The 61,949-nt window shown below is 45.9% G+C and overlaps 1 protein-coding gene and 1 pseudogene across 1 annotated transcript; both read left to right on the top strand.

The window, feature by feature from the left end:
• Nucleotides 1-5,975: 5,975 nt before the first annotated feature.
• LOC134342261 (NACHT, LRR and PYD domains-containing protein 3-like) lies at nucleotides 5,976-30,234 on the top strand. The gene is made up of 12 exons (XM_063040227.1): nucleotides 5,976-6,213; nucleotides 11,128-11,296; nucleotides 14,404-14,500; nucleotides 17,010-17,585; nucleotides 18,161-18,327; nucleotides 21,258-21,429; nucleotides 21,536-21,601; nucleotides 25,070-26,801; nucleotides 28,640-28,726; nucleotides 28,882-29,052; nucleotides 29,208-29,375; nucleotides 29,540-30,234. Exons 3-12 carry the CDS (start codon nucleotides 14,491-14,493, stop codon nucleotides 29,625-29,627), a joined length of 3,237 nt encoding a protein of 1,078 aa, XP_062896297.1. The 5' UTR covers nucleotides 5,976-6,213; nucleotides 11,128-11,296; nucleotides 14,404-14,490; the 3' UTR covers nucleotides 29,628-30,234.
• An 8,439-nt stretch (nucleotides 30,235-38,673) lies between these two features.
• LOC134342263 (probable G-protein coupled receptor 139) lies at nucleotides 38,674-42,306 on the top strand (annotated as a pseudogene).
• Nucleotides 42,307-61,949: the final 19,643 nt, after the last annotated feature.

Raw genomic sequence — 61,949 nt, 5'->3', positions numbered from 1 at the left:
TGGAAAAGGATACAGTCAGAGAGGACAGGAAATTTTTTAATTGGGGAAGGGCAAGTTATGAGGCTATAAAGCTAGAACCTGCGGGTGTGAATTGGGATGATGTTTTTGCAGGGAAATGTACTATGGACATGTGGTCGATGTTTAGAGCTCTCTTGCAGGATGTTCGGGATAAATTTGTCCCAGTGTGGAAGATAAATAATGGTAGGGTGAAGGAACCATGGGTGACAAGTGAGGTGGAAAATCTAGTCAGGTGGAAGAAGACCGCATACATGAGGTTCAGGAAGCAAGGATCACATAGGTCTATTGAGGAATATAGGGTAGCAAGAAAGGAGCTTAAGAAGGGGCTGAGAAGAGCAAGAAGGGGGCATGAGAAGGCCTTGGCAAGTAGGGTAAAGGAAAACCCCAAGGCATTCTTCAATTATGTGAAGCAAAAAAGGATGACAGGAGTGAAGGTAGGACCGATTAGAGATAAAGGTGGGAATATGTGCCTGGAGGCTGTGGAAGTGAGCGAGGTCCTCAATGAATGCTTCTCTTCGGTATTCACCAATGAGAGGGAATTTGATGATGGTGAGGACAATATGAGTGAGGTTGATGTTCTGGAGCATGTTGATATTCAGGCAGAGGAGGTGTTGGAGTTGTTAGAATACATTAGGACGGATAAGTCCCCGGGGCCTGACAGAATATTCCCCAGGCTGCTCCACGAGGCGAGAGAAGAGATTGCTGAGCCTCTGGCTAGGATCTTTATATCCTCATTGTCCATGGGAATGGTACCGGAGGACTGGAGGGAGGCGAATGTTGTCCCATTGTTCAAAGAAGGTAGTATGGATAGTCCGGGTAATTATAGACCAGTGAGCCTTACGTCTGTGGTGGGAAAGCTGTTGGAAAAGATTCTTAGAGATAGGATCTATGGGCATTTAGAGATTCATGGTCTGATCAGGAACAGTCAGCATGGCTTTGTGAAGGGCAGATCGTGTCTAACAAGCCTGATGGAGTTCTTTGAGGAGGTGACCAGGCACATAGATGAGGGTAGTGCAGTGGATGTGATCTACATGGATTTTAGTAAGGCATTTGACAAGGTTCCACACGGTAGGCTTAATCAGAAAGTCAGAAGGCATGGGATCCAGGAAAGTTTGGCCAGGTGGATTCAGAATTGGCTTGCCTGCAGAAGGCAAAGGGTCGTGGTGGAGGGAGTACATTCAGATTGGAGGATTGTGACTAGTGGTGTCCCACAAGGATCTATTCAGGGACCTCTGCTTTTTGTGATTTTTATTAATGAATGGGATAGGGGGGTAGAATGGTGGGTTTGCAAGTTTGCAGATGACACAAAGGTTGGTGGTGTTGTAGATAGTGTAGAGGATTGTCAAAGATTGCAGAAAGACATTGATAGGATGCAGAAGAGGGCTGAGAAGTGGCAGATGGAGTTCAACCCGGAGAAGTGTGAGGTGGTACACTTTGGAAGGACAAACTCCAAGGCAGGGTACAAAGTAAATGGCAGGATACTTGGTAGTGTGGAGGAGCAGAGGGATCGGGGGATACATGTCCATAGATCACTGAAAGTTGCCTCACAGGTGAATAGGGTAGTTAAGAAAGCTTATGGGGTGTTAGCTTTCATAAGTCGAGGGGTAGAGTTTAAGAGTTGCGATGTAACGATGCAGCTCTATAAAACTCTGGTTAGGCCACACTTGGAGTACTGTGTCCAGTTTTGGTCGCCTCCCTATAGGAAGGATGTGGAAGCATTGGAAAGGGTACAGAGGAGGTTTACCAGAATGCTGCCTGGTTTAGAAAGTATGCATTATGATCAGAGATTAAGGGAGCTAGGGCTTTACTCTTTGGAGAGAAGGAGGATGAGAGGAGACATGATAGAGGTGTACAAGATAATAAGAGGAATAGATAGAGTGGATAGCCAGCGCCTCTTCCCCAGGGCACCACTGCTCAATACAAGAGGACATGGCTTTAAGGTAAGGAGTGGGAAGTTCAAGGGGGATATTAGAGGAAGGTTTTTTACTCAGAGAGTGGTTGGTGCGTGGAATGCACTGCCTGAGTCAGTGGTGGAGGCAGATACACTAGTGAAGTTTAAGAGACTACTAGACAGGTATATGGAGGAATTTAAGCTGCGGGGTTATCTGGGAGGCAGGGTTTGAGGGTCGGCACAACATTGTGGGCTGAAGGGCCTGTATTTTGCTGTACTATTCTATGTTCTATGTTGTCATAAGGAGACTCACAGCATTTAAAATTGACTCCGCTGTTCAGTTTTTCAGTCATTTTTGGAAGGCCATTTTCTGCATTGCCAGGATAACAGCCCATGTGGCCGGCAGGGAGTGGTAAACATTTGTATCGCTCTCTGGTCACCGTCGCTCAGTGAGAGTTAGTGACATCAGGAGCAGATTTAACAGATTGATAGAGGGGTGAGGAGGATGTTGTGAACATTGACTGTGTGTACTGAATTATTCCTGTGTTGTAATGAAGAGAAAACTAATGATTATCCCTTTTCCCATCTGGTTCCATCTGCTCATTCCCCGTGCATCTTGTTTAACCTCTGTCCAGTCTGTATCTCACAACTCAATGATGTATATCGAACACCTTGTTCAACCTCTGTCCTGTCTGTATCCATTCACCTCAATGATGTATATCAATCATCTTGTTCAAACTCTGTCCATCCTGTATCCCACCACCTCAATTTTATATATATCTATTAGATTATGAGAACAGTCAGTCCTCTTTTATTGTCATTTAGAAATGCATACATGCATTAAGAAATGATAGTATGTTTCTCCGGTGTGATATCACAGAAAACAAGATAGACCAAAGACTAACACTGACAGAACCACATAATTATAGCATATAGTTACAGCAGTGAAAAGCAGTACCATAACTTGATTAACAGTCCATAGGCACACAAAAAAAAATGTCTCAAAGTCCCCGAGTCCCTGATAGCAGCGACAAAAGGGAGAAACTCCCTGCCTAAACGTCCAGGCACCATCAACTTGCCGATACCTTGGAGGCAGCCGACCCCGAGTCCATCCGTCTGAAAACTCTGAGCTTCCAAGCAGCCTCTCCGATACAGCCTCACGAGCGCCATCCTCCGCCGAGCACCTTCGACCTCTCCCCGGCCGCTGAAACACGCAAAGCCGAGGATTTCAAGGCCTTCAGCTCCAGAGATTCCGGTTACCACGCAGTAGCAGCGGTAGCAAAGCAGACATTTCAGAAGTTTTGCAGATGTTCAGCTATGCACTCAATGTCTGTCTCCATAAAATCAGTATTGCGCACAGTCCCCTGCTTGACAGATAACAGATATTCATCACCGGAGAGGCCGCACGCGCTGCCATCTTCTGCACTCAATATATATCAACCATCTTCTTCAATCTCTGTCCAGTCTGTATCCCACAACCTCAATGATATATATCAACCATCTTGTTCAATCTCTGTCCAGTCTGTATCCCACAACCTCAATGATATATATCAACCATCAACCTCAATGATATATATCAACCATCAACCTCAATGATATATATCAACCATCTTGTTCAATCTCTGTCCATTCTGTATCCCACAACCTCAATGATATATATCAACCATCTTGTTCAATCTCTGTCCAGTCTGTATCCCACAACCTCAATGATATATATCAACCATCTTGTTCAATCTCTGTCCATTCAGTATCCCACAACCTCAATGATATATATCAACCATCTTGTTCAATCTCTGTCCAGTCTGTATCCCACAACCTCAATGATATATATCAACCATCTTGTTCAATCTCTGTCCATTCAGTATCCCACAACCTCAATGATATATATCAACCATCTTGTTCAATCTCTGTCCAGTCTGTATCCCATCACATCAGTCAATTTCTGGCCACTCTGTATCGCATCAATAATTATAATTTTAGTTTCAACGTTACAAAATGACAAAGTGTTAATCTTGACAGCATTTAAAGTGAGACTGTTATTACTTTTTGTCATTTTTGGAGAGCCACTTTCTTTGTTGCCCGGGTAACAGCCCATGTGACTTGCAGGGAGTGGTGCTCATTTTTATCGCTCTCTGGTCACGGTCCCTCATTGAGAGACAGTAGCCTCAGGAGCAGATGTAGCAGATTGATAGTGCGTTGGGGAGGATGTTGTGAGCATTGACTGTATCACCTGTATTAACCCTGTGTTGTAATGGAGACAAAACTGATGAATGTGGGCATTACATTGTGCAACTTTGTTCAGGCCGTCACAAACGTCTTGTAATCAGTCAATAGTTGTGCATCATTTAAAGTAAAAAGAGAAAATGCTGGAAACGTTCAGCAGATCGGGCAGCAACTTGGACGGTCCCAGTACTGATATTGGGCCTTCCACAATTTCTCTTTCCACAAGTCTAATCGGATAAAACGAGTTTCCAGCTCTATTATTTAAATTTTATATTAAAAACATTTTATTCTTGTTAGCCTACAGGAAATGTGATGGCGACCTCATTCAACATTGTGATAATGATAAATTGAGTTCAGTTTAGCTTCAGGAGATGACATGAAACGTATCCCCGGTATCTGGTGACTCACGCCAAGGTTTTGCAGCCTGATCGTTAGTCCAGTCAGATGATCATCAGGTTCCTGTTCTGCCATAGGTTGGTGGAGTGTTAGTTTTTGAACTCTGATTGGCCGAAACACTGCATCGTATTACCGGTAGCAAGGAGTCCTGGGAGAGTTGCTGTTTGGACTGCAATCCTTGGAAACTCCGGGCATATGGAGCTCTCAGTATTTGTGATTTGGTCAAGGTCAGTACTTATACAGATGGGACACGATGTTCCTCCTTCCAAATGATTGAGAAGTCTCGGGCTTCAGGACATTGGTTGTGGGTATATCCCTGAATACACCACTTGCTGGGAGATGTGGGGACGATGTGCGAGGCTTCTAACGTCGGAAGTGACAGGCTTAGCTGTGTGACACTGTGAGGTTGGGTCATGGGATATCATAGTAAAATGGACTTGCGGATCAACCTGCCCAGGTTTATGAGTTGTTGAGCGAGTGTTTCTGGTCTGGGGGTTCCGTGTTCAAAACGCGTTTGGAAAACCCCCTCACTGTCACCTGTCTGTCAGGCAGTGGAAATCTAACAGATTTTGATGCTGGAGATCTGCAGTAAAAACTAAAAATGTATGAAGTCATTCTGAAGGAAGGTGTGAACCTGAATCGTCAAATTTGTTCCCTTCCACACAGTTGTTCCTTACCTGCTGAGTGTTTCTGGTAATTCCAGTTTCTTTCTATTACATTCATCCTGGAATGGTTTATATTTCCTGAAATGGGCCTGTTTTAACTTGGAAATGGAAATGGCTCGTTCTGTGACAGTCGGACAATAATGAAACTACAGCTCTTCCCACTAAATTTTCTTGGTACCAATTTTCCTGTTACTCCTGGGAATGTGTTCAGTGCAGTTGTTGCTAACAAGGTTCACAAGAATAATCTCAGGAATGATGGGCTTTATGTATGAGGAGCATTTGACAGGTCTGGACTTGCTCAGTGCAGTTCAGAGGGACGGTGGTGTGGGGAGGTGAAGTAAACCTATCGAATGCTGAAAAGCCTGAATACAGTGGACATGGAGAGTCTACAATCAGCTGGCACAGTCTCAGAGTAAAGACGTTTCCCTTAAAACTGAGATGAGAAAAATCTCTCCAGCCGAAGGATGGCTGCTCTGTGTGGAAATTGTTGCCGCAGAGGATGGTGGAGGCTGCCCTTGGCGTATATTTAAGGCAGATTTAAATATATTCGTGATTGCTACGTAGCTTCAGGGTTACAGGATGAAGGCAGGAATATGGAGTTGGAGTAAAATTCATGGTTGAATGGTGGAGCAGACACGGTGGACCGAATCATCTGATTCTCCTCCTACATCTCGTGTCTTACCATAACTGAACGATGACACCTTCATATCCCATATCAGGCTTTAAGAAGTGCGAGGGGCAATTTCAGTTTTGTTCATTGAGATCTTTATATTTGTCTTCAACTTCATTAGGCAGAAATATTTTGTTCTCCTTTGTATTGTTAATGTGGTTTATTATCTGTCTGGTTAAAGTTGGACCTGTGGTGAAAGATTTATTGGAAGAAAAACTGACATCTGGAAGTAAACCATGACTGAAAACGAGGGAACGGCGACAAATGAGCCAGCCCGAGGAGTGAGAGCATCAACTGGAGAGAACCCTTCTGACTCAGAGTTTCCATTGATTCAGTCCAGAGAAAGTCTGGTGAGTCTCATTTAGTCAAGCACTGGTCTTTTAGACATTACATATCTGCAGAAAGGAAGGTAGGAAACTGTTGGAGGGAGACTGAATGTGTCCAGAAGTACCAGTTATGTTTCTGTCAGACCCAGTTGCTATTATTCTAGAACTGGTAATGTGTTGTCAGAAGCCCAGCTCTTCAAAGCCACTCACATTCTCTCAGTGTTTACTCATTTCAAGATTTTGCATGTTCTGAAGTAGCTTTTGGTCAGTTCTGAGTGAGGAAAGGGAATCTGAGCGGTTTGTATATACTTACTATCTTTCAAAAAAAAAGTAATTGCTTGAACTTACTTTCTGCAAGCTTTCTACCCATATCCGGAACATTCACAACCAAGTTATTGATATACATGACAAGAAACCATGTGGAACATGACTAAGCACAGGACTAGAGTCCAAGAAACAGACTCCCATCATCACCATCTGCTTCCTACCATCCAGCTGTTCCCAGACTCTGGGGCTCTGTGACAAACACAATGTTAGCAGCAAGATCAGACAGTGATTAATATCAAGAAACACTTGTTGCTTCCTGAAAGGACATGTGAACTGTCTGATCCAATGGACCAATTCCTCCCTTGTTTACAACTTAATTTGCCCTGGAACCCATCCTCTTGGGTCACGCTGCGTCCGATAACCCACACTACTCCAACCTCCCACCACCCCGCCAATAGCCTCACACCCTTCCCACCGTTCACCCCACAACTGTACAGGTAGACAGATTAATGTCACGGACATCCACTCTCACAGCTTGGAGAATCAGAACTAACTGATCCTACATTCCCGGCCCAGACTATCCAGCTGTCCGGCTCAATCCCGGCCCTTTCCCACTGCAACCGCCCCTCGATTTACACAAACCCGAGATCAGACCCTTCCTCATCGCCGCCCAACCAGGAGAACAGCCGGCAACAGCTGGGGTTGGCCCTGTGCTGTGATTCGCAGGAGGTCCCTGCGGCGCCACCAGTGTCCAGAGGTCGGAGGGACAACGTAGAGGATTTGGCTGTTCGGTTCTTTCACTGTGACACCCCCAAACTCTGCATTAACTCCATCCAGCCAAATCTGGGTGAACATTAACCAACAACTATAATTCCTCTCAGCGATCAGCTATCGGAATGATTCACTCACTTTAGAGGAAGGGGTACCTACACTGTCGGGGTGTTTAGTTTGCCAGGAGACAAGGACTGCAGGGACGAGAGGTCTTCTGTTAACTGATACGAACCTGTCTTTACCCTGCTGGCAGTTCCGTTTACTTTAGTAAAACCGCTGTTTATGAAAAGATTAAACATGACACTGCACTGACTGAACCACCGCAGAAAGTCCTCCTCAGAAACCTTTGGGGTTTTGTGACCCAACTCGAGACAAGCAACACACTGCCTACTCTACGGATAACATTGCAGATCAGGGGACTTTACCTCACACATCACTGGATTCAGTGAGGAAACCTGTTAAGTTTGCTTCGTCCATCCGCTGAAATCGTTAAAACGTCCAATAAACGGCTTTTGAATGCAAGCTCTCACCCGCATGTGACGTCACTCTGGCGCCCCACATAAATCCATCAGATACTGGAGCAGCATTAGGCCATCTGGCCCATCGCATCTGTTCTTCCATTTTATCATGGCTGTTCCAATCTTCCTCAGTCCCAGTCTCCTTCTTTCTCCCCGTGGCCCTTCATGCCCTGATCAATCAACAATCTAGCAACCTCTGCCTTTGATATCCTTGGCCTTCCAGCTGCCCGTGGCAAAAAGATTCCACAGATTCACCACTCTCTGGCTAAAGAAATTCCCCCTAATCTCATTTCTGAAGGAATACCCCTCTATCCCCTTTAATCTGAGGCTGCGTCCTCTGGTCCTGGACTCTCTCAATACAGGAAACATCCTCTCCATATCCACTCAATCAAGGCTATTCACCGTTCGATAGGATTCAATGAAATCACCCTTCATTCCTCTGAATACAGGTGAATACAGCTCCAGAGCCATCAAATGCTCTTCATGTGACAGGCCATTCAATCCTGAATTCCCATTCTATCCCTCACAGGGTGAGGCTGTGATTAGATATGCTGTTTTGTATTTGCACCAGTAGAAATGGACCCGGGGGTTCGGTGTTCCATCCATGCTTGGAAATTCCCCCTCACTCTCACCTGTCTATCAACCAGTGGGAGTCAAATGGAAACTCAAGATGCTGGAGGTAGAACAGAACATGGAACAGTACATCACAGGAACAGGCACATCAGCCACAATGTTGTGCTAAACCAGATAAATATAAATCAAAGCCCCCCCCGCAAAAAAAAAACTAATCCATCCTACTTACACAGTGTCCATATCCCCTCTCAATCTTACTCACACCCATCCATGTGCCTGTTTAAACGTCTCTTCAAAGACTCGGATGTATTGGCATCCACCACCATAACAGGCAGCTCATTCCGAGCATCCACCACTCCCTGGCCCGCCGGGGGCTGGTGCCCATGTCCGGGAGACCGTAGTTCCAGTCGGGGTCAGAGTCAGAGGCGGATGGGTCTTCAGCCTGCTGAAGGCCTGAGAAGTCAAGGTCCTCGGAGTCCGGGCTGGAACCGATCGTCGTCGTGGGCTCCAGGCGGGCGAGCTTGTGGTCCTTCTTGGATGCCAGGTAGGAGAAGAAACGGCAGTTTGAGGCGTGAATCCGGTGGAGAATGAAGTGTAGGACAGGTCCATGGCAGATGGTGGAGAGCGTGCCCCAGAGTGGTGGCAGAGAGAGGGACAGGGCTCCGCATGACAGCGAGCATGCTGCGGAGAATCCGGCGGGAGCAGCGGTCAATGAAACGGAGGTACCTGGGATCCACGTCGGGTCCGAACTGGGAGGCCTGGAACCAGAGCTGGAATCCCTGCGGTAACAGATGGCGGCGGAGAAACGTTCCCAGGAAGGAAATGTGGCTGTGGCAGCGGGTCTGAGTCAGGATGTGGTCGAAGAGTTGGAGAGAGGCAGAGATCACAGAGGGGGAGCAGTGAGAGAGGGTCTCACTGAACTCCCATCGAAGAGAGGATTTAAACTTCTTCAGGGTAGGCATACCTCGAAGAGACTTCGCAGCGGAGTAATGAAGCATAAACACAAAATAATCTGCAGATGCTGGGGTCAAAGCAACACTCACAACACACTGGAGGAACTCAGTAGGTCGGGCAGCATCAGTGGAAAAGATCGGTCGATATTTCGGGCCGGAACCCTTCGTCAGGACTGTAGGGGGAAGGGGCAGAGGCCCTATAAAGAAGGTGGGGGGAGGGTGGGAAGGAGAAGGCTGGTAGGTTCCAGGTGAAAAACCAGTAAGGGGAAAGACAAAGGGGTGAGGGAAGGGAGGCAGGGAGGTGATAGGCAGGAAAGGTGAAGGAATAGGGGAAAACACAATAGGTAGTAGAAGGAGGCGGAATCATGAGGGAGGTGATAGGCAGCTGGAGGAGGGGCAGAGTGAAATAGGGATAGGGGAAGGGAGGGGGAGGGAATTACCGGAAGTTGGAGAATTCTATGTTCATACCAAGGGGCTGGAGACTACCCAGACGGTATATGAGGTGTTGCTCCTCCAACCTGAGTTTAGCCTCATCATGGCAGTAGAGGCCTGAGTAAAACAACTTATCCTCACATTTCCTTTGCATCTACTCCCTCACACCTTCAATGCATGTCCTCTGGTTTTAGACATTTGTAGCCACTCCCTGTCTACTCTATCTGTGTCTTTCATAATGTTATAAACCTCTAACAGATCCCCCCCTCAGTCTCCGCCGCTGCAAGGAAAACAACCCAAGATTTCCAGTAAAAACTGGATAATATTTGAATCCATTCTGACGAAAAGTTAGGAAACTGAATCGTTAACTTTGTTCCTCTCCCCATGACCGTTCCTTACTTGCTGAGTGTTTCTAGTGATTCCAGTTTCTCTTTACAACATTCACCCTGGAAAACCTTAAATCTCCTGCGATTGGAGCAGTGCAGCAGCGCACTTTTTGTGAGAGTAGAACAGTAAAGTAATCACAGCTTTTCCCTGTAAATTATCCTGCTACCAGTTGTCCTTTTAATCCTGGACATGTGTTCAGTACAGTTGTTGAACAAAATAAGCTGAGGAATGATGAGCTTTATGCATGTGGAGCATTTGATGGCCATGGCCTGTGTTCAGTGGAGTTCAGAGGGATGGTGGTTGAGGGAGGAGGGTGGGCGGGGGTGATTATTTACACCAACTGAATAACAACAAGCCTGGATACAGTCAGAATGGAGACGATGTCTCGATTAGATGGAGAGTCTGGGATCTGAGAGTGCATCCTCAGAATAAAGAAGCTTCACTTTAAAACTGAGATGAGAGCAACTACTTTAGCCAAATGTTGGTAATCTGTGGAGTTTGATGCCACAGAGGGTGGTGGAGGCTGTCGTTGGGTATATTCATGTTCTGGATTGCTAAATAGGTTTGAGTGTTAGAGCAGGGAAGCAAGAATTCGGTGTTGGGGGGAAAAAACCTCAATGATTGATTATGGAGCAGACTAGAATGACTGAATCACCTAACTCTACTCGTATATTATGACTTGTATCTTATACCATGACTGAGCCCCGGCATGTGTATCCCATCACAAGCAAGAGAAAATCTTCAGATGCTGGAAATCCAAGCAACACACACAAAGTGCTGGAGGAACCCAGCAGGCCAGGCAGCATCTATGGAAGAGAGTAGAGTCGCCATACAGATGCTGCCCGGTCTGATGAGTTCCCGCAGCATTTTGTGTCTGTTCCTTTGTATCCTATGTCAGACTTTGTAACGTGTGAGGGACAGTTACAGATTTCTTCACTGGGATACTTATATAGGTATTCAAGATTTAAATTTCAATGGGTTTATTTTTTTGTTCTCCTTTGTATTATTAACATGCTTCATTATCTCTCTGGTTAAAGTTAGACCTGTGTTGAGAGATTTATTGGAAGAAAAGCCCACGACCGGAAGAGAACCACAACTGTACATGAGGGAACAGCAACACGTGAACCTGCCCAAGGACTGGGAGCATCAACTGGAGAGAACCCTTCTGACTCAGGGTTTCCATTGATTCAGTCTGGAGAAAGTTTGGTGAGTTTCATTTACCCAAACGCTAGTCCTTCAGACATTACATTTCTGTACCAAGGAAGGTAGGAAATAGCTGGAGTGAGACTGAATAAGCCTAGAAATACTATTTATGCCTCTATCAGACCCAGTTGCAATCACTCCAGCTCTACTAATGTGCTGTCAGCATCAGTTGTGTGAAGTCACACACGTTCCCTCATATTGTTTGTTTATTTCAAACTTATCATTTCTGATGTTTCCTTGCGTGGCTGTGTTAGGTCACAATTATCTCAAAATGTGTTGAGAATTTCCTCCCTTTAGAAGACGCCACAGTTGTTTCCTGCTGTAGTGACTGCAGAAATGTGGAATTTTCATGAACTACAGCAACATGTCATTGTTTCCTCTGGCCATTGCAAGCTGTAATGATATACCTGCCCTCGAGTATATGGTCGTGCAAGCCTCTGCTAAGAGCAAACCCTCTTGAAGCCAAATGTCCCAGCACTACATTTCATTCAGTCCTAACTAGCAAATGCCAACCAATAATTTACATTTACATAGCCTGTCTTCATCAAGTACTTTTCTACTAATAAATTGTCAGAACCTATGAATCTGTGATTAAGCAGAATTAGGTCTTACAATGAAGTTATTTTCCCATTTCATCCTGTACCAAAGGCATGGGTTATATCTGTACTTGAGATCAACAAATGTTCTTACAGCCAGGTCCGCTGGAGCTGCCGGGGTTGGTTTAAACTCAGTTGTTGCGGGATGGGAACCAGAGTGTTTGGTCAGATGATAGAAGAGTTGATATAAAGGTAGATGTAATGTTCAGAGAGACTGTGGAAGGATCGGTTGTGGACAGGGCATCATGCAGTCAGATGGAAATGTGTTTATTTCAGTACCATAAGTATTAAGAATAAGGGTAACAGAACATGTTTCAGTACATGGATGGTACATATTATCACCTTTACACAGATCTGACTGTTACAAGGGCAGGATTGGTGTTTGATGCTCCAGGTTTCAGTTGTTTCATAATACATATTGGGGGGGGTGAAAGGGGGAGAATTCTCTGTACTAATTAGGGATGGTATCACAGCTACATACACAGAGGACATCAATGTGGGTGAAAGTCAGAAACGGGAAGGGGGCTATCATTCTGGAAGTATTCTATAAGCCTCCCCCAAAGCCACTGTGATAATGAGGAGCAGATAACTTGGCAGTTTTGGGAAAGGTGCAAAAGCAACAAGGTTGTTATCATTGTTGATCTCAACTTTCCTAATGTTGATCCCACCTCCTTGTTCCAAAATGTGTCAATGGGGCAGAATGCAGTGTGTGTCCAGGAAGGATTCTTGCCATATTATGTCGATGGGCTAACCGGAGGAGTTGCATACTGCATCTAGTATGAGGCAATGATGCTGGTCAGGTGACAGATGTCATGGTAGATGTCAGGCAGGGGTGGAAACATGGACAACTCCCCATCGGTCACTGCCTTTCTTTTTCACTGCAAGAGCGACTGATCGATCCTCCAAAGCCCACTTTTCCTGCGGGCACAACAAAGCTCATTCAGTGTCCAAAACATGTGTCTGAGGTCTGTATCATCTGACCTCTATTTTCTCTTCCCGTGCTGAGTACCACCTGTCATTCAAATAACTCCGCCCTGCTCTGCCTGTGTAAGAGTACAAGCAGGCAATGTCCTTGAAGAAAGTATAAACAACCTGTAAGCAGTCTTTATCTCTCTCTCTCCTTTCAAAACAACATGTCAGTGTTAAATAACTCTCTCTCTCTCTCTCTTCAAAAGCACAGTTCATCGGGGTAATTCAGGCACAGTTTACAAGGGTAATTCTGGACCTCATCACACAAGATACACACGTTACTAGAGGAACTGAGGGGAAGGTTACGGGGCATCGACAATGATCATTGTATCCTCTCTGGCCACAGGGATAGTAACACATGATTGGAGGCTGTCAAATGTTGTTCCGTAATTCAATAAACCAAACGGGTTTGATCCTTTGATCCTGGGGATTATTCACCAATGAGTGTTACATCGGTGGGGGGGGCAACACTTGGAACGGATACTTGGGGCAGCAATTGGAGAAGCATAATCTTATTACGGGTTGCCATTTTGGCTTTTTGATGGAGAGTGGAGAAAATGGAAGTAGAGGTGCCGGAGATAATTTTCCACAATATGGACCAGTCACACACAGAATATCTACCAACACTTGGCATTTGGATCGACAGAGACTGATCAGGAGTCACCTTGACACTGCATGGAAATTTGTGTTGAACAATACTGTTTAAGGTTTTGAAGATGATTGTCAATGAGGGTGGGTAAGAGGATGTTGTACATTGAACTACAGTAAAGCCTTTGACAAGATGCCTCATGACAGCTTGGTCTGGAAGATAAGGTCCCATGTGGTACAGAGAGAGAAAGTTAGATGGATTTAAAAATTGCCTTGAAGGTAGCAAGCAAAGAGTGGTGGTTGAAGGCTTCTCCTCAGAATGGAGGCGGGTAACTCGTGGTGAACCGCAAAGCTACAAGTTGGGACATTTGATATTCGTTATGTGATAGCAATGATTTGAATGCAAGTGCACAAGGCTTGCCCAGTAAGTTCGTGGATGACACAAAATTAGTGGATTGTACTCACGGTGAAGCATATCGTAGCTTATAGGGGATCTAAGTGGGCAGAGGAGTGGCAAGTAGATTGTAAAACCAACACGAGCAGCAACGGTTTCACGCAGAGTTTGGTGATGATGTGGAGGGACCTGCCAGAGGAAGTGGATGAGGCAGCACAATTGTATAATTCTGGAAGCGGTTGGGATGTGAAGTTGGAATGAAGAGGCCAAGAGTGAAATTGGCCCAACACAGGAAATTGGGACCATCTCTGTGGGCACTGTGGTCAGCATTGTCTCATTGTGCTGAAGGGTCTGTGTCTGTGATCTGTTGCTCTGTGACTCTATCAGTAGATGTGCCAGATATCACTGGACAGACATACAGACGTGGTGTGGGAGTTGATGTTATCAGAGAATGCTTGGTCTCTAAGGGAACTGCTGCTCTGATACAGGGGATGGCGATACTGTCACATTTGCAAAGCAACCCAACTATGTCTGACTCACTGTCTGCTTGTTGTGTAATTCAGGGCATCACCAGCAGGTGGAGCTGTCCTGCACTGCGACCAAAGTGTAAACAAGACGACGGCAATCAACAATCATCAGTCAGAATCAGAATGGCTACAGGTATGTTCACTGGGATCTTTATAATTAAACTTCTGCCCTGTTGGTGCACAATAGTTCAGATGAAGAAATTTACACAGGCGCTAATAGGGCAGAGAAAAGTTTAACCAAGCAGTGTCATTGATCCAACTGGTAAATTGGCTTTGTGCAATCGATCAGTCTAACAGTTCCAGCACAGGAACCTGACACCAGTAATGGTCGAATGACTTCGCTCACCAGGCAAAACATCACCTGAGTGAAAGGAGCCGGAGACCCTGAATCAGCAGGTTGAGAGTGAAACACAAACGGGAATGTGACAGCGGAGTTGTTTGTTATGTAAAAGTCCAGGGTTCAGGGTTTGTTGTACATCCGAGCCTGTTTAGAGGTGAAAGACATCTCCAACTTTTATTTGTAAAATTCAGAAACAGGTGATAAGAGCATTTCCGGGATTTCAGAGATTGTGTGATAATACAACATTTCAGGTCTTGGCAGGGCAGCTATCAACTCCCCCCTCGATGCGGAAAGAAGACTCTGTTTTCTGAAACCGAGCTGAGAACATTGCCAGCCTTGGAAATGGCGAAGGATCAGGAGACAATTCATTTTAGATAAACTTGTGGTCTGCTTTGGTGCATCACTGTCTGGTATGGAGGGGCTACTGCACAGGACTGGAAGAAGCTGCTGAAGGTTGTAAATCTAGTCAGCCCCATCTTGGGTTCTAGCCTACAAAGTACCCAGGACATCTTTGGGGAAAGGTGTCTCAGAGAGGCAGCGTCCATTATTAAAGACCTCCAGCACCCAGGGTATGCCTTTTTCTCACTGTTACCATCAGAAAGCAGGTACAGAAGCCTGAAGGCACACACTCAGCGATTCAGGAACAGCTTCCTCCCCTCTGCCATCCGATTTTTAGATGGACATTGAATCTTTGGACACTACATCACTTTTTACAGTATTTCTGATTTTGCAAGTTTTATTAAAAACTATTCAATATTCGTAATTGCTTTACGTGTTTATGATGATGATTATTGTTATTTTATTTATTATTATTTGTTCCCTGGTAGATTATGAATTGCATTGAACTGCTGGTGCTAAGTTAACACATTTCAAGTCAGATGCCAATGATAATAAACCTGATTCCAATTCTGATTTAATACCCCAGTCCATGTCTGGTCTGTGGCCAAATGGTGAACGTGAGTTCTCAATATTTCCCTCTTGAGATGATCTGCTACCTGAATTTAAATTCCCAGTATCTCTGATGGGAGACCCGGTATAACCAATGACCAACTGTCTCTGTCTCCGGTGGGCATTGTGATTGAGCTCAACTCTGTGATTCCAGGCCCAACTAATTCATGCTGGTCTAAGTGTCTCTGGGCTTGTCCGATTTCCCAGCAGCTTTTCCCAGATTTCCCTTCCAGACTTCTTCTATCCTTTTTCCTGCTCACATCTTCTCAACTTTGTAATTTTATTTGTGTTCACAGTCTGGCTGCATGTACGTTTGTAATTTATACCCATCACCTGCCCCTTCAGTCCCTTTTGAGTTTCTGCTCTTGAGTCTCAGACTCCCTAACCTGGCAAAAACACTGTGACCATTTACCCTATCTACACCCCTGATTATTTTATGTACATGTGTAAGTCTCAGACTCCCCTGCCCTGGGAAAAAAAGACTGTGACCATCTACCCTATCTGCATCCCTGATTATTTTTTGTACGTGTGTAAGGTCGCCCCTCAACCTCCCATGATCCAGGGCAAACTATCCCAGCCGTACAATATAACACAAAAACCAAACAGTCCCATCCAGTAACGTACTTGTCAATCTCCTCCAGACGCTTTCCAGCAGAATCACATCCATCCTATAGATTAGCAACTGCAAAGCTCTCTCAGTGAGTCTTTAAGTTTAACTACTAGAAATGCACGCAAGACTCTCCCTTTGCCAATGACTTGTACAGTTGTTACATGACGATCATCCTCCAGGAGACGGGATAGGACCCAGGGGACCAGGCATCATGGGCTGCAAAGTTATGGTCGGCCTGTAACGCAGGGGACTGGATATTGTTCGTCTCAAGGCAATGGTCAGTCTGTGACCCAGGGGACTGGACATTTTGTGACAAAGCAAACGGAGAACGTGTGATCTAGAGGATCGGACCATGAGTAATCCAGTGGCTTCTCTGTGAGTGATACAGGTGACTGGACAGTTTGTGACCCAGGGAAATTTATGTTTGTGGAAAATAATCCCAGTGATAATTCCTGGTATCACCTGATGCCTTTACATTAATAACCGCTGGTTATCAGTGTGTTCAACTAATGCGTAGTCGGTGATCAGTATTACTGTGTCTATCCAGTTCCTTTTCTGGGAGTGGATGTGTCCAGACACCGGCTTATCAGGATGGTCACCTAGCAGGAAGTGTGGTTCACATTCACCAGCACAGTCCCACTCCAAATCTGGTCAACCAGAGTCTTGGCTCCATTGCAGACACGCATTGTGAATCCTTGTTTGAGTGTAAATCACTCTAAACCTGCTATTCATAATTTCTTTCAGGTTGGAAATTAAATCGGGTACAGAAAATTCTCAAGAGGTTGTTACCAGTCAACTCATCGAGGGAAGATGATCGGGACATGGGAAGCAAGGTCCCAAAGCAGGGTCAGATTGAGAGCAATGTCCCAATGGAATGCGGTCCGGCCGCAGCGGAAGTGGAGCAAGTTCAGCCCAGAGACAGTGACGTCAGAGACACTGATCAGGACCCTGGGACCAGCACAAGTGAGGCGACTGTCTGTCAGCCCAGAGACAGTGACGTCAGAGACACTGATCAGGACCCTGGAACCGGTACAAGTGAGGCGACTGTCTGTCAGCCCAGAGACAGTGACGTCAGAGACACTGATCAGGACCCTGGGACCAGCACAAGTGAGGCGACTGTCTGTCAGCCCAGAGACAGTGACGTCAGAGACACTGATCAGGACCCTGGAACCGGTACAAGTGAGGCGACTGTCTGTCAGCCCAGAGACAGTGACGTCAGAGACACTGATCAGGACCCTGGAACCGGTACAAGTGAGGCAACTGCCTGTGAGCACGAAAGCTCATTGAACACGGAATTGTCAAGTCCCCAACAAGGAGCAGGTGAGTGAAATATGAGGGTGATGTGTTCGCAGAATGAGGCAGGAAGGTGGGTAAATGTGATTCCTTGTTGGAGGGTTGGTCAGAGAGGGGAAATGTGTGGATGTGGTGCATGTTGTGTAGTGGGGCACCCGTTAACCCGCTACAGGAAATATACCACCTGCTCTGAGGATTTCCAGGATGTGTATTAGAGGAAATGCAGCTGTCCGGATAAGAGAGTATTTCCAGGATATGAGTTGTGGGAAATGTATTCGTCAGGAAGTAAAGAGTATCTCTGGGAAGCGACTGTCCTTGACAGTCCCAACATTTATTGCCCATCTTAAACTGCAATAGGTGAGTGGGTGGGACGGTGGGAGAAACAGGTTTCTAGTAAATGTGGTCCTTCTGGTAACGTCGTGCCCAGCGCATTGATGGGTCGGTTTTAAGGACAGTGTTGGAGATTAGGACAAAAACCATGTTTCCAGCTGAAGACAGACGAACACTGAGGTTCAAGACATCATTGATTGTTGAGTTCCGTGAGACCTGTGGAGACGTGGGATATTTGAGTTTGTGACTACATTCTCTTTTTATATTTGCAGAGCCAGAATTTACAATCTCTGACCTCCTGGCAGAGGGGGAGGAATATCGACTGTACCAACTGACAAATTTCTACTGGGACAGACTCAAACAAGCAATTGAAGAAAAGGTTGAAAGACTCGGTTGCATGTTGACAAAGGAGGGACATTTCAGTAGAGAAGAAAATGAGGTGAGTGAATTTAGTCTATTGTCACAGAACTGCTGGTATCAGAGGGAATAGTGATCAATATTAATATGCTGCAAGTTCTAGGAGGTCAACATGACAATGGAGACTTTGATCTCTGACTTGTCTCCAGCAGATCTGCTCTCAGCTGTTAAGGTGGGGAGCACTGGGAGCTACAGGTTCAGCATCACCTTTTCCTCTCACACCTGCTGTATTTATCAGTGTGATATAAGAGCAGTGTCTGCATATCTAGACCGTTGAACAGACATTCAGTCTAAAACTAATTCTGCATCTTATCAGGACCGTCGGTCAAATTCACCCCAGTTCATTAATCCAGGGTGAATATTAAACTGTCAGATTGTAAATTGGGACAACTGGCTTCACTGCGGTACTTGAGGGAGGGAAACCTGCAGGACACAGCTGGTCTGGTCTCCATCTGAGTTCCCTAACAGAGTGGCTGATTGTCATAGTCATAGAAAAGTACAGCACAGAAACAGGCCCTTTGGCCCATCTATTCCATGCCAGCCTACTGCAACTGCCTATTCCCATTGACCTGCACTGGGCCCTGGTGCTCTATACCCTTACCATTCATGAATCTATCCAGACTTCTCTTGTACCGCTTGTACCACTCGCACTGCTAGCCCGTTCCACACTCTCACCACCCTCTGAGTGAAGAGTTTCCCCTCATTTACCCTGTCTATACACCTCATAATTTTCTGTACCTCTATCAAATCACCCTTTAATCTTCTGCGTTCCAAGGCATAAAGTCCTAACCTGTTCAGTCTTTCCTTATACCTCAGGTCCTCCAGTCCCGGCAACATCCTTGTAAATTTTCTCTGTACTCTACCAACCTTCTTTACATCTGTCCTCTAAGTAGGTGATCGGATCTGCACACAGTACTGAAAACTAGGCCTCATCAACGTTTTATACACATTTAACATCATATCTCACCTCCTGCCTATTGTGCCAAATACCTTCTTTCCGATCTATCAACCTTTGCTGCCACTTTTAATGATTATGGACCTGTTCTCTCAGATCACTTTGTTCTACCACACCCCTAGGCCCTACCGGTCACTGTATAAGTTCGACCCTGCTTGGTCCTTCCAAAGTGCAACATGTCGCACTTGTCTGCATTAAATTGCATCCGCCATTTTTTCAGCCCATTTCACGGCTGGTTTAGACACCAGTGCAAGCTTTGGTAGCCTTCCTCACTCTCCACTAGACGTCCCCACTCTTGGCGTCATCCGCAAATTCGCTGATCCAATTTAACCACATTTTCATCCAGATCGTTGATGTAGATGACAAACAACATCGGATCCAGCACCGATCCCTGTGGCACAGCACATATTACAAATTCCCAGTCAGAGATTCAACAGTCTATAACCACTCTCTGTCTTCTTCCAAAAAGCCATTGTCTAATCCAAATTACTAGTTTACCTTGACTGCTGAGCAACTGCACTTTCTTGACCACCCTCCTTTGCGGTACCTTGTCAAATGTCGTGCTAAAGTCCATGCAGACAACAGCCACTTCCTTCCATTCATCAACTTTCCCGGTAACTTCCTGGTTCAACATTCAGATTGGTTAGACATGAACTACCACGCACAAAGCTGATATCGCATGACATCAAAAATCAATAGGTTGTCCTAAAAGGACATATATAATCAAAAGAACCTTTTGGTAAGCTATTTTACATTATTAGCCAGCACCCCTTCATATTTCATATTCTCTCTACTTATGGCTTTTTAGTTGCTTTTTGCTGGTTAGTAAAAGCTTCCCAGTCCTCCAGCTTTCCACTATATTTTGCTATACTCTACGCCCTCTCCTTTGCTTTTGTGCTGCATTGACTTCCTCGTCAGCCACGGTTGATCATCCTCCCTTTGGAATAATTCTTCATATTTGGGATTATCTACCTCTACCTGCGCCTTCTGAGTTGCTCTCAGAATCTTCATCTATTCCTGCTTTGCTGTTGCCTCTGCTAATGTCCTCTTCCAATTTATTTTTGCCCAGCTCCTCTCTCATTCATCTGTAATTCCTTTATTCCAGTGTAATACTGATACATCTAACTTTTACCTTCTCCCTCTCAAACTGCAGTGTCTGCTCTGCTGTTTTATGATCACTGCCTCTGAAGGGTTTATTTACCTTAAGCTCCCCAATCAAATCTGGTGCAATACACAACATCGAATCCAGATCCGCCTTTCCTATAGTGGGCTCAACCATAGGCTTCTCTCAAAAGCCATCTCATAGGCATTCTATAAATTCCCTCACTTGGGATTCAGCACCGACCTGATTTTCCAAAGCTACCTGCATATTGAAATTCCCCATGACTATTTTAACATTGACCTCTTTACATGCCTCTTCTCTCTCCCACTGGAATGTGTATCCCACATCCTGGTTACTGTTCGATCAGGGTTACTTTTCCTACAAGGTATCTTAACAGCTACACCATAAAATCTGCTGTCACATCTTTAGAAGGACTTTCCATTTTTTTAATGACAACAGAGTCAACCCAACCCTTCACCCACCTGCCTCTCCTTTCGATTAAATATTTATCCTTGGATGTGAGCACACAAATATGATCTTCTTTCAGCCACGATTCAGTGATGCCCACCATCCATTTTTTGCTCCCTCGCTCTCCCCCTCTTCCGTTCTTCTTGTCACATCTTTTTGATGTAATGTTACACATTGATGGATAAGTAAATTAATCACGTTGAATATACTGCAGGGTGTCAGTAAATCCTTATTCTTTCACAATATTGATTTAGAATTTCCCTCAGTTACTGTTTCTCTGTTAATGACTGAACCCAGGGACGATCAGACAGCAGCCCAGTGACTGCATCAATTCTGAAGCTACTGGGACCATGAACAGATATTTTCCTGCACATTCTCCATGTCTGTCTGTCTGCTCCACAGTAAATTTATTACTTTCCTTTTCTAGAAAGTCACCGAACTGACAGAGAAGGGAAACCGGACAGAGAGTTCCAGACTCTTCCTCAGTTTGGTGATGGGTAAAGGCTCCCAGGCCCGGAGGGCGATGTGGGAATCCTTTGTGACATGGAGGACTGAGTTACTGAAATTGGACAGAATACTGAGGGAAATACAGGAACTTGGTACGTTAAAAGCATGCACGAAACACAAAGGCACATTGAAATAAACATTTTAGTTATTTTAATTATTTTAGCTCTGTTTCCATGGATTCTTTCTATATTTAAACAGGTCCTGATCCACAGGAATATATGAACATCACCCAAGGGTTATCTGAATTACCCACTGAACTGATAGGTGAGTGATGAAATGCTCAGCTCAAACCACACCTCAAGTGTTAGTCTGGGAATCAAAATTCGCCATTAGCCATTCGCTGATCTCTGGATTGAAGTAACAATTCAAAGTATCTCTCTTTGCAGCCTGAATATTCTACATTTTATTTTTCTATTAATCCATCTGTTGGTTCTGCTGAAGCCTTCACTCCAGGTCCTAATGCTCTGGGAATGCCCACACACCCCAGGCAGGCTCCTGATACACTGTATGACCCAGTCCAGGTGACTTTTCTATCTTCAGACCTTCCATCTTCCAAGCCCCTTTTCCTTTGTCATCGCACTACACACAATTCTGTTCGCTGATGTTCATTACTTTTTGTAATTCCGTTAGTGACTTCCACAGAGTTTGTCTGGCATTTCCTTTTCACCTGTTACTGCAGCTACAACATCATTTTTCAGCGGTCCGATATCGACCCTCTCCCTTTTTTTTTACTCTTTATACATCTGGAAGAGTTAAAAAAATATAATTTGGTATCCTTTCTTATATTATTGACTCTACCCTTGCATTTCCTGCACATTCATGTATAACGAGGAGCATCTATAACATAGTTGCCTTCGACATCACTCAGATAGTAAATTCCAGGTACCAGAACTCTATGAAAAAAAACACCCACAATTGCTGTAAATTTACCACATCTCACCTTAACCAAATGCCCTCTGATATTAGACACCAGTCTTATGTAAAAAAATAACAAACAAAATACAGGCTGTCGACCCAAATCTTATCTCTCAAACTTGTACAGCTCTGTCAGATCTCTATTCTAACTCCAGAGTAAACAAACCCAGTTTATCAAACCTCTACTTGTAGCACATGCCACCGAATCCAGGCAACATCCTGGTGAACACATCACTGAACGGAAATGAAAGCATAACCCATAACAATGAAGAAACTATCATAATAGTAGAAAACGTTACCCAATGGAAGAGTCTGACTCCCCAGTGGAAGAATCCACACGATCTGAGCCGACTAGATGTCGACAAGGAAGCATCGAGCCCCTGGCTCAGAGTTGGAGACCTCTTCCCAGAAACTGAAGAGATCATTGTAGCAATACAGGACCAGGTGGTTAACACGTGTAGTTATCAATAATACAGAATAAAAGACCAATGGGTTCAAAACAATAAATGCTGAAATTTACGAGAAGAAACAGAAAACAATCCAACACTTTACAGGATCCTGCAGTGGTTTAACTGAATCTCATTACTGGCACCAGCACAATCAAGTGGTGGACAACATTCACAAAAATCTTGCTTGAACTACAACTGATGAAAAACACCATAACTTACTACAAGTACAAGCCTGCTCCACTTTTAGAGTTAGAGTCCTTCATATCATACTGTGACCCATCATTACTTCATATAGAATAATCCACGATAACCGTTCGGATATAATTTTCCAGGATAAACAAGCAAAAAAAAACTTAATAAATATAGCCATCCCAAACATACTCAACATACCGAAATCAATTAGTGAAAAACACCAAAAATTTGCGAATTAAAAGGGGAGATTGAAAGACCATGGAACATGAACAGGGTATTCATTATCCCAATCGTAATATCGATAATTGGTATCATCCCAAAGGCTTTACACAATAGTATTAATAAATTAGGCCCACACAGCAATACTTGTGTAAATCTTAGAAAATGCACGAGAATAATCTGAAATTTCGTATCAATTCAGACATGAGTGTGATTGGCTATGCCCGTATCTTAAGTTTTACCAGTTTAGGCTAAGAACATAAAAATAATAATAATAACTTAATTATAAAGCACCTTTCATCCAGACGATGGCGTTCAAACCGCATCACAATGGGATAAAGTGCAAACTAGAAAATAAAAGACAAAATGTTGCCAGTCATATTATACACCTCAGACTTCTGCACAGTACTGTAGTTTTAGGTGTTGAATTCCACAGTTCACAAAAACAAAACCCTGACCTCCCAATGATCCTTTGTCCTTCTACCTTACTGTCTGCCTGCACTGCATTTTCTCGGTAACTGAAACACTGTTTCCCTGAACTATTCTGTTCCATTTTTCCTTGTCCGACCTCATTGCACCGATGTGATGTAATGATCTATTTGGATCTCATGCAGAAAAGTTTTCCATTTTACCGTGGTGCATGTAATAATAATAAACCAATTTATTGATTTATTGTTGTCAATAATACAGCGCCCCTTGGTCCCTTAAGATTGTTATACCCAGGGTTGGTAGTGGGGATGAACTGTCACAACCTATTAAATGCTCCCAGTGGCGTGAGTCTAAAATAGCCTCTGACAACCGAGTCCAGCTCCTGGCCTTCACGTATGGTTTAGCCACTAAGCCCGGTGGAAGCGTTTCTTCAGACAGGAGAAGGGGCAAAGGCGGGATACTGGTGCCTTATAACCAGTCGCTTTGGGCAGATGGGGTTCATCAGCCGTGATTGGCAGCTCACCCAGGAGCAGGAAAACTCTGACCTCAAAACTCCACTGCCTTGCAACTGTACCCCTCATGGGGAAGAGTTTGGGAGTAAACCCAATGGGAAAATTCTTGACCTGGAGCCCCTAAGGCAGTCTTAAATGGTGTTCAACGCAGACTGGCATATCCTGCGACACGCCTGGTGCCAACTGTGTCAGTCTCTGCCGTTCCTTTGTGTTCATCAGATGCATGGAGAGAGGGAACTTGCTACATCGGCAAAGCTTCCTCTCCATATCGTAGTGTCCTGGCTTGCGGGGGCAGGACATCACCGGTCGACTCTGACAGACGGAGGCCTCATAAGACAGCAACCCACACTCCAGTGCTAAACTGATCGGCAGCATTTGCCAAAATTTATCCCACAAGCACGGCACACTGAGACGCTTGCGGTCTCTCCCATTCACGGGGATTCTGTCTTTCCATCGCTCCTCCATCTCTAAAACGGAAAACTACTCGCTGTCTTTCTTGTCATTCCGATGGGTTACCGATCCGCAACTTCACTGTGATTCTCCCCCAGATGCTGCCCAACTTGAGAATTACCCGCTTATTCTGCTCCTGTTTTGATACAAGAGCAGTGGACAGCTGTGACTCCCCAGAGTGTAGAAATGCCAACATGCACAGTGTCCTGCTCTCCATATTTCCACACCAAATCAACATTAGCATCTTCTGTTAATGATGCAAACAATGCTTTAAATATAGTGAAATATCATAATGGAAGTGCAGTCAGGATTGCAATAGGATATCAGAGAAATGTTCATCTTCACAAGTAATTAGTACCAGAATATGACGATTGGACATTTTCTGGGACATTCATCGCTGTTAATTCCGCTGTCTGTGAACAGAATTTTACTTTCTGTCCTAATATCCATGGAAGCATTGAATTTATTCATGTAATCTCAAACATTGAATGTTGAAATGCAGTTATAAAGTTCTTTGTCAGTTGAGTTATTTAACATTTTGACTATGTTCTCCGTTCCCATGGAAGATGTTCAACAGAAACACAAGGAGACTCTGCGAGTACAAACGGAAACACTGAGAGTGAACACGATCCTGATGAGGGAGAAGGTGAAGGTTTTCCAGCTGGTTGATCGATACGCTGAGCTCACAGTCATTTCTACTGTTCGAGATCGGAGACTGGTGGAACATGAGCTGCTGGCAAGAGGCAGAGACCACGAGGAGTGGAGAGAAAAACATCTGCGAAGAGAGCTGGAAAAAATCCGGACTGATCAGTTGTTCCAGAGCAGCTTTTCCCGGAGTAAATCCAAATCTGGGAGTTCAGCAGCAGTGGCCGGAGTCCCAGGGATCGGGAAAACAACACTGGTACAAAAGATTGTTTATGACTGGGCGACGGGGAAAATATACCAACAATTCCAGTTTGTCTTCAGTTTCAAATTCCGGGATTTAAACTCCATTAATTGTATAATCAACCTCTCGAACCTGGTGCTATTTTTCTATCCTTACCTGAGGAATGTTCTGGAATCACTGTGGAAGAATCCAGAGGGAATGCTATTTATATTTGATGGTTTGGATGAATTCAATGACACAATTCATTTTGCTGACAGTCGGACAGACACGGAATCACAGTGCACAGATCCTGAATTCCGGTGCAAGGTGTCAGACATTGTGTACAGTTTAATCCAGCACAAACTGCTCCCAGGGTGTTCAGTGCTGGTGACCACCCGTCCCACTGCGTTACATTTAATGGAAAAGGCGAAGATTAGTGTCTGGGCTGAAATCCTGGGATTTATTAGTCAGGAACGGAAGGAATATTTCATCAGGCATTTTGAAGATCAGACAGTGGCGGCAGCTGTTTTCAAACATGTGAAGGAGAACGAGATCCTGTACACCATGAGCTACAACCCCTCCTACTGCTGGATCCTCGCTCTGGCACTGGGCCCCTTCTTCACACAAAGAGTCAGGGACCCGCAGCGAGTTCCCAAGACCATCACCCAACTGTATTCCTACTATATTTACAACATCCTGAAAAACCACGGCCGTCAGATTGAGAGACCCCGTGATGTGTTACTCAGGGTCGGTCAGATGGCCTTCAGAGGAGCGTCCGAGAAGAAGATTGTGTTTACAGACGGAGATTTGATCAAGTACAATCTGCAGCCTTCCCGGTTCCTGTCCGGGTTCCTGATGGAGGTTTTGGAGAGAGAGGATTCTGTCCGGAGCGTGGTGTACACATTCCCACACCTCACCATCCAAGAGTTTGTAGCTGCAGTCGCACAATTCCTGACTCTACATCCTGAGGATATCCTGAAATTCCTCACTGAAGCCCACAACACGACAGATGGGCGATTTGAGATATTTCTCCGTTTTGTTGCTGGTCTCTCCTCCCCAATGACAGCTCGGGGCCTGGAGGAGTTTCTGGGCCCATTTCCCCATCAAACAACCTGCCGGGTGATTGACTGGGTGAAGGAGGAGGTTAAACGCCAGAGTCAAAACACAGGGAGTGAAGCTGGTAAAAGGAGCCTCCTGAACACATTGCACTACCTGTTTGAGTCTCAGAATAGTGGACTGGCTCAGGCCGCATTAGGATCTGTGAAAAATCTTTCATTCAGTAAAATAACACTGACCCCGATTGACTGCGCGGTCCTGTCTCATGTCATCGGACTCTGTGATACAATAAAACACCTCAACCTGGAAAGGTGCCACATTCAGTGTGAAGGAATCCAGCGGCTGGGACCCGGGCTACACAAGTGCCAAGAGTTGAGGTAACTTCCTTTATCTCTCACTCTGAACTGTGAAACTGTCCAATTGTGTTGTTTCAACGTAAAGGAATTTGTTGAAAACTGTAGTAAATCAGATAGTAAAGAACTGTGACAAATGCCATCCCCCGTCCTCCTGTCTGATCTCTTCCCCATCCTTCTTCCTGTCGGATTTCTCTTACCTGTCCCCCTTCCTCATGTGGAAACTCTCTTCCCTATCCCCCTTCTTCCTGTGGGAACTCTCTTCCCCAACCCCCTTCCTCCTGTGGGATATCTGTTCCCCGTCCCCCTTCCTCCAGAGGGACCTCTCTTCCCCATCTCCCTTCCTCCTGTATATCTCTTTTCCCCACCCCTCTTCCTCTTGTGTGGTCTCTCTTCCCCAACTCCCTTCCTCCTGTGGGATCTCTCTTCCCCGTCCCCCTTCCTCCTGTAGGATCTCTCTTCCCCATCCCCCTTCCTCCTGTGGGATCTCTCTTCCCCGTCCCCCGTCCTCCTCCCTCCTGTAGGATCTCTCTTCCCCATCCCCCTTCCTCCCGCGGGATCTCTCTTCCCCATCCCCCTTCCTGCTGTGGTATCTCTCTTCCCCATCCCCCTTCCTCCTGTGAGATCTCTCATTCCCATCCCCCTTCCTCCTGTAGGATCTCTCATCCCCATCCCCCTTCCTCCTGTGTGATCTCTCTTCCCCATCCCCCTTCCTGCTGTGGTATCTCTCTTCCCCATCCCCCTTCCTCCCGCGGGATCTCTCTTCCCCATCCCCCTCCTGCTGTGGTATCTCTCTTCCCCATCCCCCTTCCTCCTGTGAGATCTCTCATCCCCATCCCCCTTCTTCCTGTAGGATCTCTCATCCCCATCCCCCTTCCTCCCGTGGGATCTCTCTTCCCCATTCCCCTTCCTGCTGTGGTATCTCTCTTCCCCATCCCCCTTCCTCCCGCGGGATCTCTCTTCCCCATCCCCCTTCCTGCTGTGGTATCTCTCTTCCCCATCCCCCTTCCTCCTGTGAGATCTCTCATCCCCATCCCCCTTCCTCCTGTAGGACCTCTCATCCCCATCCCCCTTCCTCCCGCGGGATCTCTCTTCCCCATCCCCCTTCCTGCTGTGGTATCTCTCTTCCCCATCCCCCTTCCTGCTGTGGTATCTCTCTTCCCCATCCCCCTTCCTCCTGTAGGATCTCTCATCCCCATCCCCCTTCCTCCTGCGGGATCTCTCTTTCCCATCCCCCTTCCTGCTGTGGTATCTCTCTTCCCCATCCCCCTTCCTCCTGTGAGATCTCTCATCCCCATCCCCCTTCCTCCTGTAGGACCTCTCATCCCCATCCCCCTTCCTCCCGCGGGATCTCTCTTCCCCATCCCCCTTCCTGCTGTGGTATCTCTCTTCCCCATCCCCCTTCCTCCTGTAGGATCTCTCTTCCCCATCCCCCTTCCTCCTGTGGGATCTCTCATCCCCATCCCCCCTCCTCCTTCAGGTTCTGTCTTTCCATCCTTTTCCTCAGGTGGTATCATTTCCTCGATCTCCCATCGACATTTCCCATTCACAAATCTTCCTCACTGTGGGACTTTCTCCCCTTCATCCCTGCCCCTCCCGGCCCTCTCACGTCAGTAACACTTTTCTCACCATCGGGGAATGAGACAGAATATGTGGAGTTTACAGGGTCACACGGACAGACTAAATTACTGACATTCGGTGAATACCCTGGAGCTGGGCAGTGAGGGACATTGACAGTGATGGGAACTCCGATCAGTGATTTACTGAAGGGTTTAATGTTTCCTGAATATCCGAGTGAGAGAAATTCCCTCAGACCCTCGGTTTGAATCACTTTGTTCATCAATTTGTCTGCTTGTGTTTAGACTGAGTGATAATAAACTGGGAGATTCAGGAGTGAAACTGGTGTCTGCGGCTCTGAGGAACCCGGAGTGTAAAATACAGAAACTGGAGTAAGTACCAGACTGTGGAAGATTGTGTTTACGGTCACTGGGTGTCTGACACTGAACATTAATGTGATCAGTAATTGTGTTACTGATAAACACTGGGGATTTGTACCGTCTCCTGTCTCTCTGTGTCCTTCACTCTCACTCCCTCTCATCTCCAGGCTGGGGAGTGTCGGTCTCACAGTTTCTGGTGCTGAGGATCTTGTCTCCGGTCTCAGTACAAACCCATCACTGATGGTGCTGAACCTGAATGATAATAAACTGGGAGATTCAGGAGTGAAACTGGTGTCTGCGGCTCTGAGGAACCCGGAGTGTAAAATACAGAAACTATGGTAAGTACCAGACTGTGGGAGATTGTGTTTACAGTTACTGGGTGTCTGACACTGAACATTAATGTGATCAGTAATTGTGTTACTGAAAAATACTGGGGATTTGTACCATTTCCTGTCTCTCTGTGTCCTTCACCCTCACTCTCTCTCATCTCCAGGCTGAGGGATGTCGGTCTCACAGATTCTGGCGTCGAGGATCTCGTCTCCGCTCTCAGTACAAACCTGTCACTGACGGAACTGAACCTGGGATCAAACTCGCTGACAGACCGATCTGTCCCCGCTCTCCGCCGCCTCATACAGACCGTCCTGTGTCTGCAGTGGATCGGGTGAGTGTTTGTGTTAATGTTCAATGTGATAAAATATCAGCGGATCCACGGGTTTTCTGGTGATATTTGTCTGTGAGTGTTGTTGGAACATTAACCCCAATCCCCTGTTATTGACACTGTTGTGTAATCCGTTTATTTCATCTTTATTCTCCCATCTGTTTCAGGCTGTACAGGAATCAGTTCAGTGAGACCGGGATGAAGGAACTGAGATCTCTGCGGGTATTCAGACCCGGACTGAAAGTGATCCTGTGAACATCTGAATGTGTGAACATCCCCGCCCGCGGGATGGGGACATTTTCGCCGATTCCCCGCCCTCCCCTTTAACTCCCCGTCCTCCCCTTTATCTCCCGCCCTTACATTTAATGGCCGCCAGACAGGTTTAATTCCCAACGGTTCTCACGGAACTGGGTCCAGTCGCGCTCTCTGTGACATCGAAAGCGGTCCTGCAGTGATGTATTTCCACCTATTGTCCAGCTTCGCACCTTCCGCCAAATGTGCGGGTTCAAGACTCCCCGACATGAGACCCCGGGAAAAAATACACAGACGGGAGGAAGCCGAGGGAGACTGTGTCCCTGGAGAGAATCCTTTTGCTCCCTTTGCTGAGGACGGTGCATTGGGCAATCTTGCCGATATAATGATGTTAAATTGACAAATACCTGGACAGTGACCCTGGATCTGCAGCGATCTCGGTCACGGCCCTCAAGTGTGATTTTATAATCGGAAACTCGAAGAAATCTGCAGATGCTGGAAATTCAAGCAACACACATCAAAGTTGCTGGTGAATGCAGCAGGCCAGGCAGCATCTCTAGGAAGAGGTACAGTAGACGTTTAGGGCCGAGACCCTTCGTCAGGACTAACTGAAAGAAGAGGCAGCAAGAGATTTGAAAGTGGGAGGGGGAGGGGGATATCCAAAATGATAGGTGAAGACAGGAGGGGGAGGGATGGAGCCAAGAGCTGGACAGGTGATTGGTGAAAGGAATATGAGAGGATCATGGGACAGGAGGCCCAGGGAGAAGGAAAAGGGGGAGGGGGGGAACCCAGAGGATGGGCAAGCAGTATAGTCAGAGGGACAGAGGGAGGGAAAAAAGGGAAATAATAAATAAATATGTCTGGTGCCCTGACTGTCCCATCACACACTCCCGGGGTCAGACACAGCATGAAGCTCCCTCCACGCCGTCCCACCACACAATCCCAGCGACTCCCTTGTCCATTCGACCTCCCCATCCCTTCCCACTGATCTCCTACCCAGCACTAACCCTTGTAAGCAGAACAAGTGCTACACATGCCCTTACACTTCCTCCCTTACCACCATTCAGGGCCCCAGACAGTCCTTCCAGGTGAGGCGACACTTCTCCTGTGAGTCGGCTGGTGTGATATACTGCGTCCGGTGCGGCATTCTATATATTGGTGAGATCCAACGCAGACCGGGAGATCGTTTCGCTGAACACCTATGCTCTGTCCACCAAAGAAAACAGGACCTCCCAGTGGTCACACATTTTAATTCCACGTCCGATTCCCATTCAGACATGTCTATCCACGGCCTCCTGTACTGTAAAGATGAAGCCACATTCAGGTTGGAGGAACAACACCTTATATTCCGTCTGGGTAGCCTCCAACCTGATGGCATGAACATTGACTTCTCTAACTTCAGTTAATGCCCCACCTCCCCTTTGTATCCCCATCCCTTATTTATTATTTATTATTTTCCCCTTTTTTCTCTCTCTTTTTTCTCCCTCGGTCCCGCTCACTATAGTGGGTTCACCTCCCACTTTCTTTCTCCCAAGGCCTCCTGTCCCATGACCCTCCCCCTTCTTCATCTCTGTATCCATTTTGCCAATTAACTGTCCAGCTCTTAGCCCCATCCCTCCTCCTCCTGTCGTCTCCTATCATTTCGGATCTCCGCCTCCCCTCCCACTTTCAAATCTCTTACTATCTCTTCTTTCAGTTAGTCCTGACGAAGGGTCTCGGCCCGAAACGTCGACTGTACATCTTGCTATAGATGCTGCGTTCACCAGCATTTCTGTGTGTGTTCCTTGGTTAACGTGGCCGCCAGGGATGGAGTGAGACACTGACTTACAATGGCCACTGTCGCTCACAGAATCTATGGCGAAGGAACATGCGGTGCCCGTGGATACAATCCCGGGATCGAGTGTGTTATTGATTGTAATAACAGTATTTTAATTTGTGTTTTATATAGTCTTGGGCATTGCATGTATGTTTTAATTCTAATAATGTTGTCATTGAATAAACTAATGTATATATCTCAGATATTCACACATACACATATACATGTGGGTTTTGGGGAGGAGGGGTGAGGGGTTTGGGAGGAAGAGGAGTGACGGGACGAGGAGTGGACTGATGAAACGGTCACCGTGGCAAAGTCAATAGGGGACGAAAAGAGGAGGCGAGAGTTCCTGTCACAAACTGGTTGCGACGTGGATCAGATAGAGAGAGGGTGAGGAGGAATGAAACGACAGGAAGGAAGCGGGAGTGATGGGACTGGGAAGGAGGGGAAATGATGGGACATGGAGAGAGTGGAAGTAATGGGGCGGGTAGCGAGGGAAATGGGACGTGGAGAGAGGGGAAGTGATGGGACGAGGAGCGAGGGAATGTGATGGGACGGGGAGAGAGGGAAGTGACGGGACTGGGAGAGGGGTCTGATAGGACAGGGTGGGGAGGAACAGAATGAGGAGTGTGAGGGAGTGATTTATTCAATAGTAGAGGAACACTGAGGTTACCCATGGGGAGGAATGTAGCTACGGGAAAAGCTTGGCACCGTTACCACCCCCTCCTATCTCCAAAATACCGCCTTGATTTTTTTCCCTCCCCTCCTCAGGTGGCCTGATACGAATCTTTCAGGTTGTCCCATGGAGCGGAGAACATGGCTTCAATGAGGCCCGTCAAAGGCAGGAGTGGGCGTGGGCTGGCTGGAGAAGATGGAGGCGAGGTCTGTCGGTGCGGGCTGGTTAGCAGGGGGCGGGGTGAGAGGGAGGGATCAGATTGAGGAGGGAAGGGGAGAAAGAAAAGGGTGAGAAGAGGAGACGAGATGAGTAAAACCATCATCGCCTCTGCGTCGTCCATTACCCACTCCCTCAGCATCTCTCTCCCTCACTCCCCTCTCTCCCCCCTCTGTCCTGTTTTCCCTCGCCATCTCCTCCCCCAGCTGTCTCTCCCACCCTGTCTTCCAGCCCCTCTCACCACCCTTTATTTCGTTTCTCCCACTGTCCCTATCTCTCTCTCTACCCCTCTCTCCCACCCGTCTCTTCCTACCCTCTTTTACTCTCCAGGCCCCCAGACTCTCTACCCTCCCCCACGCCACCTCGCCCCGTCTCTATATCCCCGGTCTCATCCCAAATCTCTCCCTCTCCCCGGCTGCTCTCTCATCTGCGATTCCTCTCCCTCTCCTCCTGGTCTATCTCCCGTCTTGGTCTCTCACTCTCCCTCACTGGCCTTTCTCCCCGTCTCACTCTCCCCCCCCCCACGTTCTCTCTCCGCCCTCCCAGATTCTCTCTCTCCCACATTCCCTCTCTCCATCAGTCTCTTTCAAAGTTAAAAGTAAACTTATTATAGAAATGCTTCTATGTCACGGTATACAGCTCTGAGAGTCAGTTTAGAAACATAGAACATAGAAAACCTACAGCACAATACAGGCCCTTCGGCCCACAAAGCTCTGCCGAACATGTCATTCTCTTGCAGGCATCCACAAAAACAACATAAAATAATAACGATAATTGAATCACTGAAATATATCTGCTGATGGAAATTAGACAGGGCTTTCTTCCCCCAGGGTCCCTCTCCACTCTCTCCTCACCCCCATCTGTCTGTCCCAGACTCTCAGACCCTCTACATACTCTCAATACCACGGAGCTCTTTCTATCCCGTCTCTCTTTCTTTCCCCCAATCACCTCAAGTGGTGGAGGTAAATCTCTCTCTCTCTGTCTCTTTAACTATCACTCTCTGCCTCGGTCTCTCTCTCTCTCTCTCTCACTCTCTCTCACTCTCTCTCTCTCTCTCTCTCAGACTCTCTCTCTGTCTGTCTGTCTCTCTCTCTCTCTGTCTCTCTCTCTGTCCCTCTCTCTCTCTCTCTCTCTCTCTCTCTCTCTCTCTCTCTCTCTCTCTCTCTCTCTCTCTCTCTCTCTCTCTCTCTCAGACTCTCTCCCCCGCCCGCTTTCTCCCTGATGTCGCTGTCCCTTTCTCTCAATCCCAAACCCCAGACTCTCCCACGGGAGGAAGTGCGAGGAGAGAGAGAAGGATTGTTACAGAGAAAGATTTAGAGGCAGTGAGAAAAAAAAGAGAGGGACAGTCGGACAGGCAGACAAATACGGGAGAGAAACAGGAAAAAAAAACAGAAAGCAAACCCGAGCGAGAGAGTAAGTCCGAGAGAACAATGAGTACAACCGAGAGAGCGAGAGATAGAGACACACACACAGAGAATTCAAGTGAATGAGAGAGAGAGAGAGAGAGAGGGGGAGTGGAGAGAGAGAGAGAGACCGAGGCAGAGAGTGATAGTTAAAGAGAGAGGGAGAGACAGAGAAAGACAGTGAATGTCAGGATCACTGTCAATCGGAGACGAGATTTGGACGAACAGCGACGCGTGACAGGTTACATTCAGAGCAGCAGAAACTCGCCCCGCAGCTCGGGAACAGGAGGAACTGGGGAACGGAGCGAGAATGGGAAACCTCAGACCCTCCCCTTGTGCTACCCTGTTTACTATGTTTGGGTCAGAGAGAATGGAGCTTCCCAATCCCCTGTCTGAGTGTGTGTAGCTCCCTCACCATCTTCTCTCCTCTGTCCACACGCCTCATCTCCTCCACTCCCCCACCCTCCTCACCTGTCACCATCCTCACACAGCAGTATGTTAGTAAATCTCCAGAAAAGCACAGTACTAACCACCATTAGAATAGTCGGGAAGTTCCGAGCAATTGAGAAATGAGAGTGCCCGTCCCTCTGGTTTTATCAGCTTGAGCCGAGAAAAACACATTAATACATATTGACGTGTATAGCACATACATCGCATAATATCTTGGTGTAAAACCGATCTGGAAAGCTTACGAAGGAAAATAAGGACTGAAATGAGGAATTTTAGAAAACATCATGTACGCTCGAACTCCACCTAGGAACGAAGGATGAACAGAATAAGATATAAAAACTTTACACAACAGTCAGATAAAACTTCTAAGGATATATTTTCATTAATGGAAACATGATTAACCACTGCAACGAACATATACTATTCTGATAAGAAGTACAGGAAACTGAAATTAAATGTAAGGACACGGATGAAAAATGAAGGAAGTATCAGGACAGTAGAAACTGTTAACCAATGGAAGAGCATGAACTCCAGACCCGGCAACATCCTTGTAAATTTCCTCAGAAATATATCATACTACATCCGCGTGATATCCCATCTCCTGTACTTAACTCTTTGAGACATGAAGGCCGATGTGCCCAAATCTTTCTTTACGACCCTATCTCCCTGTGACGCTACGTTCAACAAGGTATGGACCTGTATTCCCAGCTCCCTTTGTTCCACCGCACTCCTCAGTGCCCCACCGTTCAAACTCCCCTGGTTAGTTCTACCGAAGAGAAGCACCTCGCATTTGTCAGCATTAAATTCCTGCAACCATTTTCAGCTCATTTCTCCAGCCGGTGCGGATCCAGCCGTAAGTCATTACAGCCTTCCTCCCTGTCCACTACACCTACAATTATGTTGTCATCTGCAAATTTCCAGTAAACCACATTATCATTCAGATGGTTGATATAGACGAGAAACAAAAACGTTCCCAGCACTGATCCCTGTGGCACTGTACGGGTCTCAGGCCTCCAGTCAGAGATACAACACTCCACCCCCACTCTCTGGATCCCACTACAAAGCCAATGTCTCATCCTGTTTACTACGTCATCGTGAATGACGAGTGACTGAACCTTCGTGACCAACCTCCCACGCGGGAGCTTGTCATCTGGTCACTTACACAGACACAATCACGTGGCAAACATCATTCACAAAATCCTGCTTTAAAAGGCAAAGTCATAAAAGGTGCCATACATTACTACAAATACAATCCGCCTCCTGTTTTAGAGTCAGAGTCCTACAATAACATGACGACCGACCCATTATTACGGGTAGGGCAATCCATAATACTTGGGATATCACACCAGGACACCCAGTTGTAAGCAGGAAGTAGAGGTGAGAATACGTGTGGAAGTCAGAGATAGGTATACGAATAACAATAGTAGTAGTAGTAGAAACAATAATAATAATAATAATAATAATACTTGATGAACTCCTCACAAATATTGCCTAAGACTGCCGAAGTGCCAGCGATGTAGGTTGGGTCAAATCTGCTTTGCGCCTCCGGGACCGCTTTGAGAAGTGAAATGAAGATGATGCTGAGAGTCAGACCGTTGCACTCGATCACTTGTGAGGGGACGAGACGGGTCAAGCGGCTTCGGCGATAGTGGGGACCTCGTTTGGGACGAATGGCCGTCATCGTTTCCAGGTTGTTAGAGAAAAGAGAGAGGACAGACAGTTCAGTAAAAAAATCGAAATGGTGTGAAGCCTACATTCGGTGGCATAAGGAAGGGGCAATGTGATCCACAGGCAGGAAACAGCGCCCCCTAGCGCCTTCACCAGCAGTTTGTGGGATGCTAACCAGGACAGTCTGGGAAAAAATCACCAAGAAATTACCATCAACAGATCACTTGCAATAGCAGAGGAAACAACAGACTGGACCATTGTTACACCACCATCAATAATGCCTACCGTGCTATTCCACGCCCTCACTTCGGGAAGTCTGATCACCTGGCTGTACTTGTAATCCCTGAGTATAGGAAGGGACTGAAGACTGCAGCGCCTGCAATGCAGACCAAGAAGGTACGGACAAGGGAGGCGCAGGAGCGCCTACAGGACTGCTTTGAATCGGTGGACTGGACTGTATTCAGGAATTCATCTTCAAATCTGGATGAGTATGCTGCAGTTGTTACCAGCTTCATTAAAACCTGTGTGGATGAGTGTGTGCCCACAAAGACTTACTGTACATTCCCAAATCAAAGGCCGTGGATGAACCAGAGGGTATGTCTCTGCTGAAGTCTAGATCTGTAGCATTTAAATCTGGCGACCTGGGTGTGTACCGGAAAACCAGGTAAAAATTGCGGAGGACGAAGCGACAATTTCAAACGAGGTTGGAGGCAACATCGGATGTACAACTCTGGCAGGTTTGCAAGACATTGCATCCTACAGAGCAAAACCCAACAGTATGAATGGCAGCGATGTTTCACTACCAGATATACCCAACGCCTTCTATGGGCGCCTTGAAAGGGAGAATATAACTGCTGCGCCCGGTGCCGCTGTGATCTCCGTCTCAGAGGCCGATGTTAGTCTGTCTTTAAAGACAGTGAATCCTTTCAAGGTGAAAGGTTCAGTGGAATTCCTGGTCAGGCTCTGAAAACCTATGACAACCAACTGGCGGGACTATTCAAGGATATTTTCAACCCCTCCCCGCTACAGGCGGAATTTCCTACTACTTCAAAAGAAAATCAACAATTATACCACTGCCTAGGAAGATTAATGAGAGCTGCCTTAATGGCTGTCTCCCGGTAGCACTCACATCGACAGTGATGAAATGCGTTGAGAGGTTTGTTATGACTAGAGTGAACTCCTGTCTCAACAAGCATCTGGATCCACTGCAAATTTCCTATCGCCACGACAGCGCAACGTCAGATGCAATGTTAGCGGATCTTCATACGGCTTCAGACCACCTGGACAATACAAATACCTATGCAGGATGCTGTCTGGTGACAATAGCTCAGCTTTCAACACCAGCATTCCCGCAATCCTGATTGAGAAGTCACAGAACATGGGCCTCTGTACCTCCGTCAGCAACTGGATCCTCGACTTCCCAACTGGAAGACCACAGTCTGTGCAGATTTTTGATAACATCTCCTCCACGCTGATGATTGACACTGGTGCACCTCGGGGCTGTGGGCTTAGCCCACTGCTCTACTGTCTGTACACCCATCACTATGCGGTTAGCCCACTGCTCTACTGTCTGTACACCCATGACCGTATGGCTAGGCATTGCTCATCTGTAAATTCACTGTAAATACAACCATTGTTGGTAGAATATGATATGGAGACGAGAGGGCGCACAGGAACGAGATATAACAACTAGTGGAGTGATGTCTCAGCACCAACCTTGCCTTCAACGTCAGTAAGACGAAAGAGGTGATTGTGGGCTTCAGGAACAGTAAGGAAAAGGATCAGATACCGATCCTCATAGAGGGATCAGAAGTGGAGAGAGTGAGCTGTTTCAAGTCCCTGGGTGTCTGGATCTCTGAGGATCTAACCTGGTCCCAACGTATCAATGCAGCTATAAAGAAGGCAAGACAGCGACTATCCTTCATTTTTAGTTTGAAGTGATTTGATCTGTCAATAAAAAACACTCAAAAACTTCTGTAGATGGGAGAACGTCCTGTCAGGCTCTCTCCTTCTCTCTCTCTCTCCTTCTCTCCCTCCCTCTATCAGTCTCTCTCTCTCTCTCTCTCTCCCTTCTCTCCCTCCCTCTATCAGTCTCTCTCTGTCTCTCTCTCTCTCTCCTTCTCTCCCTCCCTCTGTAGTCTATCTGCCTGTCTGTCTGTCTGTCTGTCTCTCTCCTTCTCTCCCTCCCTCTATCAGTCTCTCTCTCTCTCTCATTCTGCTGTCTCTTTCACTCTGCCTCTCTCACTCTCTCCCTTTCTCTTTCTCTCCTCCCCCCCTTTGTCTGTCTGCCTGTGTCTCTCTCCCTCTCTTCCCCTCTCGCTATCTCTCTCTCCCTCTCACTCTCTCAGCCAAATATTTATGCCACCCTGATTTTCATTCAGAATATATGAAAAGTAAGCTTTTGAAACAAATACCTGTTTTATTTAAAGAAACTTAATGAGAGAATCTGCACATTTTATTTTAACCTTAACTTCAAATTTTACTCTGACTCAGTTTTTGCTAACTCTACTGAATATTTTACTAAACAAATTATGAACACATAAAACTTCATTGCTCGAAATTATTTGACAACACCTCCACACCTGCTACGCAGCTGCTGTGCAGAAAGGGTTAACTGCGTCTGTCATTTCATTAGATGCCAATATCGTCATTTCCACGGAGGGTTTCGGCGTCACAAGGGAGTTCCCCTCTTCTATTAATAAGCATCGGAATCACTGAGTTCTCACCGAGCAGCCGCTCCGGCGCTCACAGCGGTTCACCGATCCACACAGCGGGACAGAGAGAGCACACTCTGCGGAAGGAAGGTTTGCTGGTTCCGTAATGGATCAGAGTCCGGGAACAGCAGCGTGGAATGTGAAAGAAACTCGGAACAATGTCTTCTGGGCTGCTCAATTTATCTTTGCGAAATATGAATGGTTGACCTTGGATCTTCGAATCACGCACGCATTAAAAGTCATTCAAGTGATTTACTACCCTTGTCTCGCTATCATTGTCCTTCCCGGTGAGTGTTTCTCCAAAACTCAACTATACAACAATATTTAACTGCTTTCTAATATTTATCACCCATTTGAAATTACTGCTGCTGTCGCACACTCCAGGTAAGAAATCCCCAAAGGTTCAAATTCTGCAACGGTTCTGTTTACTGTGGTTCTTGTAAATCTGCGGGTGTAATGGCCATTGATCCAATCGGTAAACTCCGTTCAATCGTTGCTCACATCAGTTCATAAACGAGGTTCTGATATTTTGCCTCTGGAAGCGTTGCTTTCTTTCAGTCGCTCCATCCCCTGTTCGAAAATACCGGCTTTTGAATCAAGTTGCTTCCTCTCCTTGTGTTTGCAACGGAATTCAATCTGACTTCCAGGTGCGGATTATCCTCGCAGACAACCGGTCTGATGATGTACCAGCCGCCAACGTCACCGCGCACCCAGCCCCGCCCAGCTCCGTACGTGCTGCTACGTCATCGAACAGAACATCCCGCCTTCCCACTTCTCCCAGAACCGACTGTCTACTCTAAACTCCCGGGCTGTCCAGGGAATCCGTGATCCTTTCCTCACGGTTCACCACTGGCATTCGTCCCGCTGCAGCTCCATCTCCGCATTACCGGAGTTTGTGAGCAAATGTCTGAATTGTTTCACCTCTGTCCTTTCCTGTGGTAATTCACGTAATTTAAAACAACCCTTCATTCGCTTTTCAAATGTCACTCTGAGGCTTTCTCAGAATTGGGTTATAATAATGATAAAGAGAGACGGCTCATTATCTGTCTTCTCCTGAGAGAAGTTACCTTATGGTGACTATAATCCCGACTCTCTCATTCTCTAGTCGTTTCAAACAATGTTCATCTGAATAACATTGTGCGCCAGAAAATGTAGTTGTCTGTATACAATACAGTTCGAAGTGCAGAATTTTTCCTTGAATTCAATTGGCATTTTATTCAAAATAAAAAAAAAAGGAAAGGGATCTCATTTTTACTATAGTATCGTTAAAATATTCTCACATTCATTCGCTCTCCTCTGACGATCTGCCTCCAATCGATATCTGTATCAGATTTGATTCTATGCTGGAACTCAGCAATTATAAAATGCCATTGTCCTTTCTGTTGAAAATTACGTTCACCAGCAATGTTTATGTGTGTAGCTTGAAATTCCAGCATCTGCAGATTTCCTCGTGTTTGTCCTCTGTGTGTGTGTTTTATCTTTGAAATTTTGACCCGCGAAAATTGATTGTGATCTCAGTAATTTAGATTAGTCCTGGCACAAAACTCATTCCATTGAAATTCAAAAAAACCCCAGCTGATGATTTTATTATCGTCGCCGTTTACATTTGACTGTCAACTCTGTCGGTGCTCTGAAGCGACAAAAACTAAACAAAAAATCTGCGCACTGAACGATTACTAACAGGCCATGAAATTCTGACAGTGATGCATTGCTTTGGGGATAAAAGAGGGTCGTTATTGCGGGGAAGTAAATTTTTACCACGAATCAAATTAAATGCAAAGGAATGCAGGAAAATCTCTTTAATAAGGGCAGGAGTATCTGAAGGGGCTAAAGAACCGTGGAAGAAAAATTCCAAAGGAATATCATTTGCCCAGTTAACTTTCGGCTTGTGAACGTAACATCGGCTGCAGCAAAATCTGGTCTCCCGCTGAATGTGTCAGAGAGTCGACCAGCTTCTCCGAGCTTTAGGGCAGCAGCTTCAAATTGGTTAATGGGTTGTGTGAAACTTGGATGGATTCCGCTGTTCGGAATCACTCGCACATCGAGCGAATTCACCGGAGCTACTGCTAACAGACCAGTGACAGTACTTTATATAGAGCGAAGATGCCCGAGACCTCTCCACAGAACCGTGGTAATTGTATGTATTCCACTGTACTGCTGCCACAAAAAAAAAGGAACTGTTTTCTTGACTTCAGATGGTGACGTTAAATCTGATTCTGATATGGGTGTCGGTTGGCGACTGAGAGTGGGAAGGGGTCAGGGTGAGAGAATCGTAGTTGGGAAAAGTGGGAGGGAGAGGGGAGGGAGCGGGAAGCACCGGGGAGATATTCTGTAATTGACAATAAATTTCAACATCGATTTTTTCCGCCAGATTTGCAACCTGGTTCTCCGCTCTACGTTGACAATACGGTATTGTGCAAAACGCATAGACTACCTAACTAAATATATGTTTGCCAAAGACTTTTGCAGAGTAGTGCATAATGATGAGAGGAGGGTGTCTGCCCTTGATCTAAGCAGTTATTCTTGCCGAAATTTATCTAATTGATTGTAAGTTTCTGTACAGCTCGTATTTGAAGTTCCATTTACATCTTTCCCTTCAACATATACAAAGTTACCAATTATCAGTAATCGTTATCTGTTATTCACTGCTGTTTCCTGTGTGATATCGGCCCGCAAATATTTCACTGACTTCACTAACGATTTGATTCTAATAATTGATTTTCTTGATAGACTTCCCGAGGAGCATTTATTTACTCATGTGACTAGACACAAAAAAACAAATCCGATAAATTGTATGATAATGTAGAACGCTTCCGGATGTGTCGCCACAATTTTTTTTATCCCCCTCGCAGTGAACCTGGTGACCATTTTAATCTTGTCCAGAGGAAAGTGCGGTCTCTCCAGAGTTGTCACTCGCTACCTGGTTGCCATGGCAGCGGCGGATCTTATGGTCGTTGTCCTGGACCTGATACTGAGCGAGATTCCGTATACTTACGTGCCAATGGAACTGACCTTCTGGGCTGCGGATACACCAGTGTGTAAAATCCACGCCGTCCTGCTTTACACCGCCACCGATTGTTCGGTCTGGTTCACCGTCACTTTCACCTTTGACCGGTTTGTGGCCATTTGTTGGCAGAAGCTAAAAACAAATATTGCACTGGGAAAACTGCGGCTGTGATTCTGGGGATGGTGACTGTGATCAGCTGTTTAAGAAACATTTACTGGTATTTTAGGTTCTCTGGGCGTTATGCATTCATAATTGTTCCATTTATGTGTAGGAGAAGCGCGCGTTATGTGTCTTTATCTGTCGCAATACCAATAGAATTATTTAATTACCTTCTCACCCCTGTAATCCCATTCCTGCTGGTTCTCCTGACGAATGGATTCACCGTCCGGCATGTTCTAGTCACCAGCAGGGGGCGCAGGAGACTCCGGCGTGCTGACAAGGGACAGGGTGACAGGGACCCGCAGATGGAGAGCCGCAGGAAATCCCTCGTTTTACTGCTGATCATCTCTGGCAATTTCGTCCTGCTGTGGACACCGTTCACTGTGTATTCTGCGTGGAACCTGCTGTCTGCTTCCTCTGCCGTGACGGTGCCTCCTGATTCACTGCGAGAACTGGGCTCGATGCTGCTGCACAAACACGGCTCTTTACGCCGTCACCCAGACCAAGTTCAGCGAGCAACTGAAGGACGCGATAAAACATCCCCTGGCTCTCGTTGCTGCGAGGATGTCATGAATTAGTGATGTTTCCCTGCCTGGCCAAATCAATTAACCACTCATTGCAGGCAAACTCTGCACCAATGGAGCCCGGCGTTGTCCTTGTTCATCTCATTCCTCGCCAGTTTTCCCATCGCGCATGATTCCTCACTCTGACTCACTGACGATCATTTCAATCGATTTATTTTCCTGCATTCACCACTTGAGATCCACCTCTCTTCCCCAGTGGAGCGACCTACGTTCTGTTAGTGTAGATCAGCGCCATCGTTGTGACCCACATTTCTGCCGTCAAAGTCCCTGTGTTCGTTTTAAAAATCTTTATTAATCATTATTAAAGATCGACACAAAGTACATTAAGGTAATCAAGTCAATATATTAATATGTACAACGAAAAATTAAATTACCAAATAATTGGTTAACAAAATTAAGCATTATATCAACAATAATAATAAAATATAAAGTATTACAAATATTTTTTTTTAAAAAAAGGAAGAAAGAAAAGCTACTAACTAAAAAAAAACATTAGGAGCACAACCTAGGAGCTCTACGTCATACGAGCTTCCATAAAGAAAACTATCAATCCGCCAACTGAAATCCATTCAAACAAAATTTGGAATGAAACTCAAGTCAGATGATAGTAGCGAGCAAATGAACCTGATCTTTTCTCAAAATCAAAGCGAGGCTCAAAAGTTCGACTTCCAATTTTCTCCAAATTCAGACATAGCATCACCTGTGAGATCCATTGCATCAAGGTGGGAGCAGAAGCATCTTTCCATTTCAACAGAACAGCCCTTCTGGCCAATAATGTAACGCATGCAATTACATGCTGGTCTGAGAAAGAAATACCATGAATATGTTGAGGAATCAGACCAAATAAACTGTCAACTTATTAGGTTGTAAATTAATTTTTAAAACTTTAGAAATTGTAGAGAAAATAGATTTCCAAGAATGATTCAAAACAGAACACGACCAAAACATATGTGTCAATGTAGCTGTCTCGGTTTTATATCTATCACGCTGATTATCAACATTAGAAAACTCCTTTGTCAAATAGTAACAATGTACAATTTTAAATTGAACTAAAGAGTGACAGGCACAGACCGAAGAAGAATTAACCAATTTCAAGATTCGCAACCAGTCCTCTGTTATCAAGGTCATGTTAAGTTCGCTCTCCCAATCTTGCTTAATTTTAACTGAAGGATAATTATGCTGTTGTAACAATAAATTATAATTTTTCCCAATAAAACCTTTCACGAAAGGTTTCATTTTTAAAATACGTAATATCTAACAGGTCAGAATCCTGTATATATGGAAAGTTACTTAAATATTTTTGTAAGAAGTGTCTGACCTGAAAATATTGCAAGAAATGTGAATACGAGAGAGTATTTAGTTACTACTTCCTCAAAAGACATCAGAGGATCAGGACCACAGAGCGTCGTGGGAGCTGAATTCTGAAGGAAGGCTGTTTTGTTTAAAAAAGCTTCTTCGAGTGCAAGAAGGACGGGACTGCGCAGGCGCGTGACGTAACAGGACAGAGCGGAGAGTTTGAAAAGGAGACCAGCCTATACAGCGGGCAGCGTAGTGAGTGGGAGCAGAGTGTAGGGCTTTGGCTTCAATGGGCTTCGGCGGTAAACGGGAAGAAGCGAGAGCGAAGCACAAACTCTCCCCCCACCCGCCCCCTTGGCGAATCGGCCCGGACAGACAGGAACAGCGGGGCTCTCACAGCTAACGATACGAGTCAACGGTTTAAAAACGTTCGTCTGTTTGGCGAGGTAAGTAGGTGATGTTACGTACCCCGTAACTGGGTTGCCAAACCAGCAGAAATGGATCACTCAGTTGGAGTCTGGAGTACCAGAACTAAGAAAGTTTTATTAAAGAAACAAGCAACACAGTAATCGAAAGGATAATAAATACAACAATTCAACAATGATAACCACACATGTGCACAGAATTAAGATAACAGCATCAATCAAGCTCTATCGTTGTCTAGGGGTAAATGACCAATTTCAAAATGACTCAAAGTTCAGTCCAGTTAGTAGTTCAGTTCGCAGTAATCTTTGCCATGGCGATGGACAAGGTGGGGGAAGAGAGACAGAGAGAACAGGAACAACTCATCATTCAGCACAGCTTCACTCACAGACCAGCAAGATGGCTCACAGACCAGCGAGATGGCTCACAAACAGCTTTTTTTTGGGCGGGTTCTTGGTGATGTCACCTGAGGTCACCGACTGTGACCCCTCCTCCAGATGCGGCCGATCCTCTGCAGTGAACCCGGCACCCAGGCAAGGGCGGACACACACCGGGTTCCCGCTGATCGTACCTTTCCACCCTGGTCGTTGTCTGATACTTCTCACCCACTCGTGAGAAGCGTACCGCTTCCAGGATCTCGTTACCTCGGGTGGCGTGTGTGTCTGTCTTAGCGAACCTGTCCCTTTTTATCCCCCTGCTGGGGTATCGCCTGTCCACCACTTCAAACAGTTCAGGGTTCAAAGGGGGAGCCGCTCCAGACAGCTCCCTCTCCCACGTCCCTCCATTACACATCTCCAGACGCTGCTCCATTGTTCCTTATCTCTCCTTCCCCTGAGGGCAGGTGGCAGACCAACTGCTGATGCCACTGATGCTAGCCCAGGCCAGCAAACATCTTAATTTTATGTGTATTCTCGTAACACTTCCCCCCTTTAAGGATTTTTACCGGGAGGTAAAAATTACAAACATGACTACATTATCTGATACATACACAATATACATCTTTAACAGTTATTTAGCTAATACAGAGAATTTGAAGCTGTCAACACCTTGACAGACAGTCATCACATTTTCTGTTCCTTTTACACGTGTTATTAATAATCCCTTAGACCAGGCTCCAACTCAGCAAACTTCATAGTGGCCAAAAACACTGATGAATTGCGACCAATGTAACCTCTCATTTGGTTTTGCCCCGGACCACAACAGCAAGGGTCGTCCCATTCCTACTCAATTTTCTCTCGCAAGGGCTTAGTAGGAGGGGGACGGGTATTGACCGCAGAGTTATTGCAAAACTTCCTGCAGTACCCCACCATCTCCAAGAGCCTTCCGAGGGCCCTCTTGTCTGTCGGGGTTGGGAGGTCAGCGATAGCCTGCACTGCAGCTTGCATCACTGCCAGCTGCCCCTGTGTCACCACAATTCCCAGGTAGGTGACCCTTGTGTGGCCGAATTCATTTTTTTCAAGGTTCACTATCAAACTGGCTTCAGACAGCCGTATTAAATTGCCAATACACACCTCTGTGGTCATCAGCCCTTTAGTCACTGAATTACTCGAAAAATATGGGTGTTGTTTACTTGGCCGCCCTATTGTAACCACAATCACCCAACGTCCCAGTTCTTTGCATTTCCTCGGGACAATCAAACACATGGGTGCGAGTCGTTTAATTACTCCTTCGGGGATTAAGGGAGAGACCTTATCAGTAGACCTGGCCAAAACAATAGCCTTCTCCCATCTGACCGATCCCATCCTAATCTTTTCAAAATGGTTTTTTTCTCTTATCAAGGGGCCCCTAGCTTCATTGATTTCCACGCTAACACCGACTAGGTTTGTTAGCATATCAAAAGCCGGTGACCGTCTCAGTTCGCGTCGGTCATGATCAATAACATTTTTCCCCCTGGGCAGCCGGTAACTCTCTTTCATGATTCCACCAACTGTTTCCTCCAGCACCGCAAAATGTCCACCGGGGGGTACCTCGTGGACCATGTTAAAAACCTCATCCCCGTAACTCTTTTGCACCACCCCCCACTCCTCATCTGCGGATGCTGTACTTGATTTCCCTTTCTTCCTTAGCACTTCCTCATCCGCACAATAGCTTGTCAAGGCTGTGTCAGAGAGAGCGGTCTCGGCCAAAACCATCAGCCCCTCGTCTCGCTCCTGCGTCTGCACAAATTCTTTCCTGGCTACTGCTACGTCCGTCCCAGCTCCCCCACTACCTCTTATCTCACTACACCCTGTCTCATACAAGGTTGGCAGAAATGTTTCAGCCAAATTCACCATCGCGGGCGGGGCCTCCATGCTGGCAGGCTGACCCGTCAATCTCACGACTGGGAACACGATCCCTCCGGCGATGTCATTACCGAGCAAGACTTCCACGTCTTTCATCGGTAATTCGGACCTCACCCCGATCGTGACTAGTCCAGAGACCAGGTTGCTCTGTAAATGTATCTGGTGCAAAGGGACTGACTCTGTCCCTTCCCCAACACCTTTGACCTTGACCTCCCCAGTCTGGGTCTCTGAGCTAAACTCTAATACACTCTTCAGTATTAGTGACTGACACGCTCCCGTGTCTCTCCAGATCAGCACTGGAACTGGTTTTAACCTCTTTTTCATTGACACCAGTCCGGCCGAGATAAACCTCTCGCGCCCTTCCTGGACTTTTTCAGACCTGTCCTTCCCTAGCGGTTCGCTTAACAGCTCGATACAGCCATTCAAAATTTCCGCTTTTCCTTTCCCCGTCTCCTTCCTTGGGGCAAAGCACCTGGACGCAAAGTGTCCGACTTTCCCACAATTATAACAGACGACCCCAGGAGACTTCCTACCAGACTGCTCCCGGTCTACCTTATCCTTTTCACTAGTCCCCGGCTTACTTTCTGACTTTTCCGGCGGACTCTCCCCGCCGTCCTGACTACCCTTCTGGTAGCCTTTACTCGGGGCAACCTTCATTTTATGCGTCAACGCATACTCATCCGCTAACTTAGCAGTTGCGGCTAACGTGGCTGCCTCTTTCTCATCGAGGTAGGGTCTCATACCCTCAGGGACACAACCCTTAAACTGCTCAATCAGAATCAGTTGCAGCAGTCTGTCATAATCCCCCTCTACCCCTTTCGAGGCGCACCAACGCTCACAATATGTTTGCATCTCGCGAGCAAACTCCAAATACGTGCGGTCCCACCGCTTCCTCGCATTCCGGAACCTCTGCCGGTATGCCTCCGGGACCAACTCATAAATCCTGAGGATGGCCTCCTTCACCACCTCATACTTCTGGGCATCTTCCGCGGATAAAGCGGAGTAAGCTTGTTGGGCCTTCCCTTTCAGTACACTCTGAAGTAAAACAACCCACTTATCCCTCGGCCATTCCTGACTTATAGCCACCTTTTCGAAGTGGAGAAAGTACCGATCCACATCGGTATCGTCAAATGGGGGAACCAGCCTAACCTCCTGGGTCGCCCGGAACCCTCCACCTTGGTTCGGCACGAGCCCCTGCTCGGCCCTTATCTTTAACTTCTCCAGCTCAAATTCCCTTTCCCTCTGTTTCTCCTCTCTCTCCAACTGTCTGTCCCTCTCTCTCTCTTGCCTTTCTAACTCTCTCTCCTGCCTTTCTAACTGCTTCTCTTCGTGTTCTAACTGCCGTACCCGGAACTCGTGCTCGAGTCTCAGTTTTTCAAGCTGTACCTGTACCGCGTCTCCAGCAGGTTTTTCAATAGACACCTCCCCCAGGTCACCTTGGGGAAACACACCTTTAGATACATAGTGCTCTACAATAGCTCTGTGTATCTCCTCTCTCCTCATTGTCGACTTCACCTTAGCAAGATTCACCCGTTTGGCCACAGCTATCAATTCCGATTTCCTGGCATCCTCTAATGCCTCCAAGGTCGGCGCCTTTATAAATTCCTCAACCTCCATTTCTGCTGTTTGTCTTTTCTTTCTTTCGGGAATTTTAACCCAATCAATTTACTCCGTCCCAAATTTAGCGTTCAAAATCGCGGACGAGAACCCCACTTATGTTACGTACCCCGTAACTGGGTTGCCAAACCAGCAGAAATGGATCACTCAGTTGGAGTCTGGAGTACCAGAACTAAGAAAGTTTTATTAAAGAAACAAGCAACGCAGTAATCGAAAGGATAATAAATACAACAATTCAACAATGATAACCACACATGTGCACAGAATTAAGATAACAGCATCAATCAAGCTCTATCGTTGTCTAGGGGTAAATGACCAATTTCAAAATGACTCAAAGTTCAGTCCAGTTAGTAGTTCAGTTCGCAGTAATCTTTGCCATGGCGATGGACAAGGTGGGGGAAGAGAGACAGAGAGAACAGGAACAACTCATCATTCAGCACAGCTTCACTCACAGACCAGCAAGATGGCTCACAGACCAGCGAGATGGCTCACAAACAGCTTTTTTTTGGGCGGGTTCTTGGTGATGTCACCTGAGGTCACCGACTGTGACCCCTCCTCCAGATGCGGTCGATCCTCTGCAGTGAACCCGGCACCCAGGCAAGGGCGGACACACACCGGGTTCCCGCTGATCGTACCTTTCCACCCTGGTCGTTGTCTGATACTTCTCACCCACTCGTGAGAAGCGTACCGCTTCCAGGATCTCGTTACCTCGGGTGGCGTGTGTGTCTATCTTAGCGAACCTGTCCCTTTTTATCCCCCTGCTGGGGTATCGCCTGTCCACCACTTCAAACAGTTCAGGGTTCAAAGGGGGAGCCGCTCCAGACAGCTCCCTCTCCCACGTCCCTCCATTACACATCTCCAGACGCTGCTCCATTGTTCCTTATCTCTCCTTCCCCTGAGGGCAGGTGGCAGACCAACTGCTGATGCCACTGATGCTAGCCCAGGCCAGCAAACATCTTAATTTTATGTGTATTCTCGTAACAGTGAGTAGACTTATTTTTCCTGTTTCATTCCTGTAGAATTAGATAGCATGCCTGCAGGGTTAGTACATGTTCAGGATGTCAGAATTGGGAATCCTGGGAGACCTCCAGCCTCCCTGATGGCCACATCTGCGCCAGGTGCACCGAGTTGCAGCTCCTCAGAGACCGTGTTAGGGATCTGCAGCTTCAGCTTGATGACCTACTGCTTATCAGGGAAAGTGAAGAGGTGATAGACAGGAGCTACAGGGAGGTAGTCATCCGTAGGCTACAGGGGTCAGAAAACTGGGTCACTGTGAAGGGAGGGAAGGGAAATGCCCGGATAGTGGAGAGCACACCTGTGGCTGCCCCCCTCCACAACAAATATCTTGTTCTGAATGCTGTTGAGGGGGATGACCTGACAGGGGACGCCCACGGTGACCGGGTCTCTGGCACTGAGCCTGGCGCTGTTGTGCAGGAGAGAAGGAGGGAGAAGAGAAATGCGGTAGTCGTAGGGGATTCCACAGTCAGGGGAACGGACAGGAGATTCTGTGAGCCTGACAGAGATACCCGCGTGGTGTGTTGCCTCCCAGGTGCCAGGGTACGGGATGTCTCGGATCGGGTCCAGAATATTCTCAAGGAGGAGGGCGAGCAGCCAGTTGTCTTGGTACATGTTGGTACCAATGACATAGATAGGACAAAGGAGGAGGTCCTGAAGAGAGATTTCTGGGAGTTAGGAAGGAAGCTGAGAAGCAGGACCTCCAGGGTAGTAATCTCGGGATTGCTACCTGTGCCACGTGCTAGCGAGGGCAAGAATAGTAGGATCAGGCAGATGAATGCCTGGCTGAGAGACTGGTGTAGGGGGCAGGGCTTCAGATTCTTGGATAATTGGGATCTCTTCTGGGGGAAGTATGACCTGTTCAAAAAGGATAGGTTACACCTGAACCCGAAGGGGACCAATATCCTGGCGGGAAAGATTAATGGAGCTGTTAGGGAGGGTTTACACTAATTTGGCAGGGAGATGGGAACCGAAATGATAGAGCAGAGGAAGGGGAAAACAGAAATAAACCTAAGATAGTGAGCAGTAAAGATGTCAGGAAAGACAGGCAGGTGATGGGGTGAATTTGCCGCCATTGGGATGAGTTGCGGTGCAATAAAGTTGCAGTGAAATCAAAGAAAAAAGTATCAAATACTGGTCTTAAGGTGTTGTACTTAAATGCACGCAGCATAAGAAATAAGGTGGATGATCTTGTTGTACAGCTACATATTGGCAAGTATGATATTGTGGCCATCACTGAGACCTGGCTAAAGGATGCATGTCTCTGGGAGCTGAACGTCCAAGGATACACGGTGTATCGGAAGGATAGGAAAGAAGGCAGAGGAGGAGGCGTGGCTTTATTGGTAAGAAATGATATTAAATCATTAGAAAGAGGTGATCTCAGCTAGAAAGGTGCAGAGTCTTTATGGGTTGAGATAAGAAATTGCAGGGGTAAAAGGACCCTGATGGCAGTTATTTATAGGCCTTCAAATAGCTGCAGAGATGTGGACTACAAATTACAACAGGAAATAGAAAAGGCTTGTCAGAAGGCACTGTTATGGTAATTGTGGGGGATTTTCACATGCGGGTGGATTGGGAAAATCAGGTCAGCACTGGATCTCAAGAGAGAGAATTTGTAGAATGTCTGCGAGATGGCTTTTTATAACAGCTTGTTGTTGAGTCCGCTAGGGGATCGGCTGTACTGGATTGGGTATTGTCTAATGAACCGGAGGTGATTGGAGAGATTGAGGTGAAGGAACCCTTAGGAGACAGTGATCATAACATGATTGAGTTCACTGTGAAATTTGAAAAAGATAAGCCGAAATCTGATGTGTCGTTATTTCAGTGGAGTAAAGGAAATTACAGTGGCTTTAGAGAGGAACTGGCCAAAGTTGACTGGAAAGGGACACTAGCGGGAAAGACGGCAGAGCAGCAGTGGTTGGAGTTTATGTGAGAAGTGAGGAAGGTGCAAGACAGGTATATTCCAAAAAAGAAGACGTTTTGGAATGGGAAAAAGATCCAACCGTGTTTGACAAGAGAAGTCAAAGCCAAAGTTAAAGCAAAGGAGAGGGCATACAAAGAAGTAAAAATTAGTGGGAAGACAGAAGATTGGGAAGTTTTTAAAAGCTTACAAAAGGAAACTAAGAAGGTCATTAAAGAGGGGAAACATTAACTATGAAAGGAAGCTAGCAAATAATATCAAAGGGGATACTAAAAGCTTTTTCAAGTATATAAAGAGTAAAAGACAGGTGAGAGTAGATATAGGACCGATAGAAAATGATGCTGGAGAAATTGTAATGGGTGATAAGGAGATGGCAGAGGAGCTGAACGGGTATTTTGCATCAATCTTCACTGAGGAAGACTTCAGCAGTATACCAGACACACAAGGGTGGCAAGGAAGAGAAGTGTGCGCAGTCACAATTACGACAGAGAGAGTACTCAGGAAGCTGAATAGTCTAAAGGTAGATAAATCTCCCGGACCAGATGGAATGCACCCTCGTGTTCTGAAGGAAGTAGCTGTGGAGATTGCGGAGGCATTAGCGATGATCTTTCAAAAGTCGATAGATTCTGGCATGGTTCCGGAGGACTGGAAGATTGCAAGTGTCACTCGGCTATTTAAGAAGGGGGCAAGGAAGCAAAAAGGAAATTATAGACCTGTTAGCTTGACATCGGTGGTTGGGAAGTTGTTACAGTCGATTGTCAATATGAGGTTACAGAGTACCTGGAGGCATATGACAAGATAGGCAGAACTCAGCATGGATTCCTGAAAGGAAAATCCTGCCTGACAAACATATTACAATTTTTTGAGGAAATTACAAGTAGGCTAGACAAGGGAGATGCAGTGGTTGTTGTATATTTGGATTTTCAGAAGGCCTTTAACAAGGTGCCACACATGAGGCTACTTAACAAGATAAGAGCCCATGGAATTACGGGAAAGTTACATACGTGGATAGAGCGTTGGCAGATTGGCAGGAAACAGAGAGTAGGAATAAAGGGATCCTATTCTCGTTGGCTGCCGGTTACCAGTGGTGTTCCACAGGGGTCCGTGTTGGGGCCGCTTCTTTTTACATTGTACATCAACGATTTGGGTTATGGAATAGATGGCTTTGTGGCTCAGTTTGCTGACAATATAAAGATAGGTGGAGGGGCCGGTAGTGCCGAGGAAACGGAGCGTCTGCAGAGAGATTTGGATAGATTGGAAGAATGGACAAAGAAGTGGCAAATGAAATACAATGTTGGAAAGTGTATGGTTATGCACATTGGCAGGAGAAATAAACGGACAGACTATTATTTAAATAGGGAAAGAATTCAAAGTTCTGAGCTACAACGGGACTTGGGAGTCCTCGTACAGGATACCCTTAAGGTCAACCTCTAGGTTGAGTCGGTAGTGAAGAAGGCGAATGCAATGTTGGCATTCATTTCTAGACAATAGAGTATAGGAGCAGGGATGTGATGTTGAGGCTCTATAAGGCGCTGGTGAGATCTCACTTGGAGTACTGTGGGCAGTTTTGGTCTCCTTTTTTTAAAAAAAGGATGTTCTGACGTTGGAGAGGGTACAGAGAAGATTCACTGGAATGATTCCGGGAATGAGAGGGTTAACATATGAGGAACGTTCATCCGCTCTTGGACTGTATTCCTTGGAGTTTAGAAGAATGAGGGGAGACCTCATAGAAACATTTCGAATGTTAAAAGGCATGGACAGAGTGGATGTGGCAAAGTTGTTTCCCATGATGGGGGAGTCTAGTACGAGAGGGCATGACTTAAGGATTGAAGGGCGCCCATTCAGAACAGAAATGCGAAGAAATTTCTTTAGTCAGAGGGTGGTGAATCTATGGAATTTGTTGCCACGGGCAGCAGTGGAGGCCAGGTCATTGGGCTTATTAAGGCACAGATTGATAGGTATCTGAGTAGCCAGTGCATCACAGGTTATGGTGAGAAGGCGGGGGAGTGCGACTAAATGGGAGAATGGATCAGCTCATGATAAAATGGCGCAGCAGACTCGATGGACCGAATGGCCGACTTCTGCTCCTTTGTCTTATGGTCTTATGACCCCAACAGACTCACAAGTGAAGTGTTTCCTCACCTGGAAGGACTGTTTGCGGCCCTGAATGGTGGCAAGAGAGGAGGTGTAGGGACAGGTGCAGCAGTTACGCTTACAGGGATAAGTGCCGGGTGGGACATCCGTGGGGAGGGACGTGTGGACCAGGAAGTCGCGGAGGGACCGACCCCTGCGGAAAGCGGAGAAGGGTGGAGAGGGAAAGATGTGCTTAGTGGTGGGGTCCTGTTGAAGGTGGCGGAAGTTGCGGAGGATAATGTGCTGGATCCGGAGGCTGGTGAGGTGGTAGGTGAGGACAAGGGGAACTCTGTCCCTGCTGTGGTGGCGGGAGGATGGGGTGATGGCCGAAATTCGGGAAATGGAGGAGATGCGGGTGAGGGCATCATTGATGACGGCAGAAGGGAAACCACGATCCTTAAAGAAAGATGACATTTGAGATGTCCTGGAATGGAAAGCCTTATCCTGGGAGCCGATGTGGCAGAGACGGAGGAACTGAGAACAGGGAATGGCATTTTTGCATGTGGCGGGGTGGGAAGAGGTATAGTTGAGGTAGTTATGAGAGTCAGTGGGCTTGTAGAAGATGTCAGTGGACAGTCTGTCTCCAGAGATGGAGACCGAGAAATCGAGAAAGGGGAGAGAAGTGTCCGAGATGGACCAAGTGAATCTGAGGGCTGGGTGGAAGTTTGAAGTAAAGTCGATGGTAATTTACGTATTTATTTTCTTGCTTTATATATTATCATGTATTACATTGAGCTGTTGCTGCTAAGTTAACAGATCTCACGACACATACCGGCGATAATAAACCTGCTTAGTGTTCTGATTCTCATATTCCCTCACAGTTCTCCATCTTCGACCGATAGTCTAAACCGTCGCTCCAATTTTTCCATATAACAGAAAGCCGGCGCTGTTACCATTCAATGTTGAAGTTTCACTGTTAATTAGCAAAAAATATTAGTGTATATTATAAAGCTTAGCACTGATTTACCGAGCAAAAGCGAAATTTAAAGTTACAGGTTAGCTCTACTAAAGACGATGACCAATCCGAAAACCAGTCTTCTTCATATGAATAAATGACACACGACTGCCGCCTCTCGGAGTAGTTGGAGTAACACTTGTTCTATTTGTCCAACGAGTTTATGAGTGGCGGGCACGTTCTCTTTCATCCATTTGAATTCAGCCGACCGGAGGCACATACAAGTGCAGAGGAAATGGATCAGCTGCAGGAACTTCCTTCTTCAATTTTCACACTGCGGAACATTAACATCTATAAGTCCACGTTGACCGTCGGATTCACGAAATATGGCGGAAATGCTCCTTGCATCATTCCGTTAGCACACCTGAGCATTGGAGAATGCATTCCCAACTCAAAATGTTTTTTTTTTTGGAAATTTGAATTCAATTAAATAGAATAAAATTCCCCTTCTAATTAGTTTGGGAAGTTATTTCCAAAAGGACATTTGAAGTTCACTGGGGAACTTCGGAAGTGTCAGTCACTGGTCCAGCCTTTTCCAGGTGAAAAATAACTTGACGACTTTCAATGCTTACTAATATGAAGAGGCATTTTCTATTACTACTTGTGATTATTGTCGACCTTGTCAGCGATTCCGCAAACTGTAATGTGGGAAATAGATTAAGGGGTGAAACAGTAGCATTGAAGAACAAGGAGCAGGAAACGTAACGGCGGGAGAGCTAACGACTCCGGAAAATCTAGATTTAAGTTGCTTAAATTGCCTTCAATGCCGGATATGAGATCAGACATCTGTTGGTAATAATTATTTCAGGCAGCATTAACCGCGGAAAGAAACTCGAATAAAAGGGGTATAACTTTATTGGTATCACACTGACATTCCCCTAAATCCAGATAGTATCCCTGAAGAGGTTTTGCATTACCACTGACAGATCTTCTGCTCAAATGAACATTCTTCTCTAAATGACATTAAGCCCCATAGTGCCAGTATGTAGCGCCACGACAGATTCTGCCCCGCTCATTTTACCGGGTGATCGTGCAAGTGGATATACAAAACGAGCAGCGGGACAGCCAGACGCTTCCAGTGGCTTCATCACTTCAGAATTATTTCCCTCAGAAATACAAATGTGAGGCACGGTTTTTTTCGGTCAGAGACGGATTTCTTAGGCTGGAAACAAGTGCGGTAAACATTTGCCTACAGTTTAAGTAAGTAATCAAACGTTGATCGCAGCTAAAAGTAAAAATGAATTCCGGACTTCTTCGTTAACTTGTCAACGAAAACGGTGTATAAATTGGAGAATGATTGTGTGTTTATTCAGCCCCAACAGGAATATCACACAGAATGTCGCCTGACATTTTTTTGGAATTCAGCAGTTGAACAGGAGACCACAATAGATCATTTCACTTTTGAGCGGTACAGACTTTTAATATTTTGGAAACTAAATTCGCGGGGGAGAGAAGAACGACTTTCAGCTGCTCTCTGAACCTGTTTTGGGTCACACTGTATATGAATGTATTTGTGCAGCTGCTGAAATGCTGAATCACAGAACCCCAAACTGTCCCTGAAAGAGCGGAATAGATATTACCAGGTCTGTGTACAGGCATCGCCTGAGAATGGAGACCAGTGTGCTCGTCGCCCAACAGAGAAGGAAACCTGACGACAGGGTGGAAAACAGAATGATGGATTGTCTCGAGATTTCCATCTCCGGATCTCGCTGTTTCCCGAAATTTCCCCTTCCCTTGAACCCATTGCGACTCGACTCGCTGGCCAAATCTCTCTGACGGTCAGAACATTGAGGGTCAAAATGAGGAAGAAAGGAATCCCTTTCATCCTCGTTCTCCTGTCTTCTCCCCGTAACCTTTTATGCCCTGATTATTTTAGAAACTATTAACCACCTCCCTAAGTGTACCTAATGACATGGCCTGCATAACCGTCTGCGACAACAAATTCCCAGATTTACCGCCTCCTGACTGAAGAGAAGTTTCCCCATCGTTGTTCTACATGGACGTCCTTCAATTCCGAGGCTGCGCCCTCTAGTGGTAGACTCACCCCACTCTGCACATCGTGTTTATCCAGACCTTTCACTGTTCAATGGAAAACAATGCCATCTCCTCCCATTCTTCTAAGCTCAGCGAGTACAGGCCCAGAGCCATCAATTCGCGCTAATTGTTTACATCCCAGCTCCTTGGGACACATGGCACGGCAAGCGAAGACGGAGTTCGAAACTATTACAGTACAGCATTCCCGCAAAAATAGTCACAAATCTTGAAATTTATAAAACAAGAAGACAGCTTGTGTTACAGGCATAACAATGGCTCACCCTCAATGTAGGAATTAGGAAGATATAGATTTTTAAACTAGTGGAATACAAAAAGAATGTAAAGTCTAAAATTGAGTCCAATGTTTCTCATATCCGACAGTTTTACTGTAAAGGGGCCGTGCTGTAAAATAGCTGTAGCAATGGAAAACTAGTTTCTGGATGTAAATACCGTCAGGCCAATAGGGAAGATGTACTGATGTGTTGTCGAGTTACAGTGAAGCTCGCAGAAGCAATATTATGATCTCAATCACATTACGGGCGTCGTCTTGTGCTCAATATAGAAAGCGTTAGTCAGGCAGAACACGTGCAATAAATCTCCCAGCAACGTGCTCGTACAGTCGGCAAACCGGAACATTAACTGAAGAGAGAGAGAGAACTGAAGAAGAGAGAAAGGGAATGGATGCCGGGATCGGCAGACACGGCTCGATCATTCCAAAGATTCGTGTAATGCACACTTCAAAAATGGATCTACAGTACGCAGTTTGAATATCGGATTTTAGGTGTTATAATGTGCAAGGTAAATAACATTTCACAAAAAGGAAGTCGCCAGGCAACTTAATGTATGACAGGTAGATTCTTTCAAAGACAGAAAGCCAATGCAGACCCGTTGGGAACAATTGTTGTATTCATTGAAAACAGCAAAGCTTTCTGGAAGTTGAAATTGTTAATAAGTTTGTAGAGCAAGTGTAAGATTATTTTCGAAATTAGAAATTATTTGACCACTTCATCTGAGCGGTACAGACGTCTAAATATTTTGGAAACTAAAGTCGCGTGGGAGAGAGGAACACCTTTCAGCTGCTCTCTGAACCTGGTCTGGGTCATCCGTAAATAAATGTATTTGTGCAGCTGCTGAAATTCTGAATCACAGAACCATATAACAATTACAGCATGGAAACAGGCCATCTCCGCCCTTCTAGTCCGTGCCGAACTCTTACTCCCACCCCCTGTACTCAGCCCATAACTCTCTATTCTTTTCCTGTCCATATACCTGTCCAATTTTTCTTTAAATGACAATATCGAACCTGCCTCCAACGCTTCTACCGGAAGCTCGTTCCACACAGCCGCCACTCTCTAAGTAAAGATGCTCCCCCTCGTGTTACCCCTAAACTTTTGCCCCCTAACTCTCAACTAATGCCCTCTTGTTTGAACCTCCCCCACTCTCAATGGAAAAAGCCAATCCACGTCAACTCTATCTATTCCCCTCATAAATTTAAATACCTCTATCAAATTCCCCCTCAACCTTCTATGCTCCAAATAATGAAGACCCAACTTGTTCAACCTTTCTCTGTAACTTAGGTGCTGAAAGTCAGGTAACATTCTAGTAAATCTCTGTATTCTCTCTATTTTGTTGACATCTTTCCTATAATTCCGTGACCAGAACTGTAAACAATACTCCAAATTTGGCCTTACCAATGCCTTGACAAATTTTAACATTACTTCCCAACCTCCATACCTAATGCTCTGATTTATAAAGGCCAGCATACCAAAAGCTTTCTTCACCACCCTATCCACATGAGATTCCACCTTCAGGGAACTAGGCACCATTATTCCCAGATCCCTCTGTTCTACTGCATTCCTCAATGCCCTACCATTTACCATATATGTATCCCTAAAACTGTGCTTGTAAAAAGCCAAATAGACATCTCTAGGTCTGTGTAGAGGCATCGTATGAGAATTAAGTCCAGACTGGTTGTCGCCCAACAGAGAAGGAACTCGCCGACAGGGTGAAAAACAGAATGATGGGCTGTCTCCAGCTTTCCATTTCCCAATCTTGCTGTTTCCCGAAACTTCCCCATCCCCTGAGCCCCCTGAGGACTCTGCTCGCCGCCAAAATCTGTCTGATTGTCAGAGCATTGAGGGTCAAAATGAGAAAGAGAGGAAGTAACGGATTCAACAGACGGTCCACCCAATAAAACCCATCAAACGATTCCGAAAAAGGAAGGGTGGGTCTACCAAAACTGACCCACTTAACTCTCACGAAAACCTTTGCTGCTTCCATGTACAGGAAATAAAATGGGATATTTAAAAAAACAGAACACATGGGTACTGCGCCAATCACCAAATCAGCAATTTTGGGGTGCAGTATTTCGTTTTAAATTTAGTCCAGCAAATGGCCACAAAGCGGTCGCAAGTGAAAGTCACAGTAAACCAGACGGAACAGTCAACGGTCATGTGACACATGACGTAGTGGACAAGGCAGAACGGAGCGTTGTCCAGGACACTGTAAACTCTGTACGCTTCAGCCATTAGGCAAAACAGGACTTCGATAATCACCACCATTAGATCCGCCGCAGCCATCGCCACCAGGTAGCGCGTTACACATTTGGAGAGACCGCATTTTCCTCCGCACAGAATGATAATTGCCAAAAGGTTAACTGCAGTGAAACAAGCAAACAAACAAAAAGCAAAAAACAAGCAGTTAAAAAAAATCAAATCGCGTTTATTGAAGAAATACAAAGCGTATTTTGTCTGCTTGAAATAAATACGTGGTTCATCAATAATGGACTTTATCGCGAGGAGTAAGAATACAGCTGTGATTATGCAGAATATTTGAAACGCTGTCTAAACGCTTTACAGCCGCAATGATCAAATTATCTCTTCACGTTCACAGAATGCAGTAGCTAGGCAGAGCAGAGTTCAGGAATCATCGAGCACAGAAAAGAGTGGTTCGGCCCAGTATCTCTATGAAGACCGACATGGCCATCTGAGCTGGTTCCGTTCGTCCGTGTTGATTCACATCTCTCTAAACCACTCGCATTCATTAATCTGTCCAGTTGTCCTTTAAGTATTGTTAAAAACACTGCATCACCCCCTTCCTTTGTCAGTCTGCCCAGATACAGTCCGTACTCTGTGTTATAAAATGTCCCTCAAATTCCAACTACATCTCTGCCCTCTGAAATTAAACCTACTCCCTTTACTTAATATGCCACAACATCATGGAGAAAACGATACAGTGCACATTGACTGTGTCTGAACATCATCACGAATTGATGCACCTCTATAAAGTCATACGCCTCAGATCTGCTTTAGGAAATAAAACCCTATTCGACAGAACCGCTTCCGATAACTCAGAAACTACATGCTTTGCATCATCTTTGTAAATGCTCCCTGCACTCTATTCTGCTATTTCTATATAAAAAAAAGCGAACACAATCCAAGCGAGGGAGCTCTAAAGGGAGTGTCAACGTGATGGATGTTTTGACGGCGATTTATAGAACGGTAGCATCAACAAGCGAAGAGCCCGAAATTCTTTGGAAGAATTGCTAGGATATGTTCCTCATCAACCCGGGATCCGGCCACTTGCCCTGTTATCTGAAAGCCCGATTGCAAGGCCAGATTCTGAAACCACAATCTTCCACGACTGCTGAAGGCTGGTGTCTCGGAAATTATATTGGTAACTTTCATATTATCTTCTGTTGTAAAGTTAATAACCTGTAACATCTCTTGGGGAGTCGAATTTATGGCACGGTTTCGGAGTGAGAAAAACACTTTAATATCAGTGTTTTGTAGCTGGTTGTCCCTTATGTGACTGATGTCATAACCACACTAATTGCCTCGGTGGAATTACTCTGAATTGCATATAACTCTGTAAAACCGATCACCGGTCCATATGAGCAGTTGGAAAGTTCCGTGCAACTGAACGCTGCTTCTGACGGAGTATGGGATATGCAGCGATTTACTACATCGCAGCCATTTTCTATCCTGCAATTGTAGCGATCGGTGTCCCTGGTAAGATACTGGAGCTGGTTACTATATGTACGGTGCTGTCGTCTTGCTTTTGTTCCGCTGCTCTCTTTGAATTTTTACTGAGCACAAACGCTACCGTCAGTTTCAGTTTCCATATTTTTCCAATATGATGATTTTTTTTTCTCTTTTGTCAAATACGTTGTTGCCGATATTTCATAGTTTGATCTTGCTCGGCTTTCTTAAGCGACAGCGGTTCCTTTTGCAGATCGGCATCTTCTTCAAATGACTGTCCCGTCGACTATCGACAAGGAGGTCAGTTCTTCTATAATCACTAATTTATAAGTTATGCTTTGAACCTCATTAATTTCACTACAAATAAACCCTTCAGCTGTTTCACCTCTAATAATTAAAATGTTGTTTATGGAGCGATCGACCGTTCAGCGGTAGGTGCATCGTGGAAATCAGATGCCTGTCTCTAAGCTGTCGGAAGATCGCCAACCCCCTGCTACTCCAGTCCATTATTGTCCTCCAGCCGGAGTGCACCGACGGAGTCCCCACACACTGGATTTCTGCTTTCGATTTCCAAAAAAAAACTATATCCTGCATAGCATTAGAAGAATGGTGAATATTCAGACAGTTGCAGCTAACGATAATTCTTTGTTGATTTTTTTTTCCTGCAAATGTCTTGTAGTTAATTTAACGGCGATTGTTATCCTATCTCGGGGAAAGTGCGGACTCTCCAAATGTATCTCCCGTTACCTGGTTGGAATGGCAACAGCTGATCTGATGGTGGTTCTAGTTTACGCTTTAGTGGATCAGACTAACAACATCTACATTTATTCGAGTTCCCTGCTCATCACTCCTGTATGCGCTCTCACACTTGTATTTCGGGTTGTAACGATGGACTGTTCTGTTTGGTTTACGGTCAGTTTTACCTTCGATCGTTTCATCGCAATATGTTGCCGAAAGCTGCGGGAGCGATACTGCACCGAGAGAACAGCAACGGTGGTTATCGTGACCGTGGTGATAGTGAGCTGCGGGAGAAGTGTGCCATTTTACTTTGTATTTGAACCTTACGCCATCATTGACAACGTGCCGTGGCGTTGCGCCCTTACATATGAATACACTACTTCACCCGCGTGGAGAGGATACGAATTGCTGGATAGCATTTTAACACCGTTGCTACCAATCGGCTTAATTCTAGTGTTCAATGGATTAACAGTAAGACATATCATTGCAGCAAATAGAGTCCGCAGAGGGCTTCGGAACAGCAGGGAAAATCAGCAGGATACCGAGATAGAAAACCGCAGAAAATCAATGATTTTGTTATTTGTTATATCAGCTAATTTCATTTTATTTTGGATACCCTATTTAGCTCATTCCCTGAAATGGCAACCGGAAAACTATATGTATCAAGACAGATATTTGAGTTCCCCAGTATATATACTTCAACAATTTGGGTTCATGTTCCAAATTCTGAGTATGTGCACTAATACTTGTTTCTATACACTGACACAGAGGAAGTTCAGAAAAGAACTGAAGAATGGAATGAAGTATGTGTTTACATTAAATGGCCATCTGTGCAGATAATGTCTACGTCCATTTGCAATTCAACGGAGTTTTCTAATAAAACACTTACAAATGCGCAGCTCATGAATTCAAACAATCGTTTGCCTGGACATCCAAACATTGCAAAATTACGGAAGGTTGTAAACTTCATGCGGATAAGGCAGGAAACTGGGCAAACGTTCAGTGGGCTGGCGTGATTGCTATATTGGTTGATTCACTCCAAATTATTGTAGAGACTTGACAAACATAAGGGCAGGAACGGTTTCTGATCATACCCGGGTTCAGACGTTTCAAAACTGACAGATTCGGGTAAAAGAGAGTAAAGCGAATGCCGTTGAAACACACGGAGAGTAAGAGTGGAACACTGCTGAAAAAAGGGAAGAAACAGTGCAGAGACTGTCTATTGCTAGACGGTGATTG

This window comes from Mobula hypostoma, unplaced genomic scaffold (genome assembly GCF_963921235.1).
Source record: "Mobula hypostoma unplaced genomic scaffold, sMobHyp1.1 scaffold_148, whole genome shotgun sequence".
Classification (NCBI taxonomy): Eukaryota; Metazoa; Chordata; class Chondrichthyes; order Myliobatiformes; family Myliobatidae; genus Mobula; species Mobula hypostoma.
The sequence above is the reverse complement of the archived record's forward strand: the minus strand, read 5'-3'. Positions and strand labels throughout refer to the sequence as shown.

Excerpts from the sequence above, each read along its gene's own strand:
- LOC134342261 (XM_063040227.1), top strand. Across the intron at positions 29,053-29,207 it reads TGTAAAATACAGAAACTATG|GCTGAGGGATGTCGGTCTCA; the intron begins GTAAGTACCAGA and ends TCTCATCTCCAG. Across the intron at positions 29,376-29,539 it reads CTGTGTCTGCAGTGGATCGG|GCTGTACAGGAATCAGTTCA; the intron begins GTGAGTGTTTGT and ends CATCTGTTTCAG.